Below are 72089 nucleotides of genomic sequence, written 5' to 3' on the forward strand. Positions count from 1 at the left end.
TTTCACCGATTGCAAAAGAAAACTATATCAAACCTTAAAAGAATAAAAACTATCGAACTACTAAAAGATGTATACCGCAGCATCCATGGTGCTATCAATAAAATATTTACTTCCTCAAGAAAATTTTTGAAAAAGGTTCTCAAAAATAAAGACTCACCATTTTCAATCAGCGATGAAGGGAAAAGTCAAATTTGATAAAATGCAGCAAAAAATAATTGGTGGTACAGATTGTGTTATGCTATCTATATTTCACAAATGGAAATGGCTCTCAGGAGGCAATGTTTGTTAAAGCAAATAATTCCTCAAAGAAAAGCTGTCGGATGACGTCGCTCGTTATAGGTACAAGGTCTTCTTTTGGTTTACAAGGCGATCCACGATTTGCTCCACAAGACATAGACCCACTTTTATTTCGTTTTTCGAAATAACTTTACAAAAAATTTCAAAATGAATAAACTACAGATCAACACAATAATAAAATAGTCTCGTATAATATATCTTACAACAGTGTTAACGATGAAATAAAATAGCCCAAATTGATTAATGTAGTGAAACGAGATATCATCACAACCTTTCGAATTATCACTCCTTCGCGTATCTTTTCTGCGGATCAACTGTCGACCTTTACAAAAGTATGGATGGAACTGACTTCTATCCTAATAGATGTATACTAATTATCTTCTGCTTCCTCTGTTGTGAGCAGTTCCCATCGTGCACCTCCCACCGAAATGACAATCATGTGATCACGTGACCATCATACAAACGCAAACATGTAATCATACATCAAAATTTTGTCCGAGTGGAATTTATTGGTCCATTTCTCCCCTTCTGTCTATCAAGTACCGACAGTATGACACAGTGCGTCTCAGAAAAAAAGGTAACCGTAATTCAGTGTAATTGTTGCCATCATAATTACAAATTTGCTTCATGAGATGTACATCAATGCAGAAACATGCTTCCCCTCTTTCATTTTGAAGCCCAAATCAGCGTTCATAACACACGCATGACTGAGTAAATAACAATGAAATAGTGCTATCTATACGGAAAACAATTTTGATAACTTGAATATCCATCTATTCTTCTTCCATTGGAGGCCTTATTCGTAAAATATGAATCGAGAAAAAGTTGCAAGAAAACATGCTCGAATCCTTCCTATACGACGGGTCGTTGAAAAACAAGCACTTCGTTTTCCCCAACAAAGCAGCAGAGGCTAACGGTAAATGCTGTTCGGGCCCGGGAAGGAAAGTCCTTTATTGTTGCGAACTATAGACCATACATTTCACAGGGGTGGCATAATAGCGAAGTTGAGAGCGAAGTTGGCTCAGTCGGTAAAGTATCTGCCTGTCTAACCAAAGATCATGGGTTCGAGTCCATTCGGGGAGATTACTAAAGCCAGTGCATTGTGTGTAAACGTCTATCCTCTGTTTCATAGATGCAGGCTATATGTTACGGAGGAAAACACTCCGTCCCCCGGATAGGACGTTAAATGGAGGCCCTGTGTAGAGAAGAGTCACCACCTTTGCACGTTAAGAACCCACTGCACTATTCGAATAAGGGTAGAGGGAAACACCGGTGTAGTTGTCCACCTGCATTCCCCCAATCAGTTACATCAGGATGAGAGACCTGCGAGTCTCAGTTCTTTGTGCGCGCCCTTCTAGGCGACCTAGATTGGCTGGCTCTTCCAAAAATGCGCCTTTTAATGTCTTTGACAGATATATGGCGCTATACAAATGATGTGCATCACCTTCATCATAATATGTTTGAAAGGGGGAGGGATGCAAGAAAACAATTCCAATATTCATTCGTCCCTACCTCGTCTCGTCATTTCAATCCTTTTTTTTTATTTACTAAAGGATTAAAAAAGAACATTGAAGCCAACCATAAAATAACATTCACTGCGCATTCAGCGGTAACCCATTGTCTGCCGCTTTGTTATAAATGCTCGTTTTTTTAACGATCCGTCGAATTGGTAGATATCAAGAATGTTTTCATACAACTTTTCCTCGGCCTTGCGTCAATCATATTTCATGCACCAGGTCTCATATGAAAGATGAACAAACAAATGAAAATCAAAGTTATGAACTTTGTTTTCCTAATACATAGCAGTAAAAGCCAGAAAAAAACTCAGGAGTGAATGAAGAGAACAATGGCAGGCGTAGCTTAAATCAAGGTTCCCCTCAGCCTATCTGCCCTTTGGAAAAAATTGGTGATGCCAAAAGAATGTCTCTGCCGGGAATCAAACCCAGGCCCCCAACTTAGATCGCCGGTGCGTTATACCCCTTTTCCACTAGGGCCAGGACAGCGTCAGGACAAGGCGCAGAATGTAATAATTGCAATCCGCGACCCTTCCGCAACCTGTCCGGACATTCCTGGGAGTGTCCGCACGCTGTCCTAAACCCTTCCTGGTGTTCGGGAAATCAAAATTTGTCCGCATCCAATTTTACCCCTTTTCCACTATGGCCAGGACAACGTCAGGACAAGGCGCGGAATGTAAAAATTGTAATCCGCGACCCTTCCGCAACCTGTCCAGACATTCCTAGGGGTGTCCGCACGTTGTCCTAAACCCTTCCTGGTGTTCGGGAAATCAAAATTTGTCCGCATCCAAATTTTGGTCGAGACCAAAATTTGGACGCGGATTTTGAAATCCTGACACCTTCGGGACCCTGTCCTGACGATGTCCTGATGATGTCCAGCCCTTCCTAAACCCTTCCGCTTGTTCCGGAAACCATCCGCGATCAGGTCAGCTTCACGAAGCAAAGAATGATGACATGCGGAATGTGTCAGGAACATGCGGACTAGAATAAGAAGGCAAGCGGAATGTGTTAGGAATGCGCGGACTGGAGTAAGAAGTCAAACGGAATGTTTCAGGAATGTGCGGATATGCAGTGAGCGAGTTGACGAAAGCAGCCAGCAGTGGTCATTGTAAAAAGAAAAGAAAAAGAAAGAGACAGCGTATCAAAATTTAAGACGACAAAATAGCAAAAGGGAAGAAGAAGTCTACGAACTCGAAGAAGAGGGCCAAGTAGTCCAGGATAGGCCCCATAGAAACTTGACCAAACCTTGTTTTTTTATATATACAATATTTTTTTATGGTTTCTTGTCAATTCGAGGGTGCTGATTCCGAATCTGGATGATGCCACTCGTGTAACCTAGAGCATTTTCCGCAAATTGGCAAAATCCAATATGGCCGCCAAAATATGAAAATTACCCATGAAAATCCTAAAATTGTCCGCACATTGGCTATGAAATGCATGAAATCGTGTGGCAGGAGTGAAATACTCTCTGAAAAATATTTTTCGACAAAATATTTATTTTCCTGATATTCAAAATGGCCGCCATAGGCCATTGTATACTCTATTATGTACAATATGAATAGGGAAAACTAATTTTCACAAAAATGAGCACTAAACCGCTAAAAATCGCGATGTAGGAAAGAAGTAATATATGCAAATCATCATTATTAACGAGATATATCATTTATCATGTCATAATGGGAACATTGCTGTATTTTTATATCTAAAATAGCCGCCACTGGCCCAAAGAATATTGTGTACAATGGCAATGGCCGGGGGCAAAAAAAAATGACAAGAGTAAGCACTAAAATGCATATTATTAATATGAACGAGTGGAATACTGACTAAAAACATCATTGTTACTATGCCATTTATGTAATAAATGCTGTATTTTGAAATTCAAAATGGCCGCCATACATGTAGGCCCTATATTTATCATGTACAATGCGAATGGAGAAACTAATTTTCACATGAGTAAGAAAAATAAAATGCATGAAATTGTGATCTACGAGTAAAATATTGTCTGGCAGCATGTTTTATAGCAAGACATATCATTTTTTTGTCATTCATGAGATAAATGCTGTATTATGAAATTCAAAATGGTCCCTATAGGTCCTAACAGTATTACATGTATCTACAATGTGAATGGGGACATATAATTTTGTAAGAATTTGGATTTGCTTGACTATGACATCCATATAATCCTGTTGTATGAGTAAGATGTTATTTGAAAACATATATTTGTTTAATTATAGCATTTCTTTTGCCATATAGGGGATAAATACTGAATTTTGACATTCAAAAATAAGCTCTACAAGCCCCAACTAAATTATGTAACATGCGAATAGGGAAACTAATTTTCACAAGAGTGAGAATCATAAAATGCATATAACTGTGATGTACGAGTAAAAATATTGTCTTAAACATGATTTCTAACTAAATACATCACATATTGGTCGTGGAGGTAATAAATTCCGTACTTTGAAATCCAAAATGGCTGCCATAGGTCCTAAAAGTATTGTGTACATTGTAACATGAGACATATAATTCAGAATTTGGCTTTGCTTGACTCTAAATATTGCAAATAATTGTGAATTGTGATGTAAGGGTGAAATATTGTCTAAAACCATGGTTTCGAACGAGATATATCATAATTTTGTGTAATTAAGGTGATAAATGCTGCATTTTTAAATTGAAAATGGCCACCATAGGCCCTTATCGTATACTATTCAATTTGAGTGGAGACAAATAATGTTCACAAAAAGGGCATATGGCAGCCATTTTGAATGTTGAAATACAGTATTTATCACCTAAATTACATAAGATGTGATATATTTTGTTATAAATCATGTTTTCAGACAATATTTCACTCATACATCACCATTTGGCCAAGCAAGGCCAAATTCTGTTGAAATAATTTGTTTCTATTCACATTGTGCATAATACCTTAAGGGCCTGTAGCGGCCATTTTGACTTTCCAATAACAGCATTTATCACCTATCTGGCAGAATAAATGATATATCTTAATAGAAATTATGCTTTCAGACAATATTTTACTCATAGATCACTATTACGTGCATTTATGGTGCTCACACCTGTGAATATTGGTTTCCCACTTTGCATTGTACATAATACTGTTAATGTCTATGGCGGCCATTTTGAAATTAAAAATACAGTATTTAACACAAACTTGAAACCTGAATGATATATTTCATTAGAAAATACGTGTTTAGACAGTATCCCAATAATTTATCACATATATATATATGCATTTTGGTGCTCACTCTTGTGATTTCTTTGCTCCTCTTTCTCATTGTGCATAATACTTTTAGGGCCTTTAATTGGCAGCCATTTTTAATATCAAAATACAACATTCATCACATACATGGCATATTAATAATATATTTCGTTAACAATTATGTTTTTAGTCAGTATTCCACTCATTTAATCTGAATAATATGCATTTTAGTGATCACTCTTGTGAATTTTTTTGGCCCCCATTGCCATTGTACGCAATACTGTTTAGGCCAGTGGCGGCTATTTTAGATATAAAATACTGCAATGTTCCCATATATAATATAATATATAATATGACATAATAAATGATATATCTCGTTAGTAATGATGATTTGCATATATTACTTCGTTCATACATCGCGATTTTTTTGCAGTTTAGTACTCATTTTTGTGAAAATTAGTTTTCCCTATTCACATTGTACATAATAGAGTATACAAGGGCCTATGGCGGCCATTTTGAATATCAGGAAAATAAACATTTTGTCAAAAATTATTTTTCAGAGAGTATTTCACTCCTGCCACACGATTTCAAGCATTTCATAGCCAATGTGCGGACAATTTTAGGATTTTCATGGACAATTTGCATGAGGGGACCTTAAGCCGTCGGTCCTCTGGTTGCTTGCTTACAAGCATTCATGCTTTCTTAGCAATCAGGTAAAAAAAAATCACCCAAATCACCCATATTGGATTTTGCCAATTTTCGGAAAATGCTCAAGGTTACACGAGTGGCATCATCCAGATTCGTAATCAGCACCCTCGAATTGACAAGAAACCATAAAAAAATATTGTATATATAAAAAAAAACAAGGTTATGCTTCTTCTATCCTGGACTAAAGAGGAAGGGTACAATTTCATCACCTGGTGAGTTCATAAGTTCATGATTTTATACGGACAATAAATTATGATAGGCCTGTTTGAATTGGTATGAAAAATTGTTATAAATTCGAGGATTTGTTTATGCTCATCTGTGACATTTTTTGCATCCGTTGTCCCTTCATTGTTGCTGTCATGACTATTCCCATTATTCTCATTTTTATATGTATGTAATTGTTCTTATTATGGATACTATTATAATTGCCATACTACAATGAAGCCCTATGGGCGAAAATTTGATCTAATTTTTCTCTCTACGGTTGTTTTATTTACCTTATATTTTGTTATATATATATATATATATATATATATATATATATGTATATATTTCTTCTTTTTTTTGTTGCTAAAACAAGATGTAGTTCAAGGTGGGTATCTCAACAATATGGCAGTTGCCACCTTGGCACCCTAATGCAATTATTTTCTTTGACGTCATACGTCACGTCCATTTTTAACAATCCTCTTTATTGTGACTTTTCTATTTTACGGAATAAACAAATAAGATGTTTGGTATAAAATTAAGGCTAATAAATAATCAAAGTTGTAGTTAAAGGGGAATCCAGCCTTGGCCATTGAATGATGTGTTGGGAAGGAGAAAAATAAATTCAACAGAATGGTGAAAGTTTGAAAGAAATCGGACAAGCAATAAGAAAGTTATAGCTGCTTTAAAAAATTTAGATCACTAATACTATGTAGATTTCAAATTGGGAACTGGGTAAGTAAATTATCTTCAAGAACTTGTCCAAATTCATAAACCCAAGCGTAATCTCCGTTCTGGCTCGCATATTACTGTTAAGACCAAATCATGTGGGGATCGGGCTTTCCAAAAAGCTGCACCAGCACAATGGAATTCTCTACCACTGACATTGATAAATATTACCCAGCTTGAGAAATTTAAAGTACAATTAAAAACCCACAACTTTCAGAATGTTTAACTTAGTCGCATGTAGGTCCAATCCATGTTTGATATTCTTTGATATTATGTATAATTATTTGATGTCTAATATTTAAATTTACAATTCTAACGATATTTCTCGCTTTCCTCGCGCATATAGACCTGTAGGTGTTATGCGTATTTAAGAACTGTACTATTATTATTATTATTATTATGACATGGGGCAAGGACAGCTTTCCCATAGGCCATGTACTTTATTATCAGGGATTTGTGGTTTTCTCCTAAGTACCCATTCCCCTGGAGCAGTAATCTAAATATAACCCAGGTAGTATATTGTTTTATGTCCTCATGAAAGAAAAATATAATTTGAAATAAAACTTTTGTGATAAATGACATTTTAGCCATAATATGTATTGGAGTACATGGAAGAGTAGTCCTTGCCTTACATCACTATGACTTCCCATATGCGGCCAATTTGAAGTCTCCATGGGTATAGTGATTACCAATATTTACAACTTTTAAAAGTGCATAACTTTCTTTTTGTTTGTCCAATATTGATCAAACTTTCACCTATCAACTTGTCTGATTTTTCTTTTTCTTATAAACACAAGTTTTTATTTGGGTTGGATTCCCCTTTAAATGATTAGAGTTGTGATTAGCGCTAGAATAGAACGCAAAACAAACTTTTACGACTTAAATTTCCATGTGTATTTTTCTAAACCAAAAGTAATTACCGTATGTAAAAAAAATAAATAATGAAATACTTCTCTACAAACTCAAAAACTACGGAGTTCGTAGGAAGGCCTTGGAGTGGTTCAGAAACTACCTCGTAAATCGTAAACAATTCGTAAGCATAAATGAACAAAATTCTTCTCTACAAAATGTTAACTGGGGTGTCCCCCAAGGCAGCCTCCTGGACCCACTTTTATTCATAATCTATATAGAAATGACATCCAGAACTCCCCTGAAATATTATCTTATGTCCTTTTTGCAGATGATTCAAATGTACTCTACTCTCATCCTAACCCCGATAATTTAATTAATGAACTGAACACTGAACTGGATAATTTGGTACAATGGATAAGGGGCTAATTGTCAATTAATGTACACAAAACGAAATGCATGCTTTTTAGCAATTCTTTAGAACAACTGCCATTTAATATTAAATTGGACAATATAGACATTGAAGTTGTTACTACAACAAAATCTTTAAGTCTCATAATAGACAACAAATTATCTTGGAAAACACACATTGACTTTATATGTCGTACAATTTCACGCAATATTGGTGTTATCAACAAAGTTAAGTTTTTTCTTCCAACTTCCTCCCTAAAAATGCTTTATTCAACATTAATTTTACCATATCTAAATTATGGAGCAATTGTTTGGGGAAATACACGCTCAAGCTACCTAGAATAAGAAGGTATTGCGTGTTATTTTCAACATGTCCTGGAGATCCCACACAGATCAGTTGTTTTTCGACAATATCATTCTAAAAATAAAAACACTGTACCAATATAACTTAGGTCAATTTATGTATCAGTTAAACAATAATACGTTACCACCCATATTTAATTCTTCATTTAACAAAAACAAAACTCTTCACAAATATCCCATACGTCAATCAGATGAATTCCACTTACCACTACCCCGGACCATCCTTGCAAAATAATTTTTTACTTTTGAAGGCCCAAGACACTGGGCAACTATTAATAATAACATCAAAGAATCACCAAGCCTTAATTCTTTCAAATATAAGTTCACAAAATTTCTCCAAGATAACCATTGAATTTAACTGGAGACCTTTTAACTCTCTCTTTATTTTATTTCCTTTTCTATTTAATTTCCCCTATTTTTAATTCAACTGGTTCATGCTCTAAGTTTTTATTTTGATTTTTATATGCTATGTAACTACAAGAATATTTATTAGGAGACTGCACTCTACAAGCTCTGCCTTTTAGCAGCCTCCTCCATTTCCAACCTGATATGTAATAAACTTGAATATAATTTTTGTACAGGGATACTTGAAATATGTTTTGTTATTTTTATGTCAAAATGTACAAAACAAACTGTAATTGTTGAAAATGGAAATAAACGAAATGAAACGAAACGAAATGAAATGAAATGTATATTTCTTACAAGAAATCTCTTTCAACTTCATTAGAAACACAGAGCTACCTCAGGCACAAACGTAATCTAATTGTAAAATTATATATTACACGCACTGCGCCTTTTGATATTTAAGTGTCCTTTGAGGGCTTTGCGGGGTCGGACCCTTACTTGCAAATAGCTGCAAATCTGCCTAAAATATCCCAAATGTCTCCCAGAATCCAACAAATTCTATTCGAATACATCCCGAAAGTGGCCCGAAAGAAATTTGTAGAGATCACCTTCGGGAGTATTTTGGAGGCTATTCGGCTGGTTTCAGAACGAGCCGAATGCCCCCACGAATGTCCCGAAATTCGTCCCGAATTTTCTCGAATGGGAAGGGAAAACAAAATACTTTTATTCCTGAATCCTCCCGAATATAGACATTCCAATGGATTCGCAGCTTTTATTTATTTTTTTCAATTTATTCTCAAATATGTAAACAGGGTGGCCTGATCACCATAAAAAAAACTAGATGTGTATCCAACTAAATAAATACTGCGAGCGCGAGCAGAAATTATTCTTTTAATTCGATCTTAAAAGAATCTGTTGACGGCTGCTTGCAGTTAGCCATGAAGACGTTACATATTTCAACAATCAAATAGTGCGTGCGCGAAGCGCGGGCTGAAAATTTTGACATTTCTACCTGAAGAATGGAAATTCTAAGCAATTGAAAACTTTGCCAAACAGACGACGCGGATGGCCAGGCCCGGTGGCATCCTGATATGGCACCTTATAGGTGCTAATTTGGGGAAGAGTTTCATATGTACCCCCACACCCCCACCCCCACTAAAATTGAAAGTAAAAATATGGAGAATGATCAAAATAGTTTATCTAGCCCTAATATACAGCATATACATGATATATGATGGGAAATTGGAAACAAATACCAAAATATGGCTTTATTCCGTCAAATTCACTCCACGAGGAGGATCGATTGCGTATAATTGTCCACAGACACCGGCAGGAGCTACGATCCTTGAGGCCGGGGGCACAGTGCCCCCCCCCCCCCCCCCCCCCACTTTTCGAAGCACTGAAAAATTGCCATTTTTATGCGAGGCAAATGCGCGCTCATGAATGTGTACTCTGCCCCTTTAATCGGAAGATGACCCGTTTTAGGTGTTACGAAGTGCCCTTACTTGTATAAGTGCCATTTCCCCCCCCCCAAAAAAAAAAAAAAAATAAATAAATAAAATGCCTCCCTCACGAACGTGTACTGTGCCCCTTCTTATCGGAAGAGGACCTATTTTAGGTGTTACTAAGTGCCCTTTCTCGTATGAGTGCTCATTTTTTTTCAAAGAAATGCCCCTCGCGAACGTTTTCTGTGCCCCTTTCACTTGAGAAGGGCTCGTTTATGTCTGAGCAAGTACTCCCTTCCCTTTTTTAAGTGCCCTTCTCGAATCAATGCCCCTTTTTACCCAAGAAAAGTACCCCTCACGAACATGTTCTGTGCCCCTGAGAAGGATTCGTGTTATGCCTTTTGCGAGTGTCCTTTTGCCATCTTATTGGTGTCTTTTCTCGTATCAGTGCCCCTTTTTACCTAAGAAAAGTGCCCCCAAGAACGTGTCCGTCCTGGGAAGTAGTAGTAGTAGTATTTATTTCCGTATTAAAAGCACAATTATATACAATAAAATACGGTGGATAGCCCACATTCAGCGTGACTGGCACAGTAGCGCTGGTCTTCCGTGGGGTCCATAACATTTAACATTAACGTATAATTTAGACACAAATAAACCACATTAGAATAACAGATGTACAGAAGAAAAATGAAAATGTAAATATCAACAGTAAACATATCAAGATTAAAAAGGGAAGGACCTGTTCATGTGTTAACGAGTGCCCATTTGCCTTTCTCATAGGTATCTGTTCTTCATATCGGATAAGTTGTCATGAAAAACATTTTTTCCGTGTCCGACGAGCGACCGGTTTCTTTATTTAGCGCCGTTCTGCTTCCTTTTCCAAGTGCATAATGAATTAAAAGAATTGTAAAAAAATTCCTACGTTCCTCATGTTTCACGAGTCATGTGAGTGGGGTAAATAAGTATTTCTTATATTTTTGTTAAGATCATGGCCGTACTCATGGGGGGAGGCAGGGGGCAACCAATAATTTGCAATCCACCAGGCAAGATCAAATACGGCCACTAATTAAACTAGCAAAGCCAAGTCCTAGTCTAACGATAGACTTAATAAATAGACCGAAATTATCTGGTTCAGTATAGAGTTATGTGTATTCCGACGGGTCTTGACTTGAGAACTATTGAAGGGCGAAGGTCTCGGACTACTTTGTTCAAAATTATACTATGTAGGTATGATATGCATTGTATTATGTCAATCATATAATTGTTAAAATGTTTATACAAATATATGCCCTATCGGAGGGAAATAAAAAAAATACTGCAAAGTGTTGCTTCCTTCTACGTTCGTTTCGTTGGACCTACATCACAAATTTCACGCGGTAAATTTGTTTGGACATAAAGTATGAGAGTACCAATAAACCGATGTAGATCTAGATCTACGACAGACTATATTATTTTTGAGAAATTATGTCAATGACAGATTTATTCGGAAGTCGGGCAAAAGCAATTGGAATATGGAAATGGCCGGTTCACGTAATAAACTAATACAGGATGCCCCTGAATCCTGGCAAACACATTCAAATTGCAAGTGAGAACAAAACATGAAAATGAACTTATTATTATTTGTATGGAATGTCATGAAATTAATATCTATTTTCGCTCCCAGATTTTCTGCTTCAATTAAGTTCACTTAGAAATCGTGATTCCGAACATTAATTTTGTATACAGATGATTAGTCTAGCTATTTTTTTCAGAAACTTGAAATTCGTAGAATACAAAAGAACAACACTTCGCACCGATCTCGTGGAGAATTGTGGGAAGGAAAAACACGTTTAATGCATTGGTATATGAATAAAACTCCAAAACTCCAAATTCAACCTTCAAATTTGCCACCGGCAGCCATGTTGGCTATGTACAAAACTTATGGAAAATAAAAAAACGCGCGAAAAGTGTGTCTTTTCGAGCTCCCTTCTGGAACTTAAGGCCGCCGCACACCTTACGACTGTTTGCGATCCGATTTTGGAACAAATCACATTTGCTCATTTTCTGAAAACGTGAATGAAACATTTCATTTTATTTTAGTTTCAAAGTAATTGAAAGAATACTAATATAACCATTTTGAAAGATTGCAAGCCTTAATTTTTTAGTAAAGGCCAAATTAGTTTCAAATCGCAGCCAATCGTACGACTGCTATGACGTCATTACGAGTCGATATTAAATTCGCTTTTATCACATGTAATTTTGATTATTCTTCTTTGGACTAATTTCTTCATACATGTACATGTCATATGGGCCTAAATTTCATTCATTAAGGTAATCATGGTAATGATTTAGTAACATATATCTAATTATACACAGTATGTGAGCCAATATGGAGTTACCACATGAATGTATTTTGATTTGTATTACAGGTTGTGCATTCCATGGTGACACCTGCATTTGCAATGGGAACATTGCTCAAAATTGCTACTGTGAAGAGCCAGGTGAGTCTTACATGAACTTTCCTGATACATACTTTTTTATTCAATTTTCTTGTTAATAGGTGCGATAGTAAATCAAGCAATTCTATTTTTTCTCATATCGAAATGAAAACAATATAAAAACATTACATTTCGAATACAATGTAGAGTATTCAATGGTTATGAATCGTTTGCTGGATTTTTTTTGAAAATTATAAAGTTAAAACTCACACTTCTTTGTAGCCGAGACGTTTCAATATAAAGTATCTATATAACCCTTACAGCAAATCATATTTGAACGTTCAAACAGTGATTGCTGGAGAAGACAGGGTATTTGTATATGGTAATACGTTATATGTTAATTTTACCGAGAGATTGATAAAAATAATAGATACATACATGTATATTATACAGATATGTAGCTAGATAATTTTTGTTTGACTTATAAAAATCGAACATTTAAACAATTGACGTCGGTCTGGGTTATAACTACGATGTATTCACGGCTATACATAACAATATTTAATTCAAAGACCTGGTTCCACTGCACTTACGGATGCAGAGAGGGTGTAAAATGGAAAAAAAAATATTGCCATCCATTGGAAAAAAGCGTTAAAGGTCAAGTCCAACCTAGAAAAATGTTGATTTGAATAAAAAGAGAAAAATCAAACTAGCAAAACGCTGAAAATTTCATCAAAATCGGATGTAAAATATGAAAGTTATTACATTTTAAAGTTTTGCTTACTTTTCACAAAACAGTGATATGCACAAATCAAATGAGACAGTCGATGATGTCCCTCACTCACTATTTCTTTTGTTTTTTATTTTTTGAATTATACAATATTTCATATTTTAAAGATTTGACAATAAGGACCAACTTGACTATATCATATAGTATTAAACACTGCTCATTCCACATGTTCAAGGAGGAATTAATCGTTGTTTCACTTGACAATGAGGAGAAAAATTGAATATTTCATATTTCATATAATAATATACAAAAGAAATAGTGAGTGGATGACGTCATCAGTCTCCTCATTTGCATACCCACCAGGATGTGCATATAACTGTTTTGTAAAATTAAGCAAAACTTTAAAATGTCATAACTTTCTTATTTCAAATCCGATTTTGATAAAATTTTCAGTGTTATGCTTGTTGGATTTTTCTCTTTTTATTCAAATCAACTTTTTGTTGGGGTGGACTTGTCCTTTAAGTACTCTTTGCATACGTGTTTCATACGCTCTATCCATCGAGCATCCTTCCACTGCGATTTCATTGTTCTCCCATTTTGTCCATTGTCTGGAGCGAATGAAAAAGGGATAGAGCAACCCCGAAATTTTACTTGCCCGCTGCATCCATTATAAATACATATTGTATCCGTCGGCCAGTGGGACCATGCCTTTAACACAAATATTTTGCCAATCCAGTAATCTATGAATATGACGAAAAGAGCATCGATCCTTTGTTCTACAGTGTATATAGAAATTTCAAATTTGTGTGAAAATGTTTTTTACTAGATCCTGCCTCCTGTCGCATCTAAAAAATAATTAATAATTAATAATATAATGTGTATGTGTATATGCACAAATGCATCTTGAATGTTGTATTGTACAGAGGGTTGAACAAAAATAAATTGACCCCCCTACCAAAAAATAGTTACCGCCCAATACAGGTAATATTTAAGAATGAGTAGGAATTGTGGAATTATGTTAGGTTTGAGTAATATTTGCAGTTGTATATTTTTTTCCAGTTTCATCCGACAATGTCAAATAATCGAGAGAATTTTGATACTAAGATATTGCTGACCATATCCTTTACATTTTCAATTTTATTTTTCATTTTCATTTTTTTACACAGCTATCTGATAAAGAAAGACATTCTTGACGCGTGTACAGAACCCGGTATAATCAGATTGGAGTCGTGGCAATAAGGTCAAATCACGGGAATCTAATATTGTTCTTATATTAGGATGAAAATATTGCAACCAGATGAACAAGTTAGAGTTCAAGTCTATCTAAAGTATACAAGTTGATTCGAACGAATCAAGTGGAATAAAACAATTATTATTTTGGTTATCAATAAATCTTTTAATCTGCTGTTTTCTATTTTGTTCAATTGAATAATCATACGACGTGTGCATGGATAATGTTGAGCTCGTAAATAAATATTTTTTGGCATCTTAAATTTAGGCTTTTTGCCTTAACTTTTCAACTATTGTAGAAAGAAAATTTAACAAAAAGTGGTGTCGCCTCTGATTTTATCTCAAAATATTATGTTCATTTTGATGGACAGTCCTCTATAATTCTGTCATAATATCGTCATAATATAATCACCAGTATCGATTTCACTCTGATTAAACGTAAGACGATTCTATTTAATCACGTTTAACTTTATTTCAGTAACAAAAATTGAAGACATTGTAGGGTTACTCAAAGCTCATTATTGTGTGTTGAATCAAGTTAACCAATATAAATCTATCACAATTTACAGAAGAAAATGTTTTGGAACGCTTTCATGAAATCAAAGAGTGTTAACTAGCAAATGTTGAAAATTTTTCGTTTCATTTCCGTATTCAACAATAATGCATTGTACAATGTAAATCATTAAACTAAAAAAGATGAATTCATACGCTAAAAGGGCAGTTTATATGACCACTTATGTACAACACGGTATCCAATCTTCTATAAATGAAATAAACACGCACATTATCTTGATTCTCTGAGTCTTTTATTGATGTCATGAATAGGGGCGAACAAGTGGAGGATGAGAAGAGGGGAGGGAGGTCCAGGGTGACTGAAAAATGAGGAGCGAGTGAAAGAGGTGACGATAAGAGAGATAGAGAGAAGGAGAGACGGGATAATAGATAGTGAAGAGATTGGGGGATAAGGGAAGAGGAAGAAAGGGAATAAGAGAAGAGGTGGAGAGTGAATAATTGAATCTGTAGAGAAAATTGAAATATAGGTGGATAAAAGAAGAGAAGAGTGAGAGAGAGGGAAGATTGATACGAAATTGATAAGGATACAGAGGAGAGGTGGATGTGTCATAGCGAAAAACACAAACAAAAGCCATAGTTTGATAGCCATTGAAATCTAAGGAATCCAATCGTACGTTATGCATAAGCCTTATTCTGAAAGAAGAAAAGATGGATATTTAAGTTATGAACTTAAGATATAGATAGCACTAATAGCCACAAAGACTAATTCAATATCGTAACTTGCTCGTGCAAATGAAATTTTGGAAGTACCACTTTTCATTGTTCTAATGCGTTCATGCGTGCATTATGAACGTTGTATGGGCTTCGAAATTTTTATTTCATTTATTGGTTCCTGCAACACTTTTTCATCACCACATTAACAAAGAAAATACAATGATAATATACGTATACCTGACAAGCAAAACATTGAACAAAATTGCATTTTCTATTAATACACATCGATATTTAGAAGGTTGCAGGGGTTACCACTATAAGCTAAGCTTGACTGCGTGGCAACCCCAGAAATGAAAGAAGTGAAGCATATCTTCCCATACATGTACATCTCATGAACTAGATTTATGCTCATGATGGCCAAAAAATTAAACACACTGTACATGTATATCCATGCATAACATTTAACGCAGCTGAACAAACTTTAAGCCTATAATTATTGTATTAATTCAATCAATGTCTACGTGAATAGCGAATCCATGGCATACGTGTAATGACAAACGATATCAAAACAATTGAACTCTGATAGTGACATGATCATGAAATCCTCAAATGGCTCATTCAAAATGACCACTGACAGAAAATATATATATACCTTAGATACACAAACAAAAAAATACCAATATAAAATAAAGAATCAAACAAGATTCGTTATTTTTAATTGCCCATACATGCTAAAATTTACCTCGAGTGATGAATTGTGAACGCTCCAAAGCATTTCTTTACCGCTACTAAGCGACACTCCACGAACCAGTAAGCATGGTAGGGTCGATAGAAACTGATACATTGATTCACAAAGTTGGGATTTTCGGGATCTAGATGAATATAACCTTCCCAAAAACATGTAACATGTACTCTAGTGGCTGGATTTTTTTAAACTCCTTGTCCATGCTTCTAATAGTCTCATAATTGGTGTTTCAAAGCCTACACCTAATATATTCACACGTTATAAATTCACCGCCGATTCGAAAACATCGCTTCAAATATCGCCCGGGCCGCCGATTTGCTATCAAATTGATACAGATTTGTTACTGTCATCATAGTTGTAACGCTCAACGATGATTAAATAATCTGAACACATTACATGCAATTAATAGTACTATTCTAAATAAGATATAAATTTTGATAAAAGTTACTTCATCCACCATTACTGTTTACCCTGGTATACCAGTAATTTAGTCCAATAGTAAACTATTAGTACGCACTTTTTTAATAAGTGTATTTAGAATATCAACCCCCATGTATATACAATTATTTGTTATCATGTAACAACCATGACATATTCCTTTTTAATTGCCGGAATTATATTTTCGACAAGAAATCGCGTCTTACATCTCTTTAAAAATCTGGCCACATTTAACATTTTCGATGCCGAAACGTGTGTTTATGTTAGTATCAAATAAAACATGTACGTAATAATTGTAATACACTATTATTCTTTGGAATTACGAAAGCGAATTCTAAAAGCTTTCAACTGACCCAATTATTAATATGAGTAATAAGTCATAATTGGTCATAATTGACTTAAACGCCTCTAAGCTCTACTTACCCATACATTAAAAATATCCCATTTGTAACCTTATTTGTCCACCTTTTACATCAAATTGACAATTTTAATAAAATTACGGTTGCGTTTTCCTTTGGAAACAAATGGAAATGCTATCAAATATATCTTCACAAGCAAATGATTGTGTCATATTGCAGTTTGTCTATTCGGTTTCATGGGTTTAATATATTTGCCAATATAAGGACCTGCGTGATTATTAACCCTGTTCAAACATTGATTGAAAATAATGATGCAGTATTGCAAATGGGATCAATATGTGGAGATCTGTTTCATGTCTTCAAATGTATTCTGCTTTTTACTTAGGGTTTCGTGTAAAGAGATGTTGACCCAAACCACGCGATCAAGGAACACGTTGATTTAAAAGTTTTCCTTTCTGAATTCCATCTTGTATTTGAAGCATCTACTTGCGAGAATCTTCCCAAGTGCAGGAGAACCACAAAAGAATACAGTGATCTTGCCCTTCCGTTGTTTCTTCAGATCCTGGAAAACCTTTCAAAATGCAAGTGAGAGATAATGTAAACGATGGTGATTAGTAACATTTGATGATGCTTCTTAACACTTGTATCCCTATTCGGGTAAATATTGGCGCACTCTATACTCGTCTAGGACATAAAGAAATAATAACAATATGTTTCAAAATTAAATACAAAATAAAGCAGATTCTAAAAAAGAAATGTACGAGGAATACTACTGAAATGTGAAAGCTATCGAAACCCTAAATTTTCATAAGCAAGAAATAATTGGGGAACAAAATAATTTCCGGGCGCGAAGAAGTGCCCAACAGTTTAACTAATAACCATTAAATGTATATATATATATATATAAATATATATACAGTGCGTATAAAAAAAATATTATCTTTAAAATGCCATTTAAAAATAATGATTTTGTTCATGCTTGAGCGAGCACTGTATTTTTTTGTTAGGGGTTCAAAAAGAGGCTTGCGCCTAAAGGGCAGAATATGAGTAATATGATGATCAGACTTCTTGTTAATTTGAAGACTTCCTTTTTACCTTTTCATTATCTTTGCCATAATTTTCGAATTATGCTGTCAAATTTTATTTACAAATTTATTTATTTACTTGAATTATTTTGTTTTTTCATTTAAACATCTTTTACCCTTGCATTTCCTTGATAAGTAAGAAAATAAGGCTTTTTGTCAACCCAAGCAAGGAGATTTACATTATTAATTGGGAGAACTTGTAATTATTCAAATCCTTTTATTATGTCAAACAAATTGGCCCGTATTTTGATAGCAGGTTTAATTTAATTTTATTCTAAAGTTAACCCTGGTATAACTAAACCTCCTCTAAACCTCACCTCTGGTCTAAGTGTAGTTTAATTATTTTGGTATTCTGATAGCCAAGTTTAACTAAATCTGGGTTAAACCCGGGTTTAATTTTTTTTTCAATAATCGGCCTCTTTCGACCAAGACTAGCAACTTTTTGGTAAATTACTGCTGCAGGGGTGACTGCAAAACAGTTGAAAAAATGTTACTAAAGTATTTTTTTCTTAAAAATTTTGATTTTATGGAAACTAATTACAACTATTGTAGTAAAAGAAAAACATTCATCACCAATATATGGTAAGAATTTTTTATTCAGATTATCTATATTTTTTTAATTACCGAAACATTTCAATCCCAAACTGAGTGACTTTCACAGTTTTTTGTGTATCAGTCCCATTTATTACTTTTCATGAATTGAATTGAATTTATTAGAACTTCACTGGCAATTGCCAGTATTTTTTTCATAACAAGAAGTACAAAATGATACAAGACAAATATACAATGCAAGGAATATGAGCAAATAAACAAAAACAAAATAGTATTTCGTCAAAAATAAAAAAAATAAAAAAGAAACAACTTGTAAATTATATACAAATATACACAATAAACATAGGAATCATTCGGATAGATACACTACTCAAAAAAAGTTAAGGACCACTTTTTAATGTGTGTATACAATTTTCAAACCGGGTGTTGCATTTCTAGAAATACCCGAATATGGCTGTCTTGAATCTCCTCAAACACCCTGTAACAATTTCACACATGGGTGGTTTCAGTTGTTGCATGATGTCTCTCGCATTATTGCATATCCTGAAAAGTGGGCCCATTGTGAAGTGGTACAAATGTGGATTCAAATGCATTTTCTGTCTTTAGTCTCTACAATCAACAAATTGCTGACAACAGCAATGCCAAGATACAGCTGTCCTGGATGCCATCAAACACAATGAAATCAATTTCACACATGCAGTTCTTTCATGTCTCTTGCATCATTGCAATGTGCCCGTACAAAAGTGGCTTCCAAAGCATTTTCTGTCTTTAGTCTCTACAATCAACAACTTGCTGACAATAGCAATGCCAAGATACAGCTGTCCAGAATGCCATCAAACACAATGACATCAATTTCACACATGCAGTTCTTTCATGATGTCTCTGGCATCATTGCAGTGAGCCATAAGACAAGTGTCTTCCAAAGCATTTTCCGTCTTTAGTCTGTACAATCAACAACTTGCCTACAACAGCAATGCCAAGACACCACCTAAGTGAAACAGATGTAGCCAGAGCCCTAGGGATGCTGGAAGCTGGCCTCAGTCAGCGAAGAGTAGCCAGAATGATGGGCGTGTCACACAGTGTCATTAGCAGAGCAAATCAAAGACACCGAGAGACAGGGCTATACTCCGAGAGACCCCGCAGTGGCCGACCAGTTTCGACAACCCCTAGAGATGATCGCTACTTGACGAATCTCAGCCTCCGCAACCGCTTTCACAGTGCACGCCGCCTCAACAATGACTTCGCTGCAGCAACTGGAGTGATTGTTTCCACTCAAACAATCCGTAACCGACTTCACAGAGCCAATATGCATGCCAGACGGCCAGCTCAGTGTGTCCCACTCACCCCTGCTCACAGAAGAATTCGTCTCAACTGGGCCCGGGAGCATGTCAGATGGACCAGACAGCAATGGCGTAGAGTTCTGTTCACAGATGAGAGCAGATTTTCCCTTGACCACAATGATGGACGTTCGAGAGTCTGGAGGCGACCAGGAGAGAGATTTGCAGACCCCTGTATTGCAGAACATGACCGTTATGGGGGAGGCAGCGTCATGGTGTGGGGAGGCATCACCTACGCCAACCGTACTCGTCTCTACGTGGTCCCAGGGGGAGCAATGACAGGAGTGAGGTACAGGGATGAGGTCCTTGAACCTATAGTGGTGCCATTTGCAGAAAATGTGGGACAAAACATCATTTTCATGGATGACAATGCCCGTGCCCACCGAGCTAGGGTGGTGACCGAGTTCCTTGAGGGCCAGGGGATTGAGCGTATGGAGTGGCCAGCGAGGTCCCCGGACTTAAACCCGATAGAGCACGTCTGGGACATGATGGGGAGGAGTCTCGAGCAGCTCGAAGCCCATCCACTTGGACTGCAGCAGCTGGGTGTGGCTCTGGAGGCTGCATGGGATGCACTGGACGTCAGAGACATCAATCGCCTCATCAGCTCCATGAGACAGCGCTGTGAAGCCGTTATTGCTGCAGGAGGTGGTCACACTCGTTACTGAACTGCCTGAAAGACACTCAGACATTCGTTTTTACCACTTCATGTCGGTAGCTGATACCCCTCGGGGCCAACTTTTCAGGATGTGCAGTGATGCGAGAGACATTGTGCAACAACTGAAACCACCCATGCGTGAAATTGATTACAGCGTGTTTAAGGACATTTAGGACAGTTGTACTGAGGTATTTCCAGAAATAAAACACCTTGTATAAAATCTGTATGTACGTTTTAAAAAGTGGCCCTTAACTTTTTTTGAGTAGTGTATTTTGACAATGGATATAGAGACTGATCTCCAAGAAAAGATAAAGAAAACATAAAGAAAGTGAGAGAGGAAAGGGAAATAAAGAGGGAAGAAGTTCGAAAATGGAGAGAGCGGGAAAAAGAGGAAGAATGAGACGAAACGCATTACATGTAAATTCATTGTGTAAAACATATTGCGAATATATTACTTCAAAGTGTTTACCGGTTGATATTTTTAGTACTTAGAAATCACCCCTAATAGCAATTATGTTTTGGATAAAAGAACAAAACGATTTAATCAAGGCTTCAGTTTCCAATTTCATGATGTAGATAATTTTTTCCTGGCACTCCGTTTCAGTAAATCTAATATTGAAGGTAATTATCTTTTCAAAAAAATCTTTACGCAATTCATGTATTGTTTGTCAATATCTAACTTGAATATATTCCTCTCGACATCTTTAGCCTATAGGCCTACTAACTTTAGTTGAAGTAGACCTAAGGGAAAACTTTTGTAACTTTTGATACTAGTCTTGGGTCTAACATTAGGCCTAGATCTAGCCTAGGCCAAAGATCTACAACTAACATCCGTCTGTTTGGAGGAGAATTGAACATTGCTTTGACTTTACTTTTCTGAAGGCTGAAGCAAAACGTAACTAGTCTAGTGCCGTAGTGGAGCAACCGAGACTGAAGCTACATTGCAGGCCTAGATCTAACGTTAGACCTATATTAGTATTGGTCTAGGCCTAGAACATTCAGGACTTAGCCTGGCTTAGCCTTATGACAGGGATAGATCTATCTAGATCTACATGTAGGTCTAGAATAGATCTGACTTAGACCAAAAGCTTCAGTCCCCGACTGTATTTTGGTTGTTCCGCTAAGTCTGACTACGTCTACGACAGTCTAATGTTACGTTGGCCTAGTCTCAGCCCTAACGTTAGGACTGGCTGATCTAGTCGACTGTTTGATCTAGAAATATCTGACCTAGGCCTAGATCTAGACTAAATGACTTAGACTAAAAGTTATACCCTATCTAGATCTAGAACTATATCAATCTAGGTGTACATAGTATTAGGTCTCTACCGTCTAGATCTAGAGACTTGTACTTTGTAGACTCTATCTCAATGTAGATTCTAGATCAAAAAATAGTAAATGTAGGCTAGATCTAGTCTACTACTCATCTAACGTAAGGCCTGAAAAGGGAAGTAGGCTATAGGGATCTAGCATTGGATTATTTTGATGAATGAGAAAATGTTTCTTGCAGATTATATTTGCATAATGAAGAAGTAGATCAATCCACATCATGCTGTTTACACATTTATTGATTTGATATGCTGTTACCATGGCAACACATTTTCCAACATATGTCTAGCAGATCTATACATCAAAATCAATGTGTGAGCCAACTTTTATAAGAATTGGTTGAAAACTAATAAAGGGGTTCAAACCACAAGATTTTCACCTTATTTTCGTTATATAATATATTGTTATCATGGCAACACGATTTCTGATACAGGCAAAAATATCTCTAGCACATCTTCAACTCAAGACTAATGTGTGTGTAAAATTTTTAGGAGAATTGACCAGTTGAAAACTTATAAACTAATTCAAACCACAAGATTTTCACCTTATTTTTGTTATTTGATTTGTTACCATGGCAACATGATTTTTTTATTAAGACATAAAATATGTTTTGCATCATGCACATCTTTCACTCAAGACTAATGTGTGTGCCAAATTTCATGAGAAATGGTTAAAACTGAGGAAGTAGTTGGAACTGCAAGATTTTTACACAATTTTTGCCATAATATACCGTTACCATGGCAACACGATTTCCACACGGTTTTTCTGAAATCATGCGTTTCGTAAATTGCAGCCGTATATATGTGTTTACAATATATATTTTTTTATATCAGATTTTTTAAAGCCCTTTTCGCCAACGTCATACCTGATCCCAATCTGGTCGTCCTGGTTGTGTTCTGGTCATTAATCCCGTGATGGTGTCTCGGTTCTTCTTAGAGTGGATGAGATCAAGAGCGACATGTAATCCAATAGCCTTCATATCACTGGGAGAGAGAGCAGACGTCATGTAGAGATGTACATCAAGGAAGCGTTCTATCTCCTCTACATCGGCCTGTTCAGTCTCCATCGCATTAATGAGACTGATAAACCATTCAAAGGATCGCTGGTCACGGTTGATCCAAAAGAAGTCAACCTTGTAAAATAAAATTAGTATTATTGAGAAAGATAAAGCACTGAAGAGATGTTCCATGAAGCTGTTCGTAAATTATGAATTATTTACGAACGACGGGAACATGTTCTTAGATGCTCGCGGATTCGGTACCGACAATGGGAGTACCTGGCCTATTTCGTCAAGCTCCAAACCCTCACCAAATGCCTGATAGAAAGAAAAAAAAATAATACTTAGTTCAAAGTGTGTTAACATAGTGGACTATGTGAACAACTCACCCTGGATTAAAAAAACTTAAAACTAACAGTGAGGAAATACTTTGACACCGTGAACACCTCTGCAGTGGTAATATTGACAGGATCAGACAATCTGGAAATACGATAAATACTGCTAAAATGCTCAAATTTAGAAATGTGAAGGTGATTTCAAATAGTGGGACACTACGTTCTTCCATGTAGGTAATACCACTTTAGCGGAAGTAAGCCATATGGATAAATGAATGGCATACTTCTTGCGTATACCACTGATTACCTTCTTTGTTTTAAGGAGAGGTGATTCTTCCTTCATCCATGCATGACCGCAGTTGGGACAATGGATCTTTGCAGCCTTGTATCTCATGTATATGCTCTGCAGGATGGAGGCGAATGGTGTGATTCCTATTCCTGCCCCGATAAGAACGGCATGTTCAGCCTCCATGATATGCTGAGCAGGAGCTCCGTATGGACCATCTAAAATAATCTGAACCAAAAAGATATGTAATTATGTAATATTTGCCAAATATCCGTCGGGGTTTGATTAGTATTGAGGCAATATTTATGGAAATCTATCGGTTTTATTTTCGTGAAAATTTGTAATTATCGACTATTCATTGTCATTTACAATTATGATAAACAAAAAAACGGTAAAAAATAAGAGGTTGTTAGTAAAACAAGTGGAACGCCTCTGGTAGTCTCACCTGCATTACTGAATTCGATATAGCAGCAATGCTGACTTTGAAAACAGCTATTGCATAATTATTCACACAAAAAATCATATGGTAATAAAATGCTATGTCCAGGCATTGACCCAAAATGATCTTTGACCATGATCATGTGACCCTCGACGTGTGCAAAACAATCGTTCATACTTGATTACTCTTAGGATGTTCAGGGATACCTGACTGCTCTTGTGTCCTAGTTTCATGAACTAAATCCATACAATTTCAAAGTTATAGTGACAATTCCACAAATATCCCAACATGACCAAAGTTCGTTGACCCTAGTGACCTTTGAAACCTCAAACATGATCTTCAGAGGTACATCACTACCCATACATCAAAGTTTAAAAACGAGCTAGGTCCATGTACTTTCTAACGATATTTCAAAAACTTGGTTAAGGCTTTAATGTTGATTCCCTCAACATGGTTTAAGTTCATTAAACCTAAATGACCTTTGACCTTGGTTCTGTGATTTGAATCTCAGGAAGGATGTTTAGTAATACTTGATTATATTTATGTCTAACTTTCATGTCATATACTTTCTAGTTATGATGACATTTCAAAAATTTAACCTTGGTTAAGTTTTCATTGTTGACGACGACGCCGCCGTCGGAAAGGTGGCGCCTATAGTCTCGCTCTGTTATGCAGGAGACACAAAAGTTGTTAATTGCCAAATCGATCTATTAGTTGGAATTGATAAGACCGGCAAGTCAATATTTTCTTTACGATTCGTCAATTACACAATTAACATTTTCCATGTCTTACACATGCTGTTTTGGTTTCAAAATAATGATTACGCCTACTCTAATTTATCCAAGATAATCTCTCTTTTAGTTGAGAAGAGAGATTATCTTGGATAAATTAGAGTAGGCGTAATCATAGTCTATTAGTTGATAATAATCAGCGGTTTCAGACTATAAGAGGATAATGATAAATGTTTGTTCATACTTATAAAAACCATTTTGGGTAAGCACTTACTTCCAATCCAGTGTCCGGCGAAGCCTCTTTGATCTCTGAAAGACTTAACGAATGTAGTACACTGATCTTACGTTGCTTGGACCCTCCTGACACCTCCTGATTTACAACGCTTTGACCAGCGCTCAACGGTTTGAAAATGTTGCCATTTGGCCCTGAAGATTGTCGGCTGTCCTCAAAGCTACCCGTCGGTTTGCTGTCTCCCTTTACCTCTACATCATGCCCTGGCTCAACGATTTGAATTCTGACATCATCTACCTCTTCTGGCACATATGGCAAATTGGGCACCCCACTTCTGCGGAATTTCGTTGAAGATATATTTCCATTAGACACGGATGCGAGAGTTCCAGAGGTGATACTCTGGTTGAAAGGCTTGTCATCAGCGGCCTGTGCAGTTTTAGGAGAATCAACACCCACTTTGACCTCTACAAAACGGTTGATCCGCCTTTGCTTAATCTCGCCACTCTGAAGCTCAAGAGCTCGCCTTTGCTCACATGGCTGCAGATTTTTGACGACACTGTTGAGTCTATTTGTCCAGTGACCAACACATCGTATATGAAGAGACAGAAAATCTGCGGTACACAACACAATCAAAATGACGAATAGTGATAGATGCATGTATGCTGAAACTACAGAGGCTTAAAGCAACTCGACTACACTGAGATTTGGTAGTATCTTGTTTTTCGATATTAAGAACCATTCCAATATTGTTATCCATACCTAACCACCAGATAGTCCATAAACATCATCATCCATGTCACCATGGAACAAGTCACAGATCATTTCGTCGACGGTCTTCCGAACCGTCGTATCACTCAATTTTGGTCCCCCCCCCAAAAAAAAAATAATAATAATAATCGATTTTGAGATTTTTGCATAAAATGAAAGTACAAGTCCTACTCTATTCATAACTAAATTTCTAGGCAGCAATTTATTTTGTTTTATTAGATACAAAAGGATTTCCACGGCGATGCCCTACAAATTTGTCAATATAATGTGCAAATCCTATTGGAAACGTGTAGTGTAAACGGAGCGATACAACGTTTTGACTGACCGCGATTTCAATGCGCGCGGTCAGCCAAACCGTCGTAACGGCACTGGGTTATGCAATGACTTTGCACGTAAAAAGCGATACGACGTTTTGACTGATCGCGCGCGTTGAAATCGCGGTCAGTCAAACCATGGTGAAACCGTCCTATCGCTTTTTCCCTATGGCCTTTTTGTACAGGGAAAATCTAAGCCGCTCAAACCGAAATTACAAGCATGTTGCTCTTTTGCGATATTTTTGTCGGATCCTTAGGTTTGTATAAAAATAAAGATACAAATGTTTAGCAATTCTCTTGGTCTTTCCAACCATATATTTTTCTAGCAATGAATATGTCGTAAGGCTGGAGAACCAACTGTGAAAATTACAATAAACTTTGAAGTCGATTTTCTCTGAAATGGGTTTGCACCGTCGTATGTGTGATACGACGGTTCGGATGTCCGCCAACGAGTTGTCAACACGATTACCTTCCTGCTCTGGTGCGCTGCTGATGGTAAATGGATGCCACTCATGGGATGCTATAGATGGGATATTCACATGAACGTATTCTCCTGCATGGAACTTGAAATTTGGTGGACGCTGGATGACAAGATGAACAACCTGTAAAACCATCAAATTCGTAAAACTTTTTTTATCAATATACTGATGACACAGGAATATTTCATTCTGCAAAAAGATTTGAATATACTGTCCATTGCAATAATGTTTCGGTTACCAAAGCAACACAGTATGAAGTAAACTCAAAATTGTCTCGTGAAAAAAAAAATTGTACAAAATTTAATCTAGCACCATCCGCACCTTCATTTAGAAAAATTGCCCTTACTAAATACAGGCCTATATAAAATTAATAAGCAAAAACTCGACACATTTTCATAAGAGATTGTTACCCACTCTTTTTTCAGATCTATTTAAAATAATCATTTTCAAAACAATAATACCCGATCTTCCAGTAAATCTAATTTATGGTCAATCTAGTTAGTCCTTAAGCTAAATCGTTTAGTTATATAGGTCCCAAACAATGAAACAAACTCACAATTTATATATTCTTTATGAAAACAGTATAAATAAATTATGGTAAAAGAAATATGCCGGGCGTTGTGGTCTAGTGGTACGACTCTCGTCGTTCAATCAGAGGGACGTGAGTGCGAATCCCGGCCAAAGCGTGCTTTTCTTCAGCACGATATTAATCCACATCGTGCTGCACTCAACCCAGGTAAGGTAAACGGGTATCCACGGGATTAATTCTAATGAATACATCAAGCGCATACAGGAGATGGGGCTAAAGCCGAACTAATATACAGTGCGTCCCAGAAAAAAGGAAACCGGAATTCCCATTATTTTCCCGTCTATTTTCTTCAAAGGCAAATTAGATATGATAATTCATTTACATCATCATACAATTATTCCTCTGCACTTTGAAACCTAACATGTGGCAAACACTGAACGCATTAATGAGCAAGATAGGTTTAAAATTTGAATGTCAGAATTTGACAAGTTCAAGTCCAAGTTTTTATTTTCCATTTCCATTATCAACATTATAAGCAAATACAAATCAAACATACATTTTAAATATAAACATATACAAATGAAATATGATAACAATGATTACAAATCAATTACAAGTTCCAAAGCATTTGTAAAATGTTTAAACAGAATCTGGTATGGAAATGAGATCGGTTCGTGATAGGACAACCGTGCTTATTCGACGATTGGCTCATAAGTATTTTTTTTTGTATTCATTGTTATTTTTTTTTTCTAACTGATCCCTGAAATGAGAGTGGATTTAGATTAACGCGTGGGTTTCGGCGCAAATCGTTTCTGATATGCCTCAATATTCATTGTTTGTTATCTGCCATGCATGAATGATTTGCTACGCTGTTGGTCTCAAATTGAAGATGAGAATCCACTCTTACCATAAATATCAAATCCATAGTAAAAATGTGTCCTTCTGAAAAAAAAGGTTTACTTTTTTTTGCGGGACGCACTGTATGTTTTGCCATCGAACATATATATATATATAAAGAGCTCACTTGCAAAAAGGGGTTAGGTCCATTTTTCATCAAATTTGCCCCTTTTTTGTCTCAATGTATATGATACCAAAGAAAAGTTGGAATACCCATTAAAAAGTGATCTAAAATGGCAAAGAAAAATCACTTTTTTCAAAAGGGGTTAGATCCATTTCGGCTTGGTTGCAAAAGGGGTTAGGTCCACACTTAATTTTTTTTTTAGACATTTTTTTTTTTTTATATGACAGGTAAATTTCTTTTTTACCCAATTTTATGTTATCATGGTAGGGTATCATGAAAATTTTGTTTCGCATAAGAATATTGCAATATAGGATAATTACAAAAAATATCTTTTTGGGGTGGACCTAACCCCTTTTGCAACCAAACTCTTCTGAAGAGCTCAGTTTTCAAAAGGGATTAGGTCCATTTTTCATAAATTTTATTGTTTTCTGTCTCAAAACCTCTAAATATTTAGTCGCTCTGATGATACCAAAGAACATTTGAAATTCAAATGAAAACGTGAATAAAAGGGGCAAAGAGAAATCACGTTTTTAATCAAAAATAGACTAGATTCATTTCTGTTTGCTTGCAAAAGGGGTTAGGTCCACAATGATAATTAAAAATGTATGAAAAATTGAAGACAGGTAGATTTCTTTTATACCCAACTTTATGTTGACATTATAGGGTAGTACATGTACATCATGACAATTTAGTTTCTCATAAGAATATTGCAATAAGTGAGAATAAAAAACATGGCTTTTCTCGGAATGGTCCAAAGTGGACCTAACCCCTCACACAAATGATATATACGCAATAATAAATAATTGTTAATTTTCACAGTTAATGTCAATGCATTACCTGTGCCAAATCTATCCCCTTTCATCTTGTGTTTTTGTATTAGTTAAGTGCCCCACTCCTCCACGTTGAATTTTAGGCCTACTTTGTAGGATTGTGTGGTTTATCGATTTTTTTTTTAAATTGTTATTAATGTTATGTTTACTTCATTTTGGCGATCTAGCCTCACAGGTTTTAATAACCTTTGTGAAAAGGAAATCAATTGATTTTGTATCAACTTAAATGTTCATATTACTTTGTATGATGCTTTTATCGTAATATTTGCGAAACAAGGATTGATTCGAATTGAAGTGAAAATGGTTGATGTCAGTGAAGCTACAAAAACTTACAAAACAGTAGGAGCCCTACATATTTTCCTTGACTGATATGTTATTTCCATTTGTCGTGCACTGAAATTCTCGTTTTAATTAACATTCATTTCTTTATTTATTTTAATTATATTGCATATCGAACTTACAAACGACACAAGTAAATGTGATTTATGTATGTATGTATGTATGTATGTATATACATACATATATATATATATATATATATATATATATATATATATATATATATATATAACTTCACACATTTATATATATATATATATATATATATATATATATATATATACATATATACAGTATAAAGGTTTCCAAGAGAGTGCTTAATGACAAGTCAGCAATCAAAACTATCATGCAACATTTAACGGAAAACTATGGAATACTACTCACATTGGCAGGTAAGATGTATGCATTCTTGATAAAGGTTTTACCATACATCGTTCGTCTGTAAATCTGAAGCCGAAGAAGGCGTTCAATGAAATAGATGAAACCAGGCGCAATAAACCAGATCCAGAAATACTTGGAATGTAGGATGATCAAGGACCAGAAAACAATGCACAACTGATGGGTCCAGTAAAATACCTGGGTTGAATGATTAAGAAATTAATGGACGACACTTTAAAGGGATTATCCAGGTTGAGAATGTTTATATCTAAAAAAATAAGAGTAAATTTGACAGAGCAAAATGCTGAAAATTTTACCAAAATCGGAGGAAAATAACGAAGTTATTGAATTTAAAAATTGAGCAATATTTTGTGAAAACAGTTTCTATGCACGTCATCATAAATATTCATTAGGTGGGCTGTTGGTGTCACATCCCCACTTTGGTTTTTCTTATGTCATTAGATGAAATTTAAATTGTTTCAATATGTGAATGATTGTGTCTTCCTTGTAATGAAATAGATTCCAGCAATGAATATCTAATGAACTAAATCAGTATATTCGATCCATTTTTTTTTTGTTCTTGGCATATATAAAATGAATAATCCTGATTTCATATAACAAAATACACAAGAACATTTAGGGATATGACATTATCGGTTTGCTTATTGAATATTCATGAAGACATAAAACTTTTTCACCGGAACAATACAAATCTTTAAAATGCCATAGCTTTGTTTTTTATTGTCCGACCTTTTACATTTCATTTATTGAAGGGCCCCACTCACAAGCTCTGCTTTTTAGGGGCCCTCGAAACCCTCTCATATATGTTATTTATCTTTTGTGTATTATTATGTTCATTGATTTGTACTTATATGTCTGTTTTTGTAATAAATTTAACCTGAACTTGAACTTGAATTTTAATGCAAATGTCAGTGTTTTGTTTGTCTGATTATTCTTTATCTAAACATACTATTTTCAGCCAGAAGTATCCCTTAATGCGGATCTTTTTTCGATGACTGTCGATATCAGTAAACATAATTTCTTGAGCAGAATAATATATACATAAAAGATTGAGCCGGATTCCATTTGAAAGTGTATTACAAATCAGGTCTTGGGCCATTTTTTTTACGATGCTTCAATACCTATTTTGATGAAATAAATTATTTCATTTTAGAAAACGAAAAGACGCCGGGTTAAGAGCATGTCAGTAAAAGCTGGTTTAATCGATGCGACCTAAATTGCAGTTAAAGCAAACTGGATTTGCTTACTGCCAGTTAAGGAGGTAATCTAGTAGAAGCTTATCAAAATCTTACTTGGAAGTGTCCCTTTCTTCTGATAAACGGCATTGAACAGATGGTCATGATGATGAGTACGATGATGATCAGAATCCCTGTGATAATGCAGGAGCCTTCGACCAGACCAAGACCTGGGAAACGTCGGACGAAAACATCACGGGCCCAGTGAGGCGTAGGTCCACCTCTCTTCTCCACCTGATACAACAATGCTGTTTAATAAAGAAAAAAAAAGTTCAAGAGCAGGAATCTTGACAGATTGGCATCATCTTCAACTTGATAAACATAAAAAGGAAGTGTTAATATTTTTTAAAAACCTTATAGAGGAGGGTTTTCCTTTAAAAAATCGTAGCCAATATACCCCTCCCCCATTCGGGACTGATATACTTTCTCAATATCCCCATTAATCATGATGTCAGATATGCATCAATCCTATAAACCATGATCTCTTTTTGTATTCCTTCAGGAACACTGATTAGAAGAACAAGACCAGTCATGGCAATCATGATAATGGTGCTAAATCAGGAAGCTTTAGCATGACACACAAACAAAAATACATGTAAATAACATATTCGACTTCACTGAAATTCGTTCAGAATGGACTCACCGAGGTTTGCAATGTGGGCAATCGTATGAACCGCAGACAAGATGATGATGAAGGATGCAACAATCTTATGAAGAATCACGTGTTGATCAAGAGGAAGAACATTTGTTAAGAATGTCTTACGTAACGTGGTCAAGAGCTTCCGAAGCATCAGAACCAGAACAAAGCAGCAATTGAAGCTGAGACATCGTCCTGGAGTTGATATATATGATGTATTTAGTTGTTAGATACCCGGGTTACACAGTCATGAGAGTATGCACGGTGGGTTATGTCTTCAAACACCTTGGACGTGATGGTGAAAGAAGCAATATCGTCAGTTCTCATACTGGGTTTTACATGTTTATTGACCCTCTACATATCCAAGCAAACTTGGATGTAGAATCTGTAGAAATTATGTAAAATGCATTAGAATGGTAGGGAACATGTAGATTTTGGCAATTACAATTAGTCGAATGAAATACCAAAGAAGAATAGATTGCTTAATGCATTCAGGGACGGCAATATATAGTCTCGGGCGCTCTCTTCACATTACCAGAGGTTACAGCTCACACCCAACACGTTTTTACATTTTAAACGAATGGACAACCATTTCAAAAACTAATTTGTGCAAAATGTTTGTGGAGTAAGCTTGAGGGTGCGTCAGTGCCAGAGGCGTCGATCCTGGGGGGGGGGGGGCAGGGGGGCGATCGCCCCATCAATGAAAATATTGGGGGGCAAACATATCGTTTTGCCCCCCCAATAATTCCACATGTGCAAAAAATAAAATAAGATTGTAATGTTACACAGAAATCAGTAAGCGAGAATGAGATACACAACTCGTTCTTTAATTAAAATCGTGCTCAAAATGTCCACTTTTCAGATTGGAATATAAAAAAATGTAAGCTCGCGCTTCGCGCTCGCATCGTTTCTGTAGCAAAAACCAATACTTTTCATGATTAAATAGGTGAATAGAATGTCCCGTTTTCAGTTCTAAACCTCAAAAGAACTCCCGCTTCGATTTGCAATAATCTTTTGTTGGATATTTATATCTTGTTCTTTATTAAAAACGTCCATTAAACTCAATTTTTTTCAGATCGAAATATCAAAATTTTCAGCTCGCGCTTCGCGCTCGCATCTAGTGTTTTTTTAGATAACCATCTTAGCTATTGGTACCAAAAATGCTTAGAATATCAAGCTTTCAGGTCAGAATATAAAGAAATTTCAGCTCGCGCTTCGCGCTCGCATTAATTTGTTGGTGGGATATGTGCATATCTCCACCTCGTGAGTCATATATATATATATATATATGCATATGTGTATGTGTGAGTTTGTTTGTTTGTTTGATCGAGCGCCTTATTTGGAAAGTTGATTCATGATTTTGCCCCCCCCCCCAATCTGAAAAATGGATCGACGCCCCTGGTCAGTGCTGTTAATCTTCTAGGAACCTACATGTACTGTTTATATTGCACAATATTTGGTCAGTACAACCAATAAATTGTATCATGTATCTCATTGCATTTTTGTATGCTGTGTTTTGCAAAATTACCATGATTACATTACACATTTTAGATGAAGACACTTTTGTATGGGATCGATTAAATCAATTATGGATTTTCCTGTTCGCGCGCCACGAAAGGCAGCATTTTACAAGGGTTGCAACTTTGGTTAATATTTCTTCTATAGTCCAGTAGATATGTGAAAAAGATGCTCGAATCTGGCAGAAAGTGTGAAATTTGGCATACTGGCGTATTTTTGGGCGCTGATTTCAAAAATTGCCGGTCCCAAGCGATTTGACCATCGGGTCGGCCGCCATTTTGAAATCCAAGATGGCCGCCATGAAAAATCATTAAATGTCATTTTCTTGAGTTTTTCATGTCATGTGACACTGAAATTTGGCATATATGGGTATTTTGAGGCACTGATTTCAAATATTGCCGGTCCCCAGCAATTTGACAATTTGGACGGCGGCAAAATGGCCGCCATTTTGAATTCCAAGATGGCCGCCATGAAAAGTCATTAAATATCATTTTCTTGAGTTTTACATGATATGTGACTCTGAAATTTGGCATATAGGGGTATTTTGAGGCACTGATGTCAAATTTTGCCGACCCGCCATCTTGAAATCCAAGATGGCCGCCATGATATATTATTGCAATCATTTTCTCGAGTTTTATATGAACTGCGGTATTGAAATTTGGCATATAGGCTTAATTTGGGGTGCTAATTTCAAATATTGCTGGCCCCAAGTGATATGACCATCGGGTCGGCCGCCATTTTGAAATCCAAGATGGCCGCCATGAGACATCATTAATGTCATTTTCTTGAGTTTTACATGACGTGTGACACTGAAATTTGGTATATAGGGGTATTTTTAGGCACTGATTTCAAATATTGCCTGCCTCCAGTAATTTGACAATTTGGACGGCGGCAAAATGGCCGCCATTTTGAATTCCAAGATGGCCGCCATGAAAAGTCATTAAATATCATTTTCTTGAGTTTTACATGATATGTGACTCTGAAATTTGGCATATAGGGGTATTTTGAGGCACTGATGTCAAATTTTGCCGACCCCCAGCAATTTGACCTCCAGGTCAGCAGCAAAACGGCCGCCATCTTAATTCCAAGATGGCCGCCATGAAAGATAATTTGCTCAAGGCTTACGTATGGCCTGTAACACCTTAAATTTAGAGAAAACTTGATCTTTGCATCCTTGATCAATGAAAAGAACATAATAAATAGATGCTATTTTGAATTCCAATATGGTTACCAAGTTTAAATGATGTACAACATTATAATGGTGAGTAAAACCCATTGTATAGGCACTGAAAACAAATCAAACACAACCACATCTTTGTCCGTTGCAAGGATTACAATAATTTGGCACCCTTAATTGCTGATATAGATGTTACGTAAGTATGAAGCACCATACATAAACAAACCAGCTAGCTTCTTCTGCAGTTACACATTTGAAGTGGCTTTGGTTGAATAATGACCATCCGGAACAATCATTTTCTGTTGAGAGGCTGTAAATTATTTCTTCATATGATGTGCAGTATTGCACTTTGATATATCGACGGAGTGTGGGGTGCTTATTTCAAATATTGCTGGCCCTCGATCTGATCCCGAGTCATAAGCAAAATGTCAGCCATCTTGAAATCCAAGATGGCTGCCATGAAAAAGATCATTTAAAAAAAAATCACTTCATCTAGTATCACATAACGTATTATTTTAAAGTATGGCATCTAGGGATATTGAAAATGCCCCCAGTAATCTGTCCAATAGATATGCTGCAAAATGGCCACCATCTTGAAATCTAAAGAGGATCGACTGTAATGAAAACTAATCAAAATCATTTTCTTGGTTTTAAATAATTTGAGGCACTGCATTTTAGACATACAGGCAGGTTTTTGGCCTGCTGGTTTTAGAATATTGCTCCAATAATTGCAATATTTTATTACAAATCAACATGAAGAAAACTGCTCCAGACTTGAAGTACTGATGGTGATAGTAGTATGATGATGATGATGATGAAATTAAAATTAATGATGGATGATAATACACATTTTATTGTTCAAAATAAAATTCAGTAACAGAAATGCTTCGAAAATTTGTTTTGCCCAAACCATGTAGATCATGAGCACGGCAGCAACTTAGCAGCGCCACATCGGACGTTGCTGTATCCCTTAAAAAGGGGAGTTCACCCTGGAGAAAAGTTTGTTGTAAAAACAAAAGAAAATATGATATAAAAAAGATATTGGTGGATCCATCAAAGATATTGGAATTCTAAGTTTTTAATTTGTGACGTCATATAGGCTACTGTACGAGCAGCTGCCCCATTATATTGTGTGATATAAAATGCATAAATGGTTCATCATGGGTATTTTTTTTCTTTCTGGAGCGGGTGTGAAATCATTTGTTTGTTGATATACTAAGGGTTCAATAAAAAACATTTTCATTTTATTTGAGGAGGCTACATTTCATTGATTTTGTAGTATAAGAAACATGGGGGAACTGCTTGCATCTGACGTCACAAATACACCAAATGAAATTCCAATAGTTTTTGAAATATTTGATGAAATTTCCTCAAACCTTCAATATTTTTTTCATTATATATTCTGTTATTGTTTCAATAAACTTTTTGTCAGGTTGAACTTTCCTTTTAATTCGTTGACCGACAAACAGGCTTTTAACATATTTTGGTCTGATGCTGTCGGAGCTTGAACTCCCGATTGTGAGGCGAACATGCTCCCATTGTCAGATTGTCGAACACACAATGGATATCCAAAAATGTCAAATTTTAAAATGATAACTACGTTATAATTATGATACTTGATTTATTTTAATGATTTTTTTATGGCAGCCATCTTGGATTTCAAGATGGCTGCCATAAATTGGATGAACATGACTGAATTCGAGAGAAGTCTATGGAGATCACAGGGCAATCCCAGTTGTGGGCGATGCCATCAAACTTAACACACGTGTAGAAAGCAACTCGGACGCCAAAAGAAAGCTTATTTTCTTCTCTTTCGACTGATGATACCAGAGGCGTCGATCCTGGGGGGCAGGGGGGGGGGCGATCGCCCAACCAATGAAAATATTGGGGGGGGGGGCAAACATATCGTTTTGCCCCCCAATATATCCGCATGTGCAAAAAATAAAATAAGATTGTAATGTTACACATAAATCAGCAAGCGAGATTGAAATACACAACTCGTTCTTTATTTAAAATCATGCTCAAAATGTCCGCTTTTCAGATTGGAATATAAAAATTTTCAGCTCGAGCTTCGCGCTTGCATCATTTCTGTAGAAGAAACCCATACTTTTCATGATTAATAGGTGAATAGAATGTCCCGTTTTCAGTTCTAAACCTCAAAATAACTCGCGCTTCGATTTGCAATAATCTTTTGTTGGATAGATCTTGTTCTTTATTAAAAACGTCCATTAAACTCAATTTTTTCTGATCAAAATATCTAGATTTTCAGCTCGCGCTTCGCGCTCGCATTCTTCTGTTGGTGAGGTATGTGTCTCTATCTTATGAGTCTATATTATATATTTATATATATAGGCATATATGTGTGTGTGTGTGTGTGTGTGTCTGTGAGTGAGTTTGTTTGTTTTGTGTGATCGAGCGCATTTGGAAAGTTGATTTTATGATTTTGCCCCCCCCCCCCAATCTGAAAAATGGATCGACACCCCTGGATGATACATATATTTTGATTACTTGAAAACACTTGGTTATTTACCATCTAATCAAAAGACACATTTTATTTCACCCAAGACCACAATAATATATGCACGTGCATAAGCCCGTTTTTATACAGTATTCAATACGGCTTCCACAATGTGCCTGTACCGCACGTTCCTGGTACGAATTTTGTGTTTCATTTTTAGCCATCGAACTTATGACGATATACATTGTTTAGCTCAAAATTTTACATTTTCTTGTCGTAAAATTATGAATTCCTCGATATATAATTTGCAAGAGAAGTTCAGTTGTTGAAATATCATATCGTATGCGATATAGCTCCCATCGTTTTGCCTGTAAAACGGGAAATCTATGCAGTTTCAGACTCGTAGCAAGAAGGATTGGCGATAGTACCATGACAAATATGTGTGGTGGAATAGTGTATTCCATGGAGGGTGAAATCAAGCTCGTACAACAACGGTCACCCTTCGCACCCATTGTTCACTCGACATGTATATCTACCATGCACCCCTATTGATCTCAATCGACGTGTCTTTATGTATTGGTTATACGCTTAAGTGCACTCGAAAGTTTGCAGTGAAAGGGAGAAGAAATTCGGGGTCTTATTTTTCGATATACATGGCGGCCATCTTGGATTTCAAAATGGCGGCCGACCTGATGGTCCAATCACTTGGGGCCAGCAATATTTAAAATCAGCACCCCGAATTAAGCCTATATGCCAACTTTCAATACCACAGTCCACATAAAATTCGAAAAATTATTGCAATAATATATCATGGCGGCCATCTTGGATTTCAAGATGGCGGCCATTTTGCCTCTGACCAAATGGTCAAATTGCTGGGGGCCAGCAATATTTGAAATCAGCGCCTCAAAATACCCAAACTGTGCCAAATTTTAGTGTCACATGTCATGTAAAACTCAAGAAAATTACATTAATGATTTCTTATGGCGGCCATTTTGGATTTCAAAATGGCGGCCGACCCGATGGTCAAATCACTTGGGACCGGCAATATTTGAAATCAGCGCCCCGAATTAAGCCTTTATGCCAAATTTCAATACCGCAGTTCATATAAAACTCGAGAAAATGATTGCAATAATATATCATGGCGGCCATCTTGGATTTCTAGATGGCGGCCATTTTGCCGCCGGACAAATGGTCAAATTGCTGGGGGCCGGCAATATTTGAAATCAGTGCCTAAAAATACCCATATATGCCAAATTTCAGTGTCACATGCCATGTAAAACTCAAGAAAATGACATTTAATGATTTTTCATGGCGGCCATCTTGGATTTCAAAATGGCGGCCGACCCGATGGTCAAATCACTTGGGGCCGGCAATTTTTGAAATCAGCACCCCAAATTAGGCCTACATGCCAAATTTCAATACCGCAGTTCATATAAAACTCGAGAAAATGATTGCAATAATATATCATGGCGGCCATCTTGGATTTCAAGATGGCGGCCATTTTGCCGCCGGCCAAATGGTCAAATTGCTGGGGACCGGCAATATTTGAAATCAGTGCCTCAAAATACCCATATATGCCAAATTTCAGTGTCACATGACATGAAAAACTCAAGAAAATGACATTTAATGATTTTTCATGGCGGCCATCTTAGATTTCAAAATGGCGGCCGACACGATGGTCAAATCGCTTGGGGCCGGCAATTTTTAAATCAGCGCCCAAAAATACCCCAGTATGCCAAATTTCACACTTTCTGCCAGATCCGAGCATCTTGGCCATTTTTTGTTACATAACCGCTCCACTACTACGCATTTTTGTAATTGTTGGACAAGGTAACTGACAGGTCAGATGGAGAGTCTTCTATTCTATTTCCTACCAAGGATATTAGTTAAACGAGTTTATTATGGACAAGATACCTGCACTTCTTGCAATGGCCAAAGCAGCTGGGTCCCTTGCATCCTTGACGCTCGCATAACCCTGGTATGCACCCCATCCTGCTAGTCCGACATTGATGATAACGAAGACGACCCAGAAGATGATGACGGAGAGGTGATTCTGGATTGTGCGATAACTGCAGCAATTCTTTCTTGCTGATTGCTGTTTGGGCTTCTTCTTTTGAGGATTAAGCCAATCGGCGGCGCTATTAAAATAAGAAATTTTGAAGCGATTTTTATTTTGGTATTGGGTCACCAATATCGAATGTCATCATGGTCTTGTATAATATTGTTATATTACCTAAGGACTTAAAACTATAATTATAATTTTGGCTTTGCCATATTCAAACTTTCTTGCAAGTAGATTCATTTATTGCGAAATGTAACCAAACACGTAGAAAACTTATGTAACTTCTTATTTCTGTCTTAATCCTTGCCCTGGCCAATAATCTAGGCGGAGGCTGCAGTAATTTTCTTTGCTGTTATGCTATTACCCAAGCGATACGTCTGATGTTGCAAAGAATGCGAAATGTGGATGCAAAGCTCGCAAAACCCTGGCTTTGCGAGTGAATGCAAAGCATCCACCGCCTCTTACGGAGCCCGCCAGGTGACACCTGTCTGCCTATTCAATATTCATGTTCATTCAAACAACAGCGCCAAATACGGCATACCAAAGTTACGTTCGACCAATCAGATATAAGAAGTCCATTACTTTTTTTTTTATCAGGAGATAGGGATACATAAACTAAATGTCTACAAAACAACGTTTTAAATCTTTTGAACAACAATAGATTAATTATTTTTTCGGCAAACTTTAGTGTGCAAGTATATTGGAGAGACCTGACGTCAAATTAACGATTGTTCATTCGAATTTCCCCACGAACTCGTCGTTTGACATGTTGTGGTACCGGGACCAGTACATGTATTGCTGGTTGTGTGCCAACTTGAGACATCTCCATCATAAAAGCCGTGATCGCGGGATTGCCTGTTAGATTACCTTTTTTCTATATCCTGTTGGTAAAGCAATAAATATATCCCTCCCGTCATCAATAACGTTACGAATTTTCCGCTGGGAATGCCGAATTTATCGGCTTTATAATCCAAATTTTCTCGCAGAAGTTTCTCGTGTGTACTCGTACTCGCCAGTTTGGATGAAGAATGTGACGTCATGTTACTTGATGTATCTTCTTCTTTCCCACGTATTTCTGATTGGTCCGATTTATTTCTTCTTCATACATATGCATTCCATTGGCGATAATTAGAAGAAAAAAAACACCCAAAGCAAAATGGGTGTCTATAGGCGGTGGATGCTTTGTATCCTTAATTCGTAGTCTTTCGTAGTCACATCAGACGTATCGCTTAATTGAATTCAGCATAATAGCAAAGACAATAACTGCAGCCTCCGCCTAGATTATAGTTTACCCTAGCCCTTGAAGATAGCTGGAATGGGCGTGATCTATAACATAATGCAGATAATGTTTTGACAATATAGGCTGGAACTATTAAATCGAGGATCCTCTCAACAATATTTACCGAACATTGCAGTATATCGGACCCACCTGAGACTAAGGTTAGCTGTGATTGCAGGGTATCGCTGTAGCTGTTGCGAAAGCTCCTCATAGCTCACTTGACCATTGCCATCGACATCGGCATAGTCGAAAAGTGTCTGGGTTAGTTCAGTCAAGGTTTCATCGCTAAGGGTCAACGCACTTTCAGTTGTGCAAAAGCGTAGTACTGTCTTGAGCTCGTCGAAGTCTATGTACCCACTTCCTATTAATGAATGTACGCATAATACTACACATCATATATTGAATATTTATTCATATCACTCCAAATATTTTAATACATGGGGAGACATCACTCAATATGCTGTACAATAAATCATTGTTCTTCGTCCCGTTTCACAATGGAGTTTTATTTTAAAAAATATAAATTATGTAACAAACTTGCTTTCAGCTAATCGGATTGGTGTATTTCGGTAACTAATTAAATTTAATGCAATTTTGGTATTCTAAGAGGTTTATAAAATGGGTTCCAGAATTGCATAGAGGAGGGATATAAAAAATACTTAATAGGTTCATTATTGCGGACTGAAATAATCGCTAGAGGGTATTCATTTCAGTGTCTCGCAATCTACTTTGGTCACCAAGGAAATTCGTGATCACTCTCGCAAAAAGTGCACGGATCAGTGCCCACCTTTGTTCCCGCGTTCGTGCGTACGGTCCTGGGGATTGGTATAAATAGACTTCGTTATCAGATAATTTTCGTCACTTGATAAATAGTTGCAGCGGCACTCGAAAGCTCGTGAACTTGTAAGCGAGTGAACACTTTTTGCGAGAGTGATCACGAATTTTCTAGAAAGCTAGTGAACACTTTTTGCGAGAGTGATCAAGAATTTCCTTGTTGACCATAGTAGATTGCGAGACAAATGAATACATAAAAAAAAATATTGAAAAAAATCGCGTAAGGGCTCTTTCAAGGTTCAGTGGCGCGATTCCAACATATTGTTATTCAGTGATTTGGCATTGATCTACGGGACGCTTTTCTTATTTTCCATTTGATTTCACACTCTTTCATTTTTATTTGTTTTATTCCAATGTTTATCTAGTGAGGATAATCCATCAAAATGTATTCCAGGCAACAATTGACTACAATGTCCTTCTTTGACGTAAAAATATCATGCAGAATCAGACAACATCGTATTCCTACCGTCCACGTCGTACACCCGGAAGAGAAAGTTGATTTTCTCTTCTTGAGTTCCATTGAAAAGAAACCGGAGACCAGCTATGAGTTCATTCCGAGTGATACTCCCTGACTTGTCCGTGTCAATAAGCGCAAAGAACCGCTCAGCAAAGAACGACTGTAGATAGCAAAAGAAGAAACAGTCACGATTCATAAAATCAATTGATTTTTTACTCCTAATTTGCCAATATACACACTTGGAAAAAAAGTTTGTACCTTAACTTGATTACTGGCAGAAAGGTGGAGCCATCATGCGCCTCAAGTGAAAATTCTACAAAAAGCACAACGTCCCGAAAGTGCTATTGGATGTAGAGTGAGATAATTATTGCATTCAAACGGGTGGCAGTTTGTAACTCTGCACTCCTAAATGGTGCAAAATATAGCCTTTTAATGTAACCGTTAAGAATGCAAAATTCTTCTTGTGAAAAGAGAACAATATTATTCTGCACTATAAAAGGGTGCAAATGTAGCCTTTTAAATGACATCCTAATGTGCATTGTGTTTGTATATACGTGTTTCAAACATTGATGTAAATTCTAATCATTCATCCATACGTGCCCAGTATTATTTTTTTAATGGAAATGCAACTAGTCACACGGATGGGACTGGGCAATTATTCCAAAGATTCCAAGCTGTACATGTATTTCGCGCGCTAGGCATATTCCAGAGCATGCGCACAAAATCTGCACATCTCAAACGTTATTGCCTATATAAGGCAGTTCACCAGATAAACCAATGCAATGTTTCGCTCGCAACTTTCAGTCCGAGACCAGCGGGGTAAACATCGCAATATTGCCCTCCCCGGGCCTTGTCCATTGGAATACTGTACAAAAACAAAGGGCAACATTGGCCATATATTTCTGCTTTATTAGTTTGAATATCCATATCAAATGTTATCACAATTAATTTGAAATTCAAATCGCAACGAACCAAATAGTGTGAGACGGGCTTTAAGCCCGGCGCACACTTTGCGATCCGATGAGACGCGATTTTCTAATAATTCGCATAAAGCTTCAAACGTGTAGGTTCCAAGAAGTAGAGTCATTTTATTTGATGTTTGACATTGTGTTAGAAATAATAAAATAATAATTTTGCTTTGCGACAAGTCCTATGGTCGTAGTAAAGTCCAAATCTGTTTCACGTCGCAGCCGATGATGACGTCATTGCGATTTGAAATTCGCTTTTATTCCTACAAGGAGGCACGAACTAGACAGAATTTCGATTTCAGTAGTCCTTACCACTATTCTGACCTCTGATCGCACATATTTAATCGGCGTCAATGTTTATCTCAAATGTTATTACAATCAAATATACTACAAGGGGAAGATCGGACACTTCGACGATTTTTTGAAACGCTCGATAAATGCTTATGGAGAAGGGCGCCCAACAGCGTTGAGTAAGTAAACCTTCGCATATCGGCACGCGACTGTGTATAAAACATATGGGGAAAATGAGAGAGGGGAGTTTGGAGAGGGCTCAAGGGTGGCACATGGGAATAATTCCACGTTTTATTACCAAGAAACCTCTGAAATATATTCATCTCAAATTTAAGGGGGGAAAAATTGAATGAAAAATATTTAAAATGTAAAAATCGTCTATTCCTTCACCCCTTCACCATTTCTCTCATATGTTTTGTACACAACCATCTCGCGATACGCAAAGGTAAAAAAAGGTCGTTACTTACTCAACACTGTAGGGCGCTCTTCCCGAGCGTTTCATTACGCGGTCTATGTACTGTCCGATCTTCCCCTTGTAGTATCTTTGTTACAATTTCTTTTAAAATCGGATCGCATAGTGTGCGCCGGGATTAATGTGTATGCGTGCGCCATGCATGATGTGCGATTGTGCGATGACAAATTACATCACAATTGCTTAGCAAGGATTACTTCGCCAAGTTTGTGAATAACCTGACATCAGAAATAGTTATAAACGGGTATATAAATTGTACCAAATAAAAGCTTGTATTGCATGATGTAAGTAATACCGATAATAATGACTGGTTCTCCTTTGAGGGAACATCAGTATATTGCCCTCAAAAGAACCATATTGCCCTCGTCTAAAGTCTCGGGCCAATATGATTCTTTTGCGGGTAACATATTTGACGTTCCCCTCAAGGCCAATCAATAATATTCAGAATCAAAATGTAAAAAATATTGCTCTAAATGAGTTGAGTTTTAGGAGTAAAATTATTGAATTCACGAATACCACAGCTTTTTCGCTTCATATGTACGATATGAAAACAGTTTTTTTACAGTAGATAAGTCGGACTGCGAGAAGCTGACATAGAGAACGTTTTATCAATGTACTATAAATGCGTAATAAAGTAAAACATGTATGCAACTTTGCCGGAGAAATTAATACTTGATTAAAAAAAAAACCTTATTCGACAGTTCTCCAATCATTCATTACAGATGGCGCTATGATCATGTTCAAACCATCACATATGAACTGGCGTAATGATCATTCTTCCTTTCCTAGATTAACCTAAATTAAGGGCAACTTTCAGTATCTAACCAGGCAAGGAAACATAAGTGAGGCAGACTATAACTTTAAAAAAGAAAGCATAAAAACCTAGAAAGGGAAAAAAACAAATACACAAGCATTAATGCTCCGAAATGCTCAATGATTATGATATCAATACAGAACCCTAGTACCTTTCATCACAATTGGAGTGAAGAAAACATGCATTTAAGGAATCTACAAAAATATATGCGTACAGCGTATTTCATCAACTTTCCCGAAGGCGAAGTAAACCGTAATATCTTAGTATTACGTTTTTTTTCTTGGCTGTTTTTGTTTGTTATTTTGATCATGAAATCAATAAGATTTCATTATGAATAGAAACACAATTATAAACTAGAATTTAATTCGTCATGAGGACGAATTACGCGATCTGTCTCTGATTCTCATGATCATGAATACGATCACCTTATCAATTCAGATCAATATGATCATCATGATGAAATCTGAACAATTAGGCCTATTCCTAAAATAATTTTTGTTTAGGATATAGGTAATAAACATATAAACTTTATATGGGAAAACAAAATTAATCTTTTTTATTGTGCAATACTTTAACTTTTATACCCTGTAATGTTCATCAAGGAACATGTGTGAAATGGTAATAAGAAAAAAATAAGAGAAAAGAATTACTCATGTTTTCCCTGGGGCTCGAACCCGTGTACCCATGACCGCTGGCGACGCAAGTCTGACGCCTAACCGATTGAGCTACACTATTTCCCACAGACTTTACTAGTAAGTCAATTACGAGAATCCTAAGTCCAATTTTGCAAGTGAAATGCGTTCATATGAAATTCGGACATGATCCCAGTGGCAACTTAGGCGATAGCTTAAAATCTCAGCTACAGCATACCCAAAGTTCAGCGAAAACTGACAAGAATAGGGAAAAAAGGCTCGCGAAATAAAAGAACGTAAAATCCAGTTATGAGAAAAAAGTTATTTACCGTAGAGCTCAGACGCAAAATGAGCGAAAATGACGGGCCTATATAAATTGCCAATTTGATTAATCCGATTTTCAAAATAAAAAAATAAGCCAATAATTCAGAAAGAGTATGTCCTCGGCTACAACATATCGAGAACTGACGAAAATTGACCAATATTTACGGAGTTAGAGTCAAATTCGCATAAGTATGATGACGTCGTAAGAATAAAAATTGAAGTTTTGAGTTCCGACGCCATTTTGACGACGTCCTGATAACATCTAGGGTCAAATATGACATGAAATCATATCTCCCATATATAGGCCTACACTTTTCGAATATGAAAAAAAAAAGTGTTATCAACAGACTTCTTGAAGAGCTCAAATGAATTTTGTATAAAGGCATGTTTTTTGCACATAATATATTGCCTTTGGTGGGCGCACGCGCGTTCTGCAAATTTTGATTGTCGGATGAGGCTAATTGATTTATAACTGGTCCTAGAAGGTTGATCTAGGTATCAAATTGCTCATAATTATGTTACCAATGCACTGATAAAAAAGTGATTTGATGTTGCGAAACTGCGTGACGCACTAAAACGTGCGCGCATACGTGCACGATCGCAAAGTTATGAAATGCTTACAATGAGCTGAAACGGCTAATCAGATCAAACATGATTTTTAGTATTCTTTTTTTTATTTTGACGCGTGAGTCATGACCTCTGCATGACCTTTTTCCTGATGTTGAAATGATGTGAATATGATTGATTTTTGTCATAGATAATTAAGACATGAGTGATGATGGGATTTTCCAAAACAGCGCCTGACTGTTGGTGTTTCTAACAGACCTGACTCTTGCCGAATAGATATGACTTTAGAGAAAGTCTGGAATGCGTCGTTGACACTGCCAGTATCATCCCAAGTAGCCTGTGAACATTTATATCTTTGAACTCGTTTCAATCACATGGCATAATCATGATAATAGATCAGCATGAATGATAACATTATAAAGGAAATTGGTGAAGGAGTTTTTGAGATTTTTTGCTAACAAGAAAAAGGTGGGAAAAAATTAAAGTAAAGAAAAAAATGAATAAAAAGTAAAAAAAAAAAAATTCGTACGAAATTAATAGTTGATCTGTCAATTGACAGATCACTCGTCTTAGATCATTGCAGTGCACGTACATTAACTCCTTAAAGCACTCGCAAAAATGCACATACAGCAATCATGATCACTAGCTCTGACCATGGATCCATGCTCTGACTGTCCTATGTGTTCAGAGCTTCAGACACTTCAGGCAATATGAATATTATTTTCTGCCTCAAATAAAGGAGGCAAATATAATTTTTAAAAAGTTTGGTTTGGAAGGAGAATCTCGAGACACGTGCACTCAACCAAATAATTAGTCAAATAAATACGTGTCCAACCGAAGAAAATTGTCAATATGAACACAAAGTCTTAGAGATTTCACCATTAAATTGACAGAACTCAATGGCTGTTCCGGGCGGGTGGCCACATCCGATCTGTACAGACCCACCCCCCTCCGCAAAATTTGGTTTAAAAGACATGGACTTCATTTTAACTGTGGAACGTCCATAAACAGATCGTTTCTCTTCAGATTTTTCGGAACAAACATGCACCCCCTTAGGAAACTCAAAAATCCGCCAACGATTGATTTTGATCTTTTTTTTTTACTGGACACATATCTACCGACGTATTGGTAAGTTTGGACAAGTAAATTTAAGAGGGTGTAAATGAAACGTATTGCACATTTTCGTTCAAAACGAACTAATTGATTAGAGTGAAGTTTAAAAGGGAGACCATTGTAATATTTTTAGTGAAATAAAAACAACGAAGAGCACTGTAGCATGGTCTTTTAATTTCAGAAATATAGCTTGTAATCAGTGCTTCAGATGCAAGAGATATGATGACCATAGGCGGCGGAAGCGGGGGGGACGGGGGGGGACCTGTCCCCCCCCTAAATTTGAGGTGGGGGGGACGATCCCCCCCTAAATTTTTAGTTGATAACCTTTTTTTTTTTTTTTTTTTTTTTGGCTTGTCAAAAAATTGTGTTGGTCCCCCCAAAAATTTTGGTTGATAACCTATTTTTTTTTTCCTTGTCAAAATTTTTTGGTGGTCCCCCCCTAAATTGTTTGGCTTCCGCCGCCACTGATGATGACACGACATTGTAACAAATTCAGGTGAGTTGCACAAAATGTCACGTTTCGCGCATACCTTTTTGACTCTCAGTGCTTTCTTGAATTCATCCAAATCAATGAGGTTATCATCTCCTGCTATTTCTTGGAACTGCTGATCCAATTTCATTAGCCATTCCTCATCTTCCCCTTGCCTTCTCGGGAAAAAAAATGTAGAGAGAATTATCATCACCAAAATCTCATTATATCAATTACAAGATAAACTTGTCACTTCGGCATAATTGTAAGTACCAATATTTCTATTATTATTACGCTATTTATTCATGATCAAAATTTCTTGGCGATGTGGCCCTCGAGGTAATAAATATTGGAGCTTTGAAAATGACCACGGTAACCCCCCCCCCCCTGTCAAACAAACACGCCATACTATATATATTATGTATTCTAAGAATAATTTCTCATTATCGCTATATACTTTCCTGATAGCTTGCAAATATATAAAAATAGAATGTACTTACGTCTCTGTCATTTTCCAGTGATCTATAAAGTCCCTGGCTGTAAATGCCTTAATTGTGTAAAAAAGTAATACATGAACCCCTTTATGCCAAGCAGATATGGAGGAATGATATCAGTGTTGAGGTAATTGTGTAAACAATTTCGTGTTTCAGACACAACCATTGAAATCGATGATCTGTTCATTGAACATTATTTGTTCCTACCCAAAGCTTCCTGGATAATCTTCAAGGCTAAGTCAAATCGCAATCATCATGCCTACTTACCTAGAGTAAATGGGAGGTACCACAAGGGGGTGGCGATCGTTCCCTTCTCTATTTTTTTTTCAACTGGAGGAATGAGGAGAAACCATAAAATAGGAAGAAAGGGGGGAAAAAATATTAATCGATAATACGCCTAATTCATTTTTGAAAATTTGACTTTACCCCTATGTCTCCGTGCCCTCCTAAAAAAATGTACTGGCGTCGCCTCTGAAGAACCTCTACACCCTCAGGAAAGGAACGGATATAATTGTAAGAGTTTAAAGGGGAACCCAGCCTTGGTCATAAAATATAATGTTGCAAAAGAGAAAATAAAATAAAACAGAATGGTGAAAGTTTTAAGGAAATCGGACAAGCAATAAGAAAGTTATGGCTGCTTTAAAATTGAGATCCCTATGACTATGCAGATTTTAAATTAAAGACTGGGTAAGTAAATTATGACAAGGGGCAAGGACAATTTTCACATAGGCTATGTACTTATTAATCAGGGATTTGTGATTTTCTCCAAAGTACCCATTCCCTGGGGCAGTGATCTAAACATAACCCTAGTAGTATATGTTTTAGGTCCTCATGAAAGAAAAATATAATTTGAAGTAAAACTTTTGAAAAAATGACATTTTAGCCATATTATGTATTGGAGTACATAAAACAGTAGTCCTTGCCTTACATCACTATGACATCACATACGCGGTCAATTTGAAGTCTCCTTGGGTATAGTGATACCAATTTTTACAACCTTTTGGAAATTCATAACTTTCCTATTGTTTGTCCGATATTGTTCAAACTTTCACCTATTAGCTTGTCTGATTTTTCATTTCCTCTAAAAACAAGTTTTTATTTCGGTTGGATTCTTCTTTTGGAGAATCAGGAAAGAAGCTCACAACAATATGATGAATGATGTACGCATCAATGAAGATGCTACCCTGATCCCTTTGTGATAAGGCACTGAAGACAACATACTTTATAACTTACCAAATCCTGAAATCATGAAGTGTCAAATCTTCTCTTTGGGAAGCCAGTGACAGGGACAATCGTTGAAGTAGACGGGCGGCGGGGGTCACCACATTCAAAGAAGAAAATAGATCGGAATAAACAACTTATTTCAACAATTATCTCATAAACATTATAAAGTTAGCCATCCTATTTAGTGCCAAAACCAGGGCAATCGTACGTAGCACTGACTTAGGACCATTCCCATTGTAAGTGCTACATGTATGTGATTTTTGCATCAATAGTTTCGTTCTTCGGTATTTTGGCTGATTATCGCTTCTATCATGAAAATGACGACATGGTCCAAGCAATTAGTTGCGTGCAATTACAAGTACATTTATAATGTTTATCTCCCCTGTAATCCAATCTCCAAGTCTGCTCTACTCACTCTACATCCTCTTCTCTGTACGTTGTTGTTTTATTATTATTATCACTATTTAATACTTACGCTGTAATTAATTTATGTACAATTCAAGTGTCTTAGGGGGTGCTGCAAGAAAGTATTTGCAATCAATTGTAAACATTCTGTTCTAATTTTACAATCAATAGATCAAATTAAACTGTCGCAAATCAGATTACACTCCTTGTTTCAGGAAGCAGATTAGCAATCAATCACAAGTTTGCAATCAATTGCGAGACATATGATTGATTTAGGGACCGAAAATAGACTTGCAATTGATCGCAAGTTTCTTGCAACACCCCATTAGTGGTCAGCGCTTCATCAAGCCTGGCATCATAACTGTTTTTTTCTATTTTATTAATTTACATTATTTTCCTTTAAAGCCTGCACTCAATCATTCATACATTTTTTTTTAGTTCTTTGTGCTGAGAAATAATGTGATATGAGTTTATTGTATTTCTATTGTATTGATATCACCTGTTAAAAACTGTAAGCTCATTGTTTGTGTTTTGTTATACACTGATTTGCATTTTTTTTTCTTATGTGTATGTTGAAAATTGATAAAGGAATAAAAGAAACCAATACATTCAATTTCATATGACGAGGCCTACCGCCTGTTACAACAGATATACAGTCATGACAGTATACACTTTTCGCTCAACGACGGAAACAGACTTCTTCGACGCTATGGTTTTGGAAGCGAATTTCAGCTCGTCGGAAAAGACTGACCTGCAAATAATGCAATTTATATAACACGTGAAAATGTTGTTGTGATGTTGTAGATGCGAAACGCAGCAACGCGTAATGGGTCAGATGCATTGCTTTAAGCACTATCAATAGCTAGCCAAGCAAAATATCATGCTTCATCAATTGATTTACTTCGTAGGCATACATAGGCGGCGGAAAGGGGACAGGGGGACACGTCCTTCCCCCACAAATTTCAAAAAGAGGGGACGCCCCCCCCCCTAAAAAGAGAAATAAAAAAGGAAGGAAGCAAGAAACGAATGAGGTAGAAATGAAGGAAGGAAGAAAGAAAAAAGAAGGTAGGGGAAACAAATAACAAGTGCACTGAACAGCTAAAACAATGAAATATTAAAACCTCTATAAAATAGTGAAAAATTGCGGTTTTTACTCTGAAAATACACAAATTTTGAACTTGTTCCCAATGCAATTTTGTTCAGAAAAACTTGACAACCAACAGAAAAGTATTTTCGCACCAAAATGAAGGAGATTATTAGGAAAAATATGTCCATAATAAATAGAACCAAATTTCAATAAACATCTCGGCGGTGACTCTATGCCCATGCTTCCGAGGGCGTACGGGGATTTGTCAATTATCCTTCTGGGCATGTTACAAGAAATGTAAGGAATATTATTGAAAAGACTGGAAACGCAAAAATATTGAAATAAATACATTTTAGTCTGAAAATGCGCGCAAATGTCCTAGCTCACACTCAGCGCTAGCTCAAATTTCCTCATTTTCCCCTTATATAAAACCCCCCAATTGTCCAAATTGACAATTTCATTTCAATTTGGTTTTATTGTTATATCAGAAGACTTTGTTAAGCAGTCCGGAGACAGGCACATACAAAGTTCACAGAATATACAAAAATACATGAAATAAACAAATAAGAAACAAAAAAAATATGAAAAGTACGACTAAATATTGCAATTCAGGTATATATACATCGTCAGTGATGAATAAGTTTTTTTCTTCAAATCTTTTTGGTTGTCGTCTGGTCCTATATCTAAAAAAAATGTTCTAATGGGATTAACTTGGCAATTTTAGGACATTGATTTAATGTAAATATATACATATTTTTCTTTTACAACATGCCCTCTGGAGATATCATAATTATGAAGGTGCCTGGGGCTTTGCTTCCTCGACCTCACCCGTCAAAATCAGGAAGGGCCAATCGGGTGCAAAATCCTGTAAATGCGCCTGCCTTGTTAGATATCACATCTTGTTTGTAAGAAGAACTAAGATGTATTTAAAACTACAAATTTTAGTGTAGATTACCCCGTAAACAAACAAATATTAAAAAAAAAAACAGCTTTTAGCAGCCGACTGTGAAAATATTTTTTCCGTCCCCCCTAAATTTTACGCTTTTCCCGCCAATGTATGCATAGCCCTTTGCCTATGCTCGAACCCTTTTCTTTCCCTTCAGAAAGCAATTGCTCGCGGTTTGAACGATAGCAACGTAACGCTGGAGCAAACACGACTCACAGAAAAGGCAGGACTCGACATTGCTTGAAATTTGCTTGAATCTGCAAAAGCAATTGCTTCTTTTTTTATGCATCTGACACATTGTCACACCAACGCATAGTATAGCAGAAAATGACAGTGTCAGATGCATAAAAAGTAGCAATTGCTAAGCTTTTGCTTGTACCCGTATGCATAAAAATGAGCGAGCAAATGCTTTTGCTAGTACGTTCAAGCAACCGCTGACTTCTAGCATCTCCTAGGCGCTTTAGCTATTGCTAAACAGCGTACACAGGTATAAGCACTAAGCGAGTATTTTGGCTTGTGCGTTTAAGCACTTGGGTTTTTTTCAAGCTTCGTCAGAGCAACTTGAGTGTTTGCTTGATCAGTGTATTTGCGTGTTTTTAATATTGTTTATGCACTTAAGAGAGAACCCCAATGTGTAACCTACATGTATTTGTATTCTTCCAAATAAGCGCACACCAAATGCCACATGTATAAATTCATCAAAAATAAACGAGTTAGTCACAACATCTGAGGAAAAGATGTAAAGAAGCGGTAAATTGCACTGCCACACCTTTGTGTTCAATCGAGTCCTTTTCTGTGAGTCGTGTTCGCACCAGCGTGACGTCGCTATTGTTCAAACCGCTAGCAAACGTTAAAGGGATGGTCCAGGCTGAAAATATTTATGTCTTAATACATAGAGTAGAATTCACCGAGCAAAATGCCGAAAATTTCATCAAAATCGGATAACAAATAATAAAGTTATTCAAGTTTAAATATTAGCAATATTTTGTGAAAACTTACAGTCGTCATGAATATTCTCTAGGTGGCCTGATGATGTCACATCCCCACTTTCCATTTTATTATGTTAGTACATAAAATCATAATTTTTTTCATTATTTCATACTTGTGTGATTAATTTGTTTCCCTTATAATTATATAAGTTGCAGCAATAAATACCTAATGCACTAAATCAGTTGTCAATCCAATTTTTCTTGTTTTTGGAGGAAAAAAATTGAATAAACCTAATTTCATATAATAAAATACAGAAGAACAAGTGGGGATGTGACATCATCAGCCCACCTAATGAATAGTCATGAAGACTGTTTTAAAAAAATATTGCTAAATTTTAAAATTCAATAACCTTGTTATTTGTTGTCCGATTTTGATGAAATTTTCCGCATTTTGCTCAGTGGATTATGCTCTATTTATTAAGCTATAAATACTTTCAGCCCGGACCATCCCTTTAAGGCCAGAAAACTGCTCAAGCACTAGCAAAGGGTTATGCATATGACATAAAGCAATTGCTGAAGCGTGATCTTTTGCTTGGCTAGCTATTGTTTGTGCTTGAAGCAATTGCTACTTTTTATGCATCTGACCCATTGGCGAAGTTATTATAGAAATTAAATCGACTTTACGATATAATGAACTAAAAGTTTTTTGAAACAGTGCTAACTTTACATCAATCATTACATTATTATTTTATTACAAATGCCATAAATTTCCTTTACTATGAAGCTCGATCCAATTCTCGATTTTCTTCTTTTGAAAAGAATTGTGTTTAAACCACTTGGTGACGCTATCTTTAAAGTCCATGAATAATGTTGTAACATCATTTACGAATAAAAAAAGTGTTCCCCTGATAAACCCCTTTGCTACTATGGAGCTTAATAATAATAATAATGAATGTTATTTGTAATGCGCCAAATCCACTCTGCAGAGTACCCAAGGCGCAGTAAAAGAAAGAGAGAGAGAGAGAGAATAGTACAAATACAGATATAAATTAAAGAACAATTAAGAATAGGAAGCATTGAACAGATGCGTCTTAAGGCAGCGTTTAAATGTGTCAATGGAAGTGCAGTCACGGATAACCAGGGGAAGGTCAAATTAATATACAAGCGTCCTGACACAGTAACAAAACAGATGATATAAGACATAGTACATAAAGATACACAACAATTGCAAAAACAAACAGAAAAGTGAGAGCTATGTGGAAGGGCCACCAGCAGGCGCACACAACCACCAACAAAGGAAAACACAAAAAAAGACTCTTCACCAAAATTCAATTCCAATATGATATCAGTGGAATAATTGTCATCCGACAATATTATTCAGTCGAGAGGCAAAACACGGAACAGAATGAAGAAAAACAAAATAAATAAAAAAATACATATTTATAAGAGAAATGGAAATAAGATTGTGATATATGGGTCTGATAAACAAAAATAAAAGACAACAGACTCAATTGGACACTATAAGGGGAGGGGGGTGATTCCTAACCCATTGTTGTTTCACTTTTCCTCTCTTTTCCCGACACAGTTATTTCTATTGTTGTCAATGTTTTCAGGAGTCGGGTTTTAATCCACTCGTGACTCAATCGGTATTAATTTCAAGGATGGTTTGAGCTCTGAATGTGCATTCTTTCCCGTTTTTTTTTTACTTTTTAACTTTATGTATTTATCATTATTTCTACTTGGGGGCATTTTGACACTTCCTCAGACATAAACATGATAGAAAAAATATATCTGTTCATGGGCACACAGTTTGTGAAACTCGCCTCTTAAAGAAATCATTGCAATAAAGAAATCAAAGAAATCATAGTAACCTTTTCAGATATTGCTGTTTTCTTGTTTTGTAACCGGAAATTCTTTGTGATGATTATAGGCCTTTATGTATAAATTAATTGATTTTACTGAATCATTCATATACATGTACTTTCATTATTTGTCATTATTCTGTTTTTTCTTATCTATTTGTTAACCTTGGGGAACTTTGCCCTTCTTCATATCAAATCTGACCAATTACAGGGTTGGACAGCATTTTATGTCATTATATCAATTTTAAATTAGTAATTGGACCCTTTATGCATGTGATGATTTCCATTTATTCTCTCCCTACTTATGTTGTTTACTACAGCATGGCTCCATTTTAATATATGAAGAGCTCACTTGCAAAAGGGGTTAGGTCCATTTTTCATCAAATTTGATTTTTTTGGTCTCAATGTATAGATTTTTAGTAGCTCTATAAGATGATACCAAAGAAAAGTTGAAATTCCTATTTAAAAGGGATCAAAAAGGGCAAAGAAAAATCACCTTTTTTCAAAAGGGGTTAGGTTCATTTCAGTTTAGTTGCAAAAGGGATTAGGTCCACACCGATTTTTTTTTTGGAAAATAATATTTTAAAAAATATGAATAAAGGTAGATTTCTTTTATACCCAATTTTATGATGTCATTGTAGGGAATCTTGAAAATTCAGTTTCGCATAAGAATATGCAATATAGGAGAATTAAAAAAAAAGATTTTCTTGGAGTGGACCTAACCCCTTATGCAAACAAACTCTTCTGAAGAGCTCATTTGTCAAAAGGGGTTAGGTCCATTGTTCATACATTTTAATGTTTTCTGTCTCAAAACCTCTAAATTTTTAGTCGCTTTGATGAAAACAAAGAAAATTTGAAATTTACATGAAAACGTGAAAAAGTGGCAAAGAAAAATCATTTTTTTAATAAAAATAGATTGGATTCATTTCAGTTTACTTGCAAAAGGGCTTAGGACCACAATGATAATTTTTGAAAGAATTTATAGAAAAAAATTAAAGACAGGTAGATTAATTTTATACCCAATTTTATGTTCACATGGTAGGGTAGTACATCATGACAATTTAGTTTCTCATAAGAATATTGCAGTAAGTGAGAATAAAAAACATGGTTTTTCTCAGAATGGTCCAAAGTGGACCTAAGCCCTTTTGCAACTAAACTCTTCATATCGTTGTTCTGTAAATCTTCTATATACGAAGTAGGTTCTAATACACACACCTAACAGATCACAAATGGTTGAAGGGAAATGATAGGAAGGGTTGTCAAAAGATATTTTAATCATCGATATCAACAATGAAGACGTGGCTTTGAAGACCTTTGTATGATTCTTGTATGATATTATAAAGCTTTAAATCCGCTTCCGAAGGATGCAAGTCAATCGAGTCCTGACAATAAGATTAGAATATGAAGAAAGGCAGAAATGAGACTTTGGAGTGAGTGAACTATAAATCCGATTTAAAAGGAAATGAAAACTTGGAGCAAGTTAGCTTATGTAAAAGCAGAACATTCAGAGAATAAGATCGACGAAAATTATGAGCATTTGTATGTTGAGCTATAAACACAATTTAATGTTCTGTTACACGATCTCTCATAAAAAAGAACACCTCAAGGGGCCCGTTGCATAAATATTTTGCCATAACAAACTCTGGCAAATAAACGAAAACTCTGGCAAATAAAATTATGCCATTGAATATTACACATTACAAAACTCTGACAAAAAATTTGCCAGAGTTTTTTTATGGCAAAAGTTTTATGCAACGGGCCCTGATCTTGCAATAGACTACACGTGGAATATGTACAAGAAGTGAATCACGTCAAGGTTGCACATTTGTGGCATCACGCTATTGGTTTCATTCTCGATTGAGAGGATCTGTGATCTTAATACCAATCTTCAACAAACTTGATCTGTTTCTGTGTTAGTTTTTTCTCTTCTATGTCTGTCCAGTGGTTTCAAGGAATTCATTCTCCTGTATAAAAAAAAAGGGACCTTCAGGGAGACGCTAAGGGTCATCGTGTGACTGTCAGAGATTTTACCAATTGGAGTAATACCTGAATGGAGAGTGGCATACGTGGATTAATGTATCGTCAAAGAGAGCTAGACCGCGAGGAGATTCGAACACAAGATTCTCTGTAGGCCTATTGTTGCATGCTTAAAGGACAAGTCCACCCCGACAAAAGCTGATTTGAATAGAAGAAGAAAAATCGAACAAGCATAACGCTGAAAATTTCATCAAAATCGGATGTAAAATAAGAAAGTTACAACATTTTCAAGTTTCGCTTAATTTCTCAAAACAGTTCTATGCACATCCTGTTCGGTATGCAAATGACGGGACCGCTGACATCACCCACTCACTATTTCTTTTGTATTTTATTATATGAAATATGAAATATTTTGATTTTCCACGTCATTGTTAGTGAAACAAAGTTTCATTCCTCCCTGAACACGTGGAATTCCATTATTTTAACATTTTGTAGTTCGAAGCAAGGGGGTCCTAATTGTCAAATTCGTAAAAATTGAAATATTGTCTAATTCAAACAATAAAAAACAAAAGAAATAGTGAGTGAGTGACATCATCGACTCTCTCATTTGCATATCACTGAATTGAGCATAGAACTGTTTTGTGAAAAATAACCGAAACTTTAAAAGGTCATAACTTTCTTATTTTACATCCGATTTTGATGAAGTTTTCAGCATTATTCATGTTTGATGTTTTTCTATTTATTTAAATCAACTTTTTCTTGGGGTGAACTTGACCTTAAAAGGCAAAAGAAAGTAGTTGCAGCAAGCAATTATTTCACGAGAAAGTCTTTCAAATCAAGGTTAAATGCCACCATATTATCATAAACATAGTTCTGCTAAATTGAAATAATCTTATCTTTGCGAAATAATGAAATTTTAGCTGAAAATTGATAATTCTGATGATCCCTAACACCAAAAAGAATAGTAATGTGGGACAGTGCATTAATATTGTTTGGAAAAATACCCGACGTTTTATGGAATTCCTTGCTTATTTTACTAATTTCTCAGTAATTACACATTTTTTCCAAAGCCATTGGGCACATATTTTTTATTCATACATTCAAACACTCCGGTGGCATTTTATTGGATTCTTTTCGAACTCATTGTGAGATTGTTACCACAACTGGTATTTATCTTTAAAATAATGTAAATTAGCATACATATATTTTCATCTCATTTATCACCGTTTATTCTATGCTTGAGCGAGATTGAACACACCGTCGCACTTATACTATGTTCACAATCACATCAACCAACTGAAGTGTATGTCACATGGGCATCTTTCTGCATCTGAGTTTAGATATGAACCTCATTCTTTATCGACTATTGAAGCCAAATTTCAGGCACATGATTTCATCGAAAGTCGAAGTTTATCCCCTTTGAAGTATGAGTCTTCCTTTTTTCTTTTTAGTAGGTGGGAGGGGTCATCAAACTCATGCATACTCTATTTTTTCTAGCTTATCTCTACTATAGTCTAAATCTATGTTTTATAATTAGCCTCAACCCACAATTACTCGATGCTTTGTCATGTTTGTCTTTACTTATTATGACTACCTACCACAAGCACCTCAACACAAACCTGAACACCAGTCCCTCAGTTTAACGAAAGTCATCAATAATTCGCCTTTAACTGAAAAAGGATTATTGGGAGATTTCTTCTCTTTATTTCATATGAAAAGTTTAAGATTTTTTTTCTTTTTTCTTTGCAGTGGCACAATTGGTTGTCATGGACAAATGGATGATCACTTGGGATTTGTTTCGATCAGGATGACAGATTAATCTGAATGTCCGTGATTTCAGAATAATGGTGCCTAATGAACTGAGCCTTTGAGCTATCATACTGTTATAGCCCGGTATAAGAGGTCAGAATGTATAATATCAGGTACCGTACGACGGGCTTCTACAGAAGCCGAGATTTGTTTGGTTTAATTCGATGAAGTTTTTCAGCTTTTTCGTAATTGTTATGTACTAAAACCTTTCCCACTATTTCCTTTATAAACCTATTTCGACAATCAAATGAAAAAATACACAGCTACGTGGAGAAAAATCCCTAAAATAGGAAATCATTTCAACTTTACCCGAATTTTTCGTTGGAGTCAGACGGGGAGGATAAATTTTGTGACGTGCACGTACGCGCGCGCACACTAGGCCTGATCACGTGATTTGTTATGATCACGTGATTTGTTTTGATCACGTGATTTGATCCATATCCTTGTTTTGAAAGATAAGCTAAAATCATTTCTGGAAGATCGTTACGTAATAACCTACGCGTTTATTCACGATTTTCGTCTTATTTGTTTCATCAAGACGATATCACTCTAGATAGAATGATATCTCCTTGGTTTCATCGATCGATTGTATTTTCAGAAAAACAAAAAGCTTGTAATGTCTTTTTAGTACTTTGAGCTGATCGCGGTGCACTTTTGAACTTTTTCCCTCCCCATCATCCCTCATTATTTTTCTCTACTTTTCTAAAAAAAGAAGAGAAAAGAAAGCAGTTTAGCACACCATTTATCTTATGCTCTTTTCAAAAGGGAAACGTCCATGTAGTTCATGATATCGGCACTACCGAAACAAAAGAATGTCTGGTCGGCAACTCAAACAAATTCCTTCCGAAAAGAGCAGGATACAGATGGTCAACGCCCCGAACAAAAGGAAGATTAGCGTTTATCGGCAAGATTACCTATTGAATGCCCTTCGTACTTAGCAATACAACAAGTTTTTATGAATACTTTTCCGACCAACATACTTTATCTAAAAAAAAGAAAACAAAATTGTCTCAATTACCAACAAAACAGGTGCTTATGACATCGGTCAGTGATCCATTTTGCATAAAAGCGCTTCCCCTGGGTGATGATGCATATGAGGATGAAAGAAGAATCATTTAGGGAAATTATAGAAAACAAATGTTTATATGTCACGGTGAACGAGAGAGAATGAGAGACAGAGACGGCTAATAAAAATATATTATTTAATTCATGTCAATATACAGAATGAATTTATAATAGGTTAGGTTCTAAAAGCTCTTTATTTTATTCTCCTTTTTTCTCCCAGATGATTTTTTTTGCATTGAAAAGTTGACGGAAACATTATCACTTCAAATTATAAAACCAACAATGAACTAAGTTTCCTCGCCTGAAATGGAGGAAATAGAATGATATATGATGAGAAATTACGTTAAGGCACCCACTATAAAGAAAACGCGTTTGTCTGGCGTGTCACCAGACAGAACCCGCTCAATCCTAAAACTTTTATTCATGTGTGACCTACACCCCCCCCCCAAAAAAAAAGGTTGATACCGACCCAAATTTTATTGATTTTCCTACTTTTTCGCGAATTTCTTTTTTTTACCGGCGAATTGCGTGGTAGAAAAGATTTCATATAGAAAAAAATTGTTTCCTTTACTGCAAACATTTGGGGCGCTTACCCTGGTTAGCATATAAACCAAAATATCTGATTTTTAAAATAAAAAACAGGGGCCGCTGAGCGCTTTGATAATGGAGGGGTTGAGCTGAATGTGGGAGGGAGTGGACTTGCCAAAAAATCACAAATTTATATAGACTTCGGATTTTTTTGTACATGTTTGCTGAAAGGGGTGAGGACTGAAACTTCCTACCAACTCCGCAGCCTCTGTACTATTAGATAGAGACAAAAATGAATTCTAACTATTAGGAATGTTTTCTTTTATTTATTACTTTGTTTTCGGTTGTGAAACCAATGAGACAAATTGAAAATAGAACAAAACGAAAGAACAAACAAAAAAAAACCTTTTATTGCGTAGGCTATAATTTATTCAAGAAAAAAATACTTTCTCTTAATTTCAGTAATTGCTAGCATGGCTCTTTTTGAGGGAATAGTAAGATAAAGAAAGAAACGTAGAAAGTGACAAGAAGAGAGTTGGGAGGTATGATTTTTTACTCATAATTTTAGTTACTTTTATTCGATTTAACTCTTTGAAATAATTTCAGGATATTACAAATCGAATACCGGTGCGCAAAGCTCAGGAACAAAATTATTTTATTACTATAATAGCTGCGTGGAAAATCGAATTAAATGAGACATTTGATTTATGAAAAAAATATAAAAAAAGAAAATTACTTTTAGTGAAAGATTGAGGTCTCTGTCTTGCCATAACCCTAAGCCCCAAGTTCACAAAAAATAGTTTAGTTGTGCATTTTCATACGATGATGATCATCATCGTATTGTCTTTTGCGAAGATATCTACCCACGTTATCAATATAGAAAATGAAAGATGATACAGAATTTATTATGAAATGACAGTAACAATAGTAATTTTAAAAGGTTTTCGGGACATTATTTGAGAAACTGGGGGAAAACCCCCCAAAAATTTCGACATAATGACCACGATGCAATAGGACGAGAGGCCCATCTCCGATACAAGTTGGTAAAAACGAGGCATTCTCTCGGAAGCGTTTCCGATGAAGAGAGAGGGAGAGAGAGGGGAGGGAGACGTTAGATGTAATGTAAAATGACAGGTACTGAGAAGGAAAAATCAGAGATAAAGGATTGGGGGGATGGGGGCGGGTATATACCTCGTAATCCAAATCGGGAAGACGGAAGACGATATGTACAGATATAATTTAAATGAGAAGAACTCAGAGAAAAAAGATGTAGAAGGGAGGGGCATAGAAAGACGATAGATATAAGGGAATGAAAGCGGTAGATAATACATTCAGTTTATAGGTTAGAAACCAGAGAAAGGGAAAACGAAGAAATCCCTTATTGGTACCGTTTTATAAATACATTATACATGTACATTTTATAATGACAAATGCGCAAAAATTAAACACATTTACCATCCGCCAGTCAAATAGGAGGATTTCAGTAGCTTTTAAGTGTTATTGAAAATTAGTAAACAAATTTTATATAAAACGGGCCCCTGGTAATTTTTTGAACCCCCACCCCCTCCCGCTTTCCCTCGTTCTCTCATCCGATATTGCTCTAATTTTTGTCTTCTATTTCAAAGGAAACAAACAGAAAATAAAGGAATTTAGAACACCGTCTATCCTCCGCTCTTTTGAAAATGAAAACGTCCATGCAGTTCTTGGTCTCGGCAGTCCCCAAACAAAAGAAATTCATGGCGGACACTCAAACAAATTCCTTATAAAAAGAGCAAGGGACAAATAGCCAACACCCTGGATAAAGGAAGATTAGTGTATTTCGTCAGGATAATATTTAGCAATACAAAAAGTTCTTAGGAATACTGCTTTTCATATTAGGACAGCAACATTAAAAAAGTAAATGATTACTCAATTTATATTGACAACACATGCAGGCGCTTAAAACATGGCAAGAACATTTTCTTCTTGAGCATGACAGTGCTTTCTTCACAAAAAAAAACACAATTTCCCCTGGGTGATGATACACATAGGGATGGAAGAAGATGCAAGTGAGATTAAAAAAAGAATAGAAAATGCAAATCCAGATACATCTATAGGAGAATAATAAAACGACAGAAAGGATGGAAGGGAAAAAAGAGGAAATAGACCAAAAAGGTATAATGTAAACCATAATGTGCGCTTTTGCTATTGCATTAATATTTACTTAAAAAGAATTATAGAATACTAGTCCCCCACCTCAATTTGTAATGTACGCCATTTTATAGAATGAATTTGTCATGTTAGGTTTTGGAAGCTCTTCATCTCATTCTCTCCTTCTCTCCCATGTGAAAATTTTTGCACTGAAAATTCGACAAAGCATAATCAGTTCAAACGCTAAAACTAACAATGAACTAAAAGTTTCCTCGCCGGAAATTGATGAAATAGAATGATAATTTACGTTGAGGCATCCACCTGAAAAAAACCATGTTTGTTTGACGTGTCCCGACAAACCCCTCTATATCTTGCACCTACCCCCCCCCCCCTAAAAATGTTATTAATTTTTTCGCCAGTTTCTTTTTTTTTTTTGTCTTTTGTTTTTCTGCCGAATAGCGTAGCAGAAAAGGATCCATTTAAAGAAAAAAAAAGACAGGTTGACCTTATATTTTTTACGGCAAACATACTATTGGGGCGCTTACCCTGGTGAGCTTCAAAACTCAAATATTTATTTAAAAAAATGGATAAATAAAAGGGACCGCTAAGCGTTTTTTATAATGGAGGGGTTGAGCTGAATGTGCGAGGGAGTGGACTTGCCAAAAAATCATAAATTTATGGACTTCGCGTTTTTGTATACGTTTGCTGAATGGGGAGGGGGGGTGGACTGACGCCTCCTACCGACTCCAACGCATCTGTATTTAATTGAACGATTAAAAAGATAGAGACAAAACGGGATACAAATCTTTCTTTATTTATTACTTTTGTTTTCGGTTGTGAAAAAATCCAGAACGGTTAAAAACGAATAAAATGAAAGAACAAAATAAAACACTTTTAAATTAAAAGCATCTGAATTAAATTTAGATGCTACCATTTCAGTAGATAAAAATAATTTACTTTCTCTCATTGTGACAAAGAGTAATCGGTAGCATGGTTATTTTGGAGGGAAAAGGGAGATAGAAAAATGAAATGTAGAACGAGACAAGGAGAGCGTTTGGAGGTATGATTTCAGATCCACTATTTGAGTCATATTTACCCCCTTCGCTCTTTGAAATTGCAACAGGAAAACAAATCGAAGACAGGTATGCAATCTTCAGGAACAAAATTATTTTTTTATTACAAACTATAATTCATGAAAAGAAGAAGCCAAAGGCGATTTTTAGTGAAACATTGAGGCCACCGTCTTGTAGCCCAGAAGCCAAAAATCACAAAATAGTTTCGGACTTTCGTTGCGCAGCATCATCATCGTACTTGCAAGGGAATATTCACCCTTTTTTATTCATTCTGGAAAATGAGGTATTTGGTATGCTGTGATTTTACCCAAAACGGATTATCGTCGTAATTATACACTTTGCAAATGATCTGTATACAAGGGGGTAAAGAGACCATTCATGAGTAGCGTGACAATAGACAATAAAAAAAGCACCAGAGCAGACAACAAAGCGGTATCGATCGAATCGCGAACCCGACTCGTCCGCGCGTGCTGATTGCCCTTACGCATTTTTGTACACACTGCCTATTGACTTGGGAAAAAGCGAAGATTTGACAAAAAAACACGACTTTTTCCTCATAAATTTCTTAACTATTCTGTTGATTTGAGAAGCGAGACCTTTAATTCTAGAAAGAAAAATGTCTGACCTTTCATCTTTACATTTACTAAAAATCCTGAAAATACTTCAGTTTGTCGCAATTAGCAATAGATTAGGAAAACACCGCCACAGATCCATATACCAGCAATGTACAAAAACAGCTCCGCCGCAGGGAGAGGTATCCGGTTTCGCGGGCCCGCACGCAAAGGGATATTATGCAATATCACGGAGGTAACGATTCTTTTGTTACTGATTATCAAACCATCCCCTTGGAACCTGTCACCGTTGATAATAAATGAGGTTAAATGTAGCATGTTTGATAATGAAACTAAGTGATATTTCACCACGTAGTGTACTGTTCTCATAAACCTCGTTATAGTCAAGTAAAACCACAACATGACCGTCAAGTTGGGTATATATGCATTTTTTTAAATGAAAGTTGTAGTATAGGATGTCTAGTTCAAGAATCCGACGGGTGCCACTTGGGCACCCTTTGGCATTTTTTTTGTAAATTGACGTCATAGGCCACGCCCACTTTTTACATACCTCTTAAATATGACTTTCATATTTTACGAAATAAGCATGTCATGTTTATATGTAGCTTTTTTAAGTGTTGTAAATTGATCTACAGTGTAAACGCTATGATATAGTGTACTATGTATAGCGTTCCTAAATGCCTTATTATTATCATGTTCATTATCAAATTAAAGGTAAATGCTAGTTTTGGTAACGATATCAAAATGTGTTCGTACAGAATCCAATGAAATGACCACCAAAGTGTCTGTTTGTATAAATAAAACGCATGTGCCTAAGGATTCTGGAAGAAATTGTGTAATTGCTGAGAAATCAGCAAATAAGCACAGGATTCGGGTAGAGCGTCGGGCCCGACACTCAAAGCAATAATTATACACTGTCCCACGTGCGCTTATCTGTGTTGGGGAAGTTCAGTCTGAACATTTTTCAGCGTAGATTTCAAGATTTCACAAAGTTTGGTTTATGTAACTGTACCAGATCTAGATCCTCGATGATATACTGATAATTAAGCCTGGTTTTACAGACTTTCTCATGATATCAGTGTTTACTGCAACTACTGGAATTTCTCTTTAAAGCTATTGAAAAATCAAATGCAAATATATGGATCACTGGGCATTTAGATCACACTTATGTCAGTAAAGGTCATTTAAGGTCATAAAAGGTCAAATTGCGTTGCAAATGTAAGTAATACATATAAGGCGAAAAATATCATGTTTTAAATAAGCTAGGTATTATATGCGTTTTTTTCTTAAAGTTAAGTTGAGGGTGCGCATATTAAGAATCCGATGGGTGCGACCTTGGCATCTTGAGGAATTTTATTTATGTGACGTCATAAACCACACAAACTTTCTTACATTCCTCTTAATTGTTAATTTTCTATTGAGAGGAATAAACATGTCATGTTTGATATCGAATTAATGCAAATGCAAAATCAAATCCACAAACATGAATCAAAGGCATTTGTATTGCGTTCAGACCAACCAAGGGTAATTTAAGGTCATGAAAGGTCAAGTTAGGGGACAAATGTAAGCATTGCAACTTATCATGCGGACTATTTCATGTTTGGAATACAAACAAGTTGGGAATCATATGTATTTTGGGCTTTAGGTTATGTTGAGGATGAGTATTTTAAGAATCTGACAGGGGCTACTTTGGTACTCTTGGGGCAACGTCATTTTCTGACGTCATAAACCACGCCATCCTATTCACATTGGACAACCTCTTAATTATGACTTATCTCTTATTTAGTGTATGGAATAAGCATATCATGTCTGATATCAAATTAAAGTTTATGGAAAATGGAATGTACATTTATACAAAAATAAATCACATGCCCAGGTCACCTTTAGGTCATTTAAGCTCATGAAAGGTCTAATGAAGGCGGGAGTTTATCAGTACTTAAAAAAGTGTAAATTCCTCAACAATCTCGATTGGCGTATCGCGTAAAATTTCGAAATTTTCATTACAAAATTCCAAGTTAGTAATAGATTTTGACGTTATATTCAGAAAATGATATTATATTTTACCCTTATTCCTTTTCTTTTCTTTCATATTTCTTGGTCGTGAAACAGTCCCAGTGCTGTGGTAAACGGCATTGTGTATGCACTCTCCGAGCCAACATGATTATCGTGTGCGCTCCGTTAACAGTCCCCCTGTACACTAGTTTTCTCAGATCGTCTGCTCGACCTGTTTACCGAGCAAACGGCAATTTCTCCTCATAATGTCATCGATTTTATATGTATAATTATAATCATTTCCAAGAAGATGACGGACTCAAATTGTTTTTATAGTGATTATCAAATTTTATTTCGTAGTTTGATAAGCATCAAATCGATATACTGTATACAACGTAAACAATATCACAAGGCGAAAAAAAAAATTCTTCAAGTTTGCAAGTCGATGGATTGATAATCTTATAATAAACTGCACATGAAATACAGTAAAGCATTAATAGGATAAAGAATCGTAAAAACACCAGTAATTGATGAGTGTAAGTTAATTCGCCACACTCCCCCTATGATTATTGTCTGCGTGCACCTATGAATGTTGGTCCCCAATTAGACCCTGACTTTGTTGTTATGTTACTTTGTTTTATTATGAAAATGAAAAAAACAATAAATACAAATTCATTTCTTTTAAAAATCAATAAAATTGATTCAGGTTTATGAAAGAAGTCATTGTTCATTTGTTCGTTTTTAAAATGTCCTCGCAATAACTTTAATATGTTGGAACAACGTTATACAATGGTTGAGAGAACTTTCATGTGATTAGTTTACATTTTTATCAAAAATTGTGTTCATTTGAAGTTTAGTGTGCTTTAAATACCATCCTATTAATCTCTCGCTTACATATATATCAAATGAAAATGAATAATACATTACCAAATTTTGATTTCCTTAAATGTGAAGATCAGATGTATTTTGTTCTCGAAAAGTGTATTTTTCTGATAAGTAACCATTGTGAGAAATTTTATCATTGTTTATGAATTGTTTTATGAATAAGGAAGCATTAGTACCCTTTCATTAATTCCTATAAATATGTCAGAGTGTATGTTTTGAAAATATATGTTTAAACAATGTATGTTTGTTAAAGAGTCATGTAGCATGATTTAATTCGTTATCATTATTGTTCATATTATGTAATATAGGTTCCTTTTGTTCTCTGGAATAAAAAAGGAAAGAAAAACCAAATATGCTAAATTTCTTTCGAATCTGCTATTGCTCTTTCATGCCACGTGCAGCGTATATAGAGTAATGCTCAATTATATGATGCAGTTAATATAACTTGTAATAAACATTAGGGTGCATTTGTCAGGATCAAAAAGCGAATGCATATACTATAGTGATTTATATTGAATACAAGGACAACTATACATTCCCTCACCACGGATATACAAAATGTTAATAAAGATATTGAAAACGAAGCAAATATACAGCATTAATATCCGATGTGTCGGGCAGTGGAACTTCAAAAGACACGCAAAAACTATAACACTTTGTTTGTGGATTTGCATTCGCCGTTAAAATTCATCCATTCATATAGTAACAGTCCAGTGTTATAGCATAATTGGTCAGATTTTGGTTCTGAACGACAAATTATTTCATGACACCTAATCACATGCAACAAGATTAAAGTCGATTATTCCCAACCTAATGATTTAGACAAATTTACAAATTCATAATATGCAATACAAATATATTGTTTAAAAAACCAAAAGAAAGCACTATAAAACCACATAACTTGACATTCTTGGCGTAAAAATACTTGTAAACACACAGGCCCGTATTCTGTTTAAATTAAACCCTGGATTGAATACGTGGTTTAACTACGGAGAGCCAATTGGGGAACAAATCTCTAACACTATACATATAATTCATATGACACCGAAATTGCTCATAATTGTCTGGGAATGATAACTGTATTTTGAAGTATTTTTCCTCATTATGAAAGCAAAGGAAAACAAAATAGTAAACATACGAAGTATACAATATAAACATTATTTTTGAATTTTTTGCTCCCCATAATTTTAGCACAGAGTTAGACCGTGGTCTAAGTTATTAAACCCGACTTCAGAATACGAGCCACAGAATTGTACAATTTTTGGATTAAGAGCTTTCACTGTTGGATCGAGGAACTAGATACTAATGATTTGGGATAACAATATGAACGAAATCTTGTCAGAATGATCAAATTGTTATTTAAATATCACCCCCACAAAGAATAGTGTACTTCCAACACTGTACCCTATCCAAAATATTCTATTCTCTGGATTTAGAGAAGAATACTATAATACTCTGAATGTTTCGACTTCTGCAGAACAATAAATATTTTGACTGAGGTAGTACTCATTATTGCATGATAAACTGGGAGGGCTTTTTACCGACAGTTCTAGATCATTTTCTCTCATTTGTATCAAATTGTAATTGGAAACATATGAAACAAACATATCAAAATATAAGACAAATCCCTGTCCGATACCAAGTAAAGTTATAAGCGTCAGAAAATAAATGCACAGATAAACAAATACATAACAGAAAGGGAAAAAGAATATCGGGGAGCTAGGCATATTCCATATTTTACATGCATGAATTATAATTTTACTTATTTCACTTTACATTTTCCGTCAAAATAGTATAATCTAATTCTTCGAATAAATACGACACTTTCAATGAAGATGCTTATTCTTTTTGCCATTCCAAACCAGAATGTTATATAAATATGTTATATTTACAAATATGTTATATTTGATTGAAAGTCCTTTTACTCCCTTCACTCATTTCCTTCATTTTCGGCTGCTATTCGGAGTGGATTGGATCTCTGTTGAAAACAGTAACCGGTAGTATATACGTGACTGATTCACCTCTAGAAGTTTTCCATTCTAAACTCCATTTGGTAACGTAGACATATGGTGGAGAGGACTTTTCCGAGAGCAGGGGAACCACAGAAGAAGACAGTGATCTTCCCTTTTCGTTGCTGCTCTAGCTTTTGAAAAACCTTATTACGCGAAAGAAATAAGAAAATAAAGAAAATGAAGATTATTAGCTTTTATCCAAAAATTAAAAAATAATTGATAACATGATCAAGAAGGTGAAATACTTACAGGACAATGATAATACAACTGTACATTGTCACGGTTCGATGGCCCATTTCCATTTCACATCATTTTGTTGTTTGTACTTAAGTACACTGTTCTTAATATAACCACATGAGACGACTTACTCGAAATATTACTAACTTAAATTTTATTGATTTTTTTTTTCATAACGAATTTATTTCATTCCAAAATTTCAACAAGGTTACAAAGTAAAGCAAAATATAATATAAAATTATGAAATGAAATAGAAACCTTCTGAAAAGCAAAGCTTGTTATTGAAGGTTTCCTAAATTGTAAAATATCAAACGATGATGGTGGTGATGGTAATGGTAACGGTGATAATGATGCTGTTTATGATGATGTTGATTATGCTGATAATGGTGGTGATGCTGCTGATGATGATGATGATTGTCACACCCAAGTCAACCCAAGAGGATATACATTCATTTCTCGCAACCAATTGTCACACCCAAGTAACTCAAGAGGACATAAAATTAATTACATGAACAATAAAAATGCAGTTCAAAGATTTTATCAAAACTGTATTCAGGTTCTTGTACAACAATTTTAATGGCTTTATAAGTCTTTGAAGTAACATAGAAAGTAACCCACTTTATGCGATTAAATAATTTATCCAGTTCAACGTTCATTGGTACTGAGAAGACGTTAATCGTGGATTAGTTACATCATTCGACGACGGAGCTGATGATATTGGGTGTATCAAATGACACCCCTGAATAATTATGAATTTAAAAAAAATTAAAAGAACGTAAGATAGGCAGAGTACCTCGTCCCAATTCGGTCGTCCTGGCTGTGTTCTGGTCATCAATCCCGTGATTGTATCTCGCTTGTTTTTCTTATGGATGAGATCAAGAGCAACATGGAGTCCAATAGCCTTCATGTCACTGGGAGAGAGAGCTGACGTCATATACAGATGTACGTCAAGGAAGCGTTCTATCTCCTCTACGTCGGCCTGTTCCGTCTCAATTGCATTAATGAGACTGATAAACCATTCAAAGGATCGCTGGTCACGGTTGATCCAGATAAAGTCAACCTTCAAATTTGGAAATCGGAAAATAAAAGAAAACATAATCCATCGTCATGATTATTGGCGATGCTTAAATGATTTACATACGGAACTTGCAAGAATGGTTTGCTTGGTTGCATACTCGACTTATAACTAATTATTTCGTAATAGACTTCGGGGGGGGGGGAACTCCTGAACCTTAAAAACCGTCTGAAACTTAGGGGCAATGATGATAGTTTTGGCCGAAAAGCATTTTATCAATGTTTGTTTTAGTCTCTTTAAATCTTGGTTAACATGATAAAAGTAGATTAACGTCATTTTTATCATCAGTCATTCCTATATTACAAAAGTGTATTGATGCTGTCTTTTGCCATCCCATGATTTTTTTTTCTTTCTTCTTTTAATACGCGAGTTTACCTGCGTGGATATTCAACACCCCTCCCGGTAATACAATGCCTATTAATGACAGACAATATAGTAACGCAACAGATAAGAGGGGTTTCAAATATCAAAGCGTTGCTTAGAGAATATGTATCATTGACTTTACCTTCTTTGTTTTAAGAATGGATGGTGTATCCGTCATCCACGTGTGGTGACATTTCGGACATTGAGTCTTAGCAGCCTTATACCGTTTGTATATGCTCTGCAGGATGGAAGCAAATGGTGTGATTCCTATTCCTGCTCCGATGAGAACGGCATGTTCAGCCTCCATGATATGCTGAGCAGGAGCTCCGTATGGACCATCTAAAATAATCTTGATGAAAAAAATGGTTTAAGATACTTCGATAAGACTTTGCTAAGTAGCGGATAGCCGAGGTAAAATATATTGAGTCAGCAATGCAAAAGGTGAAATATATTGAGCCCTTAGGCCAAGGCCAAATGTCTTGAGACTTGGTAAAAAGGTGTCTTTGAGACTAAGGCTGGCGTCAAGGGAGCAGAACACTGTTGCTAATGGGGCAAGCTTTTGTACAATTCCAAAGACATTTTGTAAACAAGGAGTATATAAATGGTTTTCCTTTGCAAGTATTGATTGGAACTAATGAAAAAATGTCCTACACTGTCAGTGTTATTATCAAGCCCTAATGCATACTTAATTGAACATGTTTCTATCGTCATGTTTCACAGAGAATACAGTACCAGTTATTTCCTTACTTCCAACCCAGTGTGAGGTGTACCGCCCAACATCTTGGATAGATCCAGTGAATGTAAAACACTGTGTGCTTTCGAGTTATCCTGTCCAGACACATCTTGGCTCATCGAGCTTTCCTGAGACTGTAATGTTTTCATTTTAAAGCCATTACCATTGACCTTAAATGTCCCTTGTGAACTTTCTTCCTCCTGATATGGCGCATGTCTGTTCTCGGACGTGTTATATGCGCTACTCTTTCCTTGGTCTTTGACTTCATCTTTAACTTCTGATTCGAATCCTAGGTTGGTCGCACCCTTTTTGCAGGTTGAGTAAGTATTTTCTTCAAACAAGTTTTTTTTGTTTTCAGAGGCGATCCCCTTCTGATTTTCACGGTCCACTTCGTGAATGACGTTCCTAGTTCCCAGGTCGACTTTGACATCTAAAGAATTACCGTTCTGCTCTCGATCGTCCACATCTAGGTGTTGCATGTCTTTAGGAAGAGTGTGCTCTAGTTCTTTAATGACACCATAGAGTCTTTTTGTCCAATGACCAACGCATCGAATATGCAGAGACATGAAATCTGCGATATAAATCAGACATAATTACACTTGGTATTTATATCAGAAAGATTGCATTTTAGGAGACATACCGTGGAGTTGGTATCTCCTAAGACAAACTGCAAACTTCAAAACCTTCCTCAGAACTTATCGTGAGCATGACGTTTATCAGTATGGTAGTTGAATCAGAGTAAAAACAGAAAACTGGGGAGCGTTTCATGAAAAGATTTGTCGGATGTTTTTATCCGATAAGTCTTGTTGTATCCAACAGTTGCCATAGGACCTGAACTCTCGATCACCTAATCAAAATCAAAGAAGGTTGCCAGAGCCGACAACTAGTAGGATATAAATGCTGATGAAACGCTCCCCCGGTGAAGATTACAAAATAATAGGGGAGGGAAAACGAAAAACAAGAGTGATGGCTAAATAAATGTAATTACATGTACCTTGCTCTTCTGGTGCGCTGCTAATGGTAAATGGATGCCACTCATGTGATGCTATAGATGGAATATTCACATGAACGTATTCTCCAGCATGGAACTTGAATTTGGAAGGACGCTGGATGACAAGATGAACAACCTGTAATGTAATCACCAAGAAACGCGTCAGTTGATAATTTGAAACATCATTTGCAGTTCACGGCACCATGTTCAACAGGAACCACATGCAACGCCTGGAAACATTCGTAATGCTTAATAACATTTTCGCAACGGGTAACATACGCTCGAGTTGAATCGCCATGTTCCGTTCGCAAGGACCAATGTTATTTTTATATGTTTTTGAATGGTGTCATAGAAAGCAAGACCCCTAAGAAAGGTCAATCTCGCTGGGCAAAATGACTGCCCATTTTCTTTTCCATTATTTTTTTTTTCATTTCCAGTGTCATGAAAGTTCAGTGCCTTTCGGAGAGTCTATAGTAATGTATAATGTCTACTTCTATCAAAATCTATTGAA

General features: G+C 36.0%; 2 protein-coding genes across 3 annotated transcripts in view; both read right to left on the minus strand.

Annotated features, from left to right (window-relative positions):
* Nucleotides 1-14338: 14338 nt before the first annotated feature.
* On the minus strand, nucleotides 14339-48000 carry LOC129271283 (NADPH oxidase 5-like). 2 transcript variants are annotated; one of them, XM_064106481.1, is made up of 13 exons: nucleotides 47947-48000; nucleotides 47251-47360; nucleotides 41549-41699; nucleotides 40399-40609; nucleotides 38822-39045; nucleotides 31761-31949; nucleotides 31175-31365; nucleotides 29868-30059; nucleotides 26755-26887; nucleotides 25246-25814; nucleotides 23823-24029; nucleotides 23049-23315; nucleotides 14339-17799 (listed from the first exon to the last, which is right to left on the minus strand). In XM_064106481.1, the coding sequence occupies exons 2-13, from the start codon at nucleotides 47338-47340 to the stop codon at nucleotides 17668-17670; spliced, it is 2556 nt and encodes an 851-aa protein (XP_063962551.1). In that variant the 5' UTR covers nucleotides 47341-47360; nucleotides 47947-48000; the 3' UTR covers nucleotides 14339-17667. The 2 variants fall into 2 exon arrangements, with proteins under 2 accessions (XP_063962551.1, XP_063962550.1); XM_064106480.1 differs by lacking the exon at nucleotides 47947-48000 and adding an exon at nucleotides 47690-47864 and having other exon boundaries at nucleotides 47251-47365.
* A 20101-nt stretch (nucleotides 48001-68101) lies between these two features.
* Nucleotides 68102-72089, minus strand: part of LOC129271282 (NADPH oxidase 5-like) — a 13749-nt gene continuing 9761 nt past the window's right edge. The window contains exons 9-13 of the mRNA XM_064106547.1: nucleotides 71582-71714; nucleotides 70602-71158; nucleotides 69997-70203; nucleotides 69210-69476; nucleotides 68102-68322 (exon numbers count right to left, since the gene is read on the minus strand). Of these exons, the coding sequence (XP_063962617.1) occupies nucleotides 68191-68322; nucleotides 69210-69476; nucleotides 69997-70203; nucleotides 70602-71158; nucleotides 71582-71714 (1296 nt within the window). The 3' untranslated portion in view covers nucleotides 68102-68190. The remainder of the gene's footprint in view (nucleotides 68323-69209; nucleotides 69477-69996; nucleotides 70204-70601; nucleotides 71159-71581; nucleotides 71715-72089) is intronic.

This window comes from Lytechinus pictus, chromosome 11 (assembly GCF_037042905.1).
Source record: "Lytechinus pictus isolate F3 Inbred chromosome 11, Lp3.0, whole genome shotgun sequence".
In the NCBI taxonomy this organism is placed as follows: domain Eukaryota; kingdom Metazoa; phylum Echinodermata; class Echinoidea; order Temnopleuroida; family Toxopneustidae; genus Lytechinus; species Lytechinus pictus.

Coding starts and splice junctions, on each gene's coding strand:
- LOC129271283 (XM_064106480.1), bottom strand. Junction 41,700..47,250: donor AAGCACTGAGAGTCAAAAAG/GTATGCGCGAAA, acceptor TGCTATCTACAG/TCGTTCTTTGCTGAGCGGTT. Junction 30,060..31,174: donor GAAGAAAGGGACACTTCCAA/GTAAGATTTTGA, acceptor CATTCAACCCAG/GTATTTTACTGGACCCATCA.